Here is a 65476-nt window from a genome sequence, read left to right as displayed (position 1 = left end):
TAAAATAAAACAAATGTTATAAAAATTCATATGGCAACTGTCCTCAAAGTAAGCAACATTTTTTTAGTTTCTTCTTTTCCATTTAGATTATAAACTTGGAATACAAAATAAATTTGGCTGGCTTAACATTTTCTAAGTTATTCTAAAATAAATGCAATTTGAAATGTTGCTTGTAAAATAAAAAGAAAAATGCAATTGTAACCGGTGTGAAATATTGACCAAAGTTTTAAAGGCTTGTTAGTAGACAAAATGACATGGCAATAACTTTATTGATCGGCAATCATTCATACATCCGTCCACTCAACTATTCAAGGAACGTCTGTAATGCGCAACATAATCATTAATGTGTCAACCCTGACGAACGTGGAGATGGATAAGTTATAGCCATTATTTCAAGGAACTCAACAACCAAATAAGAAATACAGCATTGAAAGAAGTATTCGATAATTAAACATAAATAAATTTGGTGAAATTTGCCTTACCATACACATGAAAATCAACATTAATAAAGTTAAAACCATCAAATACAGCAAAAGAAATTATATTTAATTATATCAAAAAGAGATGGGAGAAACATAATGAATAGTTAAGGTCAATGACTTGACAGGCTTTTCAATTTTCCGTGAATTGTGACATTGTATAAAAATCATCCACTGTTTTCCCTTTATCTCCTCCCTTTTCTTTCTTTCACTGCTAGGATTTGCCAGGAAAAAAAAAAATAGCCTGACTGCATATTCTAATTACCTTGAAAGCTGTTCTTAACTACAAATGCAAATAAGGATTTCATCAATTTGCAAGGAGTGCAAGTTCTAATCCCCAAATTCATGAATATGTTAGCTTACATGGTGAAGAGAAATTAAGGTTGCAGATAAAATTAAGGTTGTTAACCAGTTGACCTTAAATAGAGAGATCATCCTTTCTTATTTAATTGGGTGCAATGTAAACTCAGAAGTCCTGAAAAGTGGAAGTGAAAGTTAGAGGAGTTGTGACTGCACAAGAATAGTCACAGAAATGCAGTGTTGCAGACTTTGAAGATAAAATAATGGGGTCATGAGTCAAACAATGTGTGAGACCTCTAGAAACTGTAAAATACAAGATAATGCATGCCCCACTAAATTCTACAAAATGTAATAAGTCTTCCCAAGACCTTGATTTAAGCCCATGGAGACACTACAGAACTGTGAGATAATCCATTTGTATTTTTTAGACACTAAATTTATGGTGATTAGTTAAAGCAGCCAGAAAAAACTCATCAAAACAAGAGAGTTTCATAAGATTCATATAAACAGAATAATCTTAATCTTGGTGGCAAGTAAGTATAAAACAACTCAGAAAACCCTTGAGAATGTTGTTCTTGTATATTAAGAGACTGTAGGAAAAAGAAGAGTTCTTTCAGAGAGGTCTCTCTAATAAAATAATCCGTTCTGTTCTAAATAACACACTGATTTTTATTCAAAGCTGATTCAGGGAGAGTCCATAAAGTGAAAGCAAGTTTATTAGGAAAGTAAAGGAATAAAAGAATGGCTACTCCATAGGTAGAGAAGCCTCGAGAACTGCTGGTTGCCCATTTTTATAGTTATTTTCTTGATGATATGCTAAACAAGGGCTGGATTCATGATTCCCCTTTTTAGACCATGTAGAGTAACTTTCTGACATTGCCATGTGATATGGCTTGGCTGTGTTCCCACCAAAATCTCATCTTGAATTCCCACATGTTGTGGGAGGGACCTGGAGGGAGGTAATTGAATCATGGGGCCAGGTCTTTCCCATGCTGTTCTCATGATAGCAAATAAGTCTCACAAGATCTGATGGCTTTATAAGGCAGAGTTTCCCTGGAAAAGCTCTCTCTTTGCCTGCTGCTATCAATGTAGGACATGACTTGCTCCTCCTTGCCTTTCACCATGATTGTGAGATTTCTCCAGCCATGTGGAACAATAAGTCCAATAAACATTTTTCCTGTATAAATTACCCAGTCTCAGGTATGTCTTTATAAGCAGCATGAAAACAGACTAATATGGTAAATTGGTACCAGGAGTGGGGTACTGCTGAAAAGATACCCAAAAATGTGGAAGCAACTTTGGAACTAGGTAACAGGCAGAAGTTGGAACAATTTGAAGGGTTCAGAAGACAGGAAAATGTGGGAAAGTTTGGAACACCCTAGAGATTTGTTGAATGGGTTTGACCAAAATGCTGATTATTGATTAAAAATTCAAATACATTGTTGCCTCAAGGTATAATTTGAATAAACAAAACTAGGAACACCTCTATGCACACAAACTAGAAAACCTAGAGGAAACAGATACTTTCCTGGAAATATACAATGTCCCAAGGTTGTACCAGGAAGAAATTGGAACCCTGAACAGACCAACAAATAGTTTCTAATTGAATTAGTAATAAAAAGCCTACAACCAGAAAAAGCCCTAGGTCAGTCCAATTATAGTCCAATTCTACCAGACATATAAAGCAGAGTTGGTAACAATCCTACTGAAACTTTTCCAAAAAACTGAGAGAAGGGACTCCTTTTAATTCATCCTATGAGGTCAGCATCATTTTTATACCAAAACTTGGCAGAGAGACCATAAAAAAAGAAAACTTCAGGCCAATATACCCGATGAACATAGATGCAAAAATCCTCAACTAAATACTAACAGACCAAATCCAGCAGCACACATCATAAAGATAATTCACCATAATCATGTAGGGATGATGACGATGATCTTTATCCTCAGAATGCAAGGTTGGTTCAATATATGTGAATCTATAAATGTGATTCACCACATAAACAGAACTAAAAACAAAAACCCCATGATCATCTCAATACACACAGAAATGGCTTTTGATAGATTTCAACATCTGTTCATGTTAGAAACCCTCAAAAAACTAGGCATTGAAGGAACATGTCTCAAAATTATAAGGGCCATCTATGACAAACCTGTAGCTAACATCATACTCAACAGGCAAAAGCCAGAAACATTCCCTTTGAGAACCAGAACCAGACAACGATGTCCACTTTCAACATTCTCATTCAACATAGTACTGGAAATCCTATTCAGAGCAATCAGGCAAAAGAAAGAAATAAAAGGCATCCAAAGGAAAAGAGGAAGTCAAACTATCTCCCTTCACAGATAATATAATTGTATACCTAGAAAACTTCATAGTCTTTGCCCAAGACTCCTAGATCTGAAAAACAACCTAGGCAAAGTTTCAGAATACAAAATCAATATACAAAAATCTGCAGCATTTCTATACATCAAACTTAGAGCCAAATCAAAAACACAATTCCATTCATAATGGCCACAAAAATAATAATAAAATACCTAGAAATATAGCTAACAAGGGAGATGAAAATTTTCTACAATGTGTCAAAGATGACATAAGCAAATAAAAAATAATTACATGCTCATGAATAGGAAGATTCAATATTAAAATGGCAATACTGCTCAAAGCAATTTACAGATTTAATATTATTCCTATCAAACTATGAATGTCACTTTTGACAGAATTAGAAAAAAATCTATTATAAAATTCATATGGAAACAAAATTCTTGAACAGCCAAAACAATACTATGCAAAAAGAGCAAAGATGGAGGCATCCCACTACCTGACTTCAGATTATACTCTAGGGCTAATGTAACCAAAACAGCACAGTACTGGCACAAAAACAGACACATAGACCAAATGGAACAGGTTAGGTAACCCAGAATTAAAATTACAAATTTGTCGTGGCTCACACCTGTAATCCAAACACTTTGAGAGGCTGAGGAGGGTGGAGCACTTGAGTTCAGGAATTCGAGACTAGAATGGCCAACACTCTACTAAAAATATAAAAATTAGCCGGGAGTGGTTACAGGTGCCTGTAATACCAGCTACTTGGGAGGCTGAGGCCTGAGAATCACTTTAACCCAGGAGATAGAGATTGCAGTGAGCCAAGATCGCTCCACTGCACTCCAGCTTGTGCAACAGAGTGAGACTCCATCTTAAAAAACAAACAAAAAAAAAATTACAACCATCTGATCTTTGACAAAGTTAACAATAATAAACAATGGAGAAAGACTCCCTCTTCTATTAATGGTGCTGGGATAACTGACTAGCTATATGCAGAAGATTGAGACTTGGCTCTTCTTTTCACCATATACAAAAATCAAATCAATATGGATTAAAGCCTTAAATGTAAAACCTAAAACTATAAAGACTCTAGAAGAAAACCTAGAAAATACCATTCTGGACGTAGGCCCTGGAAAAGATTTCATGATGAAGACTCTGAAAACAATTGCAACAAAAACAAATACTGACAAGTGGGACCTAATTAAGCTGAAACACTTCTTCACAGCAAAGGAAATTATCAACAGAGTTGATAATGAATGGACAGACAACCCATGGAATGGGAGAAAATATTTTTAAATTATGCATCTGACAAAGATCTAATATTCAGATCTATAAGAAACTTAAACAAATTAACAATTAAAAAACATCAAACAACCCCATTAAAAATTGACAAAGGACATGAACAGACACTGTTCAAAAGAAGATATACAAGCAGCCAACAAGCATATGAAAAATGCTCAACATCACCAATTAGAGAAGTGCAAATTCAAACCACAATGAGATACCATCTCACACCAGTAAGAATGGCTATTATTAAAAAGTAAAACAAACAAACAAACAAAAAACAGGGGCTGGTGATGCTGTAGAGGAAAGGAAACACATATACACTGTTGGTTGGAATGTCAATTACTTCAGCTGCTGTGGAAAGCAGTTTGGAGATTTCTCAAAGAACTTAAAACAGAACTACCAATCAATCCAGCAATCTCATTAATGAGTATATATAAAAAAGAGTATAACTTGTTCTATTATAAAAACACATGCATACTTATGTTTATCACAATACTTTTCATAATAGCAAAGACACAAAATCAACCTAGATGCTCATCAATGGTGGAATGGATAAAGAAAATATGGTACATATACACCATGAAATACTATGCATCCATACCAAAAAAAAAAGGAAACCATGTCCTTTGCAGTGACATGCATGGCGCTGGGGGCCATTATCTTAAGCAAATAAACACAGGAACAGGAAATAAAATGTCACATGTTCTCACTTATAAGAGAGAGCTAAATATTGAGTATATATGAACACAAATAATAGAACAATAGACACCTTGGCCTACTTGAGAACAGAGAGTGAGAGGAGGGTAATGAATGAAAAATTACCTATCGGGTACTTTACTCATTACCTGGGTAATGAAATAATCTGTACACCAAACCCCCATGACATGCAATTTACCCAGGCAACAAACCTGCACATGTAGCCCCTGGAAATTAAAAACAAACCCAATGTGTTAGAATTATATTTTTTAAAGCAATATCTCAACTTAGGGGAAAAATAATGCTGTACTATTAACTATTAATGATGTTCTTTCTATCACAAATCTGACTGTCGTCAAAATTGTCTCCTCCCATTTTTTTCATATTTAAAATCCAGATCCTATCTCAATCTACATTTCAGACATAAGATTTTATAACATTAATATTAATTTAAATATTCTACATCTAGAAGCAAAATTAATGTTGTTTCTAGTAACACACATTGCAAATGATATTGTTTGTTATTTTAGCCTAAAAATATGTAGGGTAAACATTTTTGTATTATGTACAACATGACTAAAAGGCATGTATGATACAAATGAAATAACTAAAACATGTATTAAATTACATCATGCTTAGATATTCAATATTGTAATATATAAACCAAAATTTATATTCAATGTTTTCATAATAAAATCTATAAAAAATAAAAATTTTATAAAATATGCATTAGTCTAAATGTATTTTATTAAATATGTGCTATTTTTAATACAATGCAAAGGAGAGATTAATCAATTAAATAATAAAATGAGTTTTAATGAAATGACATAACACTTTGACATCAATTATTTGAATAGTAAAACTGGGATGTAGGATTATTTGAAAACATGAGTACCAAAAGGCTCTGGTGATGCACATATTGCCAGCTGTCCATGATATATCTATCTGGAATGCTCGCCCAGTTTTCACCCACCTCCTCCTTTGAAGAAATCATTCCTCATTAGCCTTGACCTATTCTTCCTCTGTGCTATACAATACCACTTAATACAGATTCATATTGTACTTTGCATTTAAATTTTTATTTACTTTCTCATAGTTTTAGTTTCACAATTCATTGGCAGATTCTTTGAGAAAAGGTAACCTATTCTGTATTGATTTATCACATACATTGCATCTGAGCCATCCGCAGGAGAGAGTTGGCAACTGCAAAAAATCAAATAGTGCTGGTTGCTCAAGATAAATGAACTTGAAAAAAATGTGGTTCTGGACCCTCTGGATATAATTAAGGTTGAAACTGTGAACTTATATTTCAATAATGTTCATAAAACAGAGTAAAGTTCAGAACCGGTTGGCCTCCCTTCCCAAGCAGAGGTCCCCAATGAATAATCCCATTTTCCCTTCCCAAAAGACTCACCTAATTAGCCAAGTTTGAAACTCAAACTTAATATTTGTTGAGTTGAAGTGAAAGAGTTACAAATCTATTATTTAATAGCTTGTCCCAATCACCTTTTATGAAAGGCATATTAAATTTGAATTTTACTTATATCTTACGCATTTCCCTTCCTGGGAACTCTGCACATACTCAGCAAAAAATTATGCTCCAATCCCAAATCCTCATGTAGATGTTGTGTGATTTTATCCTCAACTGAAACTTCAAAAGTACCGTCGATCTACTGAAACACTGAAAATTAAAATTATATAATTTGCTTGTCATAGAAAAGCCTTATATGATTACAAGATGTATAATTACCATTTAAATGTTATTGAATACCTTGTATTTTTAATTTAATACCCTGACTACCTAGAATGGTAGATCGATTTTTGGTTAAATTATTGAGACAATTGCTGGAGAACTCTTTACTCTGAGGGAAAAATATGCCATTTTATTTTGGGGGATTCTGAAAAAAGCCTGTAATTTCTTTCCATAAAAGTTGCACCTGTCTTAATATAGAATAAATGCTAAACGGAAAAAGCTGTATAAGGAAGACAAAGCAGCTATCACCCTCTCCTAACACTGCAGTTTCCCTTACTCATGTGAAATATCATATGTATCATTTGGGGGAATTATCTGGAATAAAGTGGTAAAAATTCACAGCAAGTCATACAGGTCTGTTGCCTGAGGTTAAACCATATGCTTCTCATCCTCTTTCTTCTGGGTATTTTAGTTCGCACATCAATAACTGATAATTTGACAAGAGTAACAACTGCTTTTCTGTAGCATCACCTTTCCTGGGTAATATATTTGCCGCCGAAATAATGAATCTACATCTAGTTAGAAGAGTGGATAAAAAATTCTACTTACATTGTTTGTTATTTTTACTTGCATGTCACTTCAATTTACCACCAAAACTGAAAATTCAAATGAATTGATTGTATTTCTATTCCTACTACTTTCAAGAATGTGTAAAATAAGCTCTAAGAAATCTATATAAACAAGTGCAGTTATTTGACCATTATGGGCAAATAACTGCTAAATAATCCTGCATATCGATTAGCCATGGACTTAATTAAAGCCATTTTTACTTTGGATCCTTTAGTCTTGGAACAGTAAGTGGTTAATATTCTGAGGGATTCTATGAGACACAATTACAAATAAATTCATATACAAAAAATCTTCACTGATTTTATTCTTAAAATTATCCCATGAGCAATATATTATTATTAGGAAAATGTTACAGATGAAAAAACTGAGACAAGGGAGCTTAAAATAAGTTCCAGAGTCAGATTAGTGAACAATAAGTTGTAATGATAGGCTTCAAACCAAAAATAGCCATTTCACTATCAGAAATTTTGGAAATGTCAATACTTAATAACAGGTCAAAATTCCAATAGTAAGTCTCCCATTAAAAGTTATCTATAAGACTTTAGTCAGTCAACCGGCCTTTTGAATCTCAAGCATATTCTGAAATTCATGCCCATCCAAAGCCTCATATTTCTACTCAATGCAGAATCTCTCTCTGGTTAAACCTGTCTCCTTAGTGGTCATTATACATCCATGTCTTTAAATATATATTGGCTTTCATCTTAATAATAATTGTCACCTAGCATTGTGACTAGATGTAAAGTAATAATAAATGCAGAATTTAGCACATTTTTTGGCCAGAATGAACACTTAATACATCATACGTAATACTACTACTACTGTTATTATTTATTAATGCTCCCATCTCTAATACTACATTAATACTATAACTAATGAAATTCAACTCTATTTCTAAAAGGCAAATAATTTTAACATTTTGATAAAATATTTTATTGTGATTTAAAGGTTAGTAGGGGTCTTAAAATCCATATATATACACACACAAACATATATATATATATACACACGCACACATATATATATGCATGCACAAATATATCACCAAAACTGAATTTTAGGGTAAAACATGGACTTTGGGTGAACGCGACTTGTCAATCTAGGTTCATCTATTGTAACACGTGTACTCTCTAGTAAGGGATGTTGATAAGGGGGACTAGTCATGTGTCGGATGGAGGGTATACGGGAAATCTCTGTGCCTTCCTTTCTATTTTGCTGTGAATCTAAAGCTGCTGTGTTTTACATAGTCTAAAGCTGCTATGTTTTGCATAGGTTAAAATGGAAAAACATCTCATGCTCATGGGCAGGAAGAATTAATATTAAAATGGCCTTACTGCCCAAAGCAATTTACTAATTCAATGCTATTCCTATTATACTACAAATTACATTCCTCATAGAACTAGAAAAAATTATTTTAAGGTTCATAGGAACCAAAAAAGAGCCCAAATAGCCAATGCAATCCTAGGCAAAAAGAACAGAGTTGAAGGGACCACATTACCAGACTTAAAAACAATACTACAGGGCTACCACAACCAAAACAGTATGATACTAGTACAATAAAAGGCACATGGATGAATGGAACAGAATAGAGAGCCCACAAATAAGGCTGCACATGTAAGACCATCTGATCTCTGACAAAGCTGATGAAAACAAGCAAAAATAAAAATAAAAATAGACTCCCTGTTCAATAAATGGTGCTGGCTAGCCATATGCAGAAGATTGAAACTGAACCCATTCTTTACATCACATGCAAAAATCAACTCAAGATGGATCAAAGACTTAAATGTAAAAGTCAAAACTATAAAAATCCTGGAAGACAACCTAGGCAATACCATCCTGGACATAAGAACGGGCCAACAGTTCATGACAAAGACACCAGAAGTAATCCCAACGAAAGCAAAAATTGACAAATGTGACCTAATTAAACTAAAGAGCTTCTGCACCGCAAAAGAAACTAATCACAAAGTAAACAGACAACCTACTGAACGTGGGAAAATTTTTGCAAACTATGCATCTGACAAAGGTCCAATATTCAGCATCTATAAGGAAGTTAAAGAAATTTACAAGAGAGGAACAAACAACTTCATTAAAAAATGGGCAAAGGACATGCACAGATGCTTTCAAAAGAAGACATACATGCAGCTAGCAAGCATATAAAAAAGCTCAATATCATGAGCATTAGAGAAATGTAAATTAAAACCACAACAAGATACCATCTCGCACCACTCAGAATGGCAATTATTAAAATGTCAAAAAATAACAGATGCTGGTGAGGTTGTGGAGAAAAGGGAAAAATTACACACTGTCAGGGGAGTGTAAATTAGTTTAACCATTGCAGAAAGCAGTATGGTGATTCCTCAGAGAGCTAAAAGCGGAACTGCCATTTGACCCAGAAATCCCACTACTGGTTACATACCCAAAGGAATATAAATTGTTTTACTCCAAAGACACATGCATGCATATGTTCATTGCAGCACTATTGACTGTAGCAAACACATAGAATCAACCTAAATGCCCATCAATGACAGATCGGATAAAGAAAACGTAGTACATATACACCATGGAATACTATGCAACTATAAAAAAGAATGAGATCATGTCTTTTGTGGGAACATGGATGGATCTGAAGGATGTTATCCTTAGCAAACTAACGCAGAAACAGAAAACCAAATATCACATGTTCTCACTTATAAGTGGGAGCTGAATGATGAGAACTCAGGAACACAAAAAGGGGAACAACAGACACTAGGGTCTAGTTGAGATTGGAGGTTGGTAGGAGGGAGAGGAGCAGAAAAAATAACTATTGGGTACCATGCTTAATACCTGGTGATGAAATAATCAGTGCAACAAACCGTCGTGATAGGAGTTTACCTGTGTAACAAATCTTCACATGTACCTCCAAAGCTAACATGAAAGTTAACATAAAACATAGTTTTAAAAACATCTACACATAAAAATTTAGAGTCTTGAAAAGAACATAGTATTAGCAAAGAAACCAAAGAAATGTTGAGATAGCACTGAAATGGGAGAAGAGCGTTTGTCACACTGTCTTTCATCCCCATCAATTTTCTCTCCACCTGATTTTACTTAGTCACCACTATTGGGTTCTTTCATTGAATTTTATCCCACTCTCCATTCCACTGTTTTAATATCCCTGAACCCAAGATAAAAGTTAGGGCTGAGTGATAATATCTGGGAAATTATGTGGGTAATTCATTGTGTATCAAACATATGTGAAAACAATTACTAGGTGATCATAGACTTACAGGTACATTGATTGGAAAAGACAACTTGACATCTTAAGAATTTCCTTATGTAGTAAATGATATAGACTCCTACAGAAGAATTTTAAAAAAATTCTTACTTGGTCAGTTTTCAGGTCTATTTTTTAAAAAAGAAAAATTACATAGCAAAAAATTATCAATATTGCAGTAGCCACTGATGACTGTTTATTACCAGAATTATTTGTAACATTTTACTTCCTTTTTCTAGACAATGAAAATAACAAAACACCATTAATATTTAATAGTTCTCAGTTGAAATTTAATAATGTTTCTGAAGAAAGCTTTAATATTAAGACATTTTGTTTCTGTTTAGGTTTTAAATGGTTTTGTTATTTTGCAAAGACAAATCAACCGTAAATAGAATGAAAGTCCTTGGAGTATTTTTGCATGTAAGAATCCAATTCACCTAATTCTCTGTTGTGTTTAGTACTTGGCACTATGTCTGGTACCTACTGTATACATGTCAAATTAAGTAATGGAGCATTTTGTTTGAAATTATGTAATGTTTGCTAGATATATTAAATCTTTATTGACATATTCCCAATTAAATAGTCACTTCAAATAATTTAGTTTGTGTTAATGATCAGCCTTCCTAAGTAATTCAAAAATTAAATATTAAAGGCAATTTCCACTTCCTACAATCTTTTAAATATAGGTGCTTTCTAATTTGCTAGCTCATGAAACATTCTCTATTAATGGCAGATTTACAGTTCCTTCTAGAAGGTTAAATAAACACTTCGGTCTATAATTGGTAACCATGATCCCAATAAGTATGCAGTTAAGCTTGGGGTCAATATTTTTATTTACACAAGATTGAAGCATAAATTATTTAAAATATATTAAAAATAATTTCACTTTTGGATACAAATTTCTCATGAAGTAGGCAGAGGAATTTGAAGAAGAAACTCTAAAGCCAGATAGGAAAATTAGTTAAATTAAATTTAAAGAATGTTTTCATGTAGGCCTAGATGATAGATAATACTTCATTATGCCTAAGCAAAATATTAAACCTAGCCGAGTGAAAAAGTGAATGGAGAAAGTTAAATGACAAATCTGTTTATAATCAAACCTGACTTTTTTAGATAACCTCTATATTTTCCTACACATCCTTCTACCTGCTGACAGGATAATGTCTTGCTAAATCTGAATCATAAATATTTGTCAATTAATAGAATATTTCAAGACATAAATTAATCTGGACACAACTGAATAGAGTGACTAGAAAATCTAATAGAATATGAAAGTATAGTAGATATTTTATTGTCTCCATAAAGCTGATACTTCAGGGAAAGAAACTGAAATTTTTATCCAGTTTTTAACCTATTATCTTCCCAATTCTCTATCTTGCTCTGATGTTTGTAACCAAAGCAATGTATTTGTCAAACAGCCAGTTGATAAATTGATATACACTGCAAAGGCATGAGACTGTCTCTGTTAGAAGACAGCTGTTTTGCCTGGAGTTTGAAGCATACCTTAACCTCATTAGCAAAAGGATTTGTATAGTCTTGTTGGAATCATTAATAAAAGTTTTACAGATTGCTTAAAGTTAATTTATGTGACACAGTAAAATGCTGTGCCAGCAGCACTATGAAATAAATAGATCAAACACAGAAGCTAAAAGTGAGAACCTTCAATTCTAGCTATATGTATATTTTAACTGCAGTACATTGCAAACAAATTTTTGTTGTTGTTGTTGTTTTGTTTTCTTTTGTTTGTTTTTGTTTTTACTGAGACAGGGTCATGCTTTGCAGCCCAGGCTGGAGTGCAGTGGTGCAATCACGCCTCACCGCAGCCTCAGCCTCCTGGGCTCAAGGGATCCTCCCACCTCAGCCCTCCAAGTAGCTGGGACTGCAGGCATGCACCACCATGCCAGGCTAATTTTTGTATGTTTTGTAGAGACGTGGTTTCACCATGCTGTCCAGGCTGGTCTCTAACTCCTGAGCTCAAGCCATCCACTCGCCTCGGCCTCCCAAAATGCTAGTATTACAGGCGTGAGCCACTGGGCCCATCCACAAACTGACTTTTAATGCCTTAAAAATACTGTCCAAGGTAGCTTTCCTTTTGATTTATCTTTATGTATATTTTCACCAAAACTGCAGCCTTAAAAATGCTTTCAAAGTCTCACGGAATTGCCCTGATAAGACATATTTTAGTTTCAGTTCAGTTACTCCATTTTATGTGTCACGTTTCCAATTACTATGCAATATCTACCTGGGAATTCAACTACTCCACCTTAGATGAAAGACCTCAAGTATCTTTGATAAGACTCTTCAGCATACAAGAAACTTATTTCATTCAATCTATTCAACAAATATACATTGAGCACCTGCCATGTAATAGGCAATGTTCTGTGAGCCAAGTATACATGAATAAAGAGCAGACATTCAATAAGTGCCTCTGGAAAGTTAAGGCTTATTTTTTTAAATTCAATCATCTGAGTTGGAAGTGACCTGAATGGAGTAGATGTGAGAAAGTGTTACACATAAAAAACAAATCCAAGAGTAATGTCAAATTTGAGGAATTAAATTGTTATTTTCCCCACCCTTTTACATAAATTATTGTAACTTCAATAAAATAATTTTAAAATTAACTCATTAAGGACCACATAGATCACTTTATTTATACACAGTATGTCATTGAATAACTTCATTTCATTCGATGTCACTTTGTTATCATGTTGATGAGAAAAAAAACAATTCCCTGGTCTTTGTGTGGAGTTCACATGTTCTCCCCATGTCTACGTGGATATTCTCTGGGTACTCCAGTTTCCTCCCACGTCCCAAAGATGTGCACGTGAGTGAACTGGTGTGTCTCTTTGGTCCCATCTGAGTGAGTGTGGGTGTGTGTTTGAGTGCATGCCGAGAGGGAATGCCATCCTGTCCAAGGTTGATTCCAGCCTTGGCACTGAGCTGCTGAGGTAGGTTCCTGACACCCATGACACTGACCTGGAATCATTGGCTAAGTAGTGATCTTGTTTTTATTAATCTTTCTTAAATGTATGTATAGCTTACATTTATCTCAATGTTTAATATTGCAATAAATATTAAATATTAAAATGTTTTGGTTTTCATTTAGAAGTTTGGTGATGTTTTTGTGACCAGAAATATGTTGTAGGAATTCAACTCTTATTTATATCAATTAACCTATGGTAAAATGGGTTTCCTTTTATGTCATTTTGCTTAGCATCACAGTTTCCAAGAACCTCTCTACAACAATATGTGGGAACTTACTGTATGTTGTTTATTGTATATTTTATATTTTATATATGTTAAATATTATATATTGGCAATATAATATAAATATATATTTTATATGTAATAAAATAGTCATGTTGTATACTATCTACAGTATAAATATGTATTTATATTTATTTATATGTTTTATATTTAAAATATTATTTGCCCCAGTGGTCAGACCAAGAAGACAATGAGTGAAATTTTCAAAGATACAAAAACAAATACCCATATTTTATTAGATTAGCTTTGTCACAAGTTCATAAAATATATGAAGTGAATACTTATCCAAAATAAAGCTACTTAAACAAGTAGTTTTGCAGTATTGAAAGTATGATGTCTTTTAGATGAAAACAAACAGAAAGATGGATGACCTTTAAGGATGACCATTCAGATTCATCTGAAGTTTGTAGAATTTTTCTCTAGGAATATTGATGATTTCCATCAAGAATTCTCCAGAATTCTTTTTAAATAATTTTATTATAAGGATTAAAAAATTTTAAACCTACTTTATTGAGGTTGTAATATTGGATCACTTTGCATCTATTAGTAACTGATATGGATTCGCTCCCCAATCCATATCATTTGTTCCCACTAAAATCTCCTCTTGAAATGTAATCCCCATAATCTCCACGTGTCATGGCGGGACCAAGTGGAGGTAATCGAATCACAGGGGCGGTTTCCTCTATGTTGTTCTCATGATAATGAGTGAGTCTTATGAATTCTGATGGTTCTCTGGAATTTCCCCTGGTTGCACTCACTCTGTCCTGCTGCCCTGTGAAGAAGGTGCCTGCTTATCCTTTGTCTTCCACCATGATTATGTTTCCTGAGGCCGCCCCAGCCAAACAAAATTGTGAGCCAACTAACCCTCTTTCTTTTATAAATTAACCAGTCTCTGGTATTTCTTCATAGCAGTGTGAGAACAGACTAATACAGTAATGAACATCTCAATTTGTTCATTTCAACAAAGAGCATGAATATTCATTTATTCAAAAATAAAAACATCATTTAATTTTAGATAAAATAGTTCAAACTTATCAATTAATAAATGTCATTCGTATTTTAGCCCGAGACCAGAAATTTGAGTGAATATGATGAGCAAATCTTGCTACGGACTCATGGCTGTTGTCAGTTAGTGCTGTGGTGTTGTCTATCCTTGACCCTGAGTAGCATAATCAATCATTTACCCAAACTGACAAGCTCTCAGAGAAGACAGATGTTCTACCCACTGAGTCAGTTTCACAACAGGATTCAGCCTCATGCTCTTTCTTTTACTGATGCTTGAAAACCAGAAAATCACTGAAAAGATTTTTTTTTAAGTTGAAAAAGTGAGTAATGTTTAGTATTATTTATTTTATGAAATTTATTCAGAATTGAAAACAACTGCACACTTCTAGCTTTGATAGTGTTTGTTGATGGTAAATATTTCAAAATTTCACTACTTACTTATTTTCTACGTACACTTTTGCAATCTAAAAGTTCTCTATTTCTTTCTTTAAAAAAGGAGTGTGTTGATGTGGTACTTTAACATGATAAAAATATCCCAAACAGAAAGACATATTTAAGCATATTTACTTTTACAACAATAATTATTTCAATTTTATATTCATTATAAGCTGTTTTCAGCTAAATCTAAAAGAGTTGTTTTTCTTTAAAGCTTAGTCTTTTTATACTAGAAATCTCTACATTTCTTCATTGAGTTCTAAAGTCATATAAGTTTCAATGTTGAATGTCTCTTGAAGAGTATTTACATTTCAAAGGACAAATGTGAGTTTTATCCTTATTAGAGTAGTGCCTCCTCATCCACAGTTTGACCTTCCTTGGTTACCCACAGTCAATTACAGTATGAAAATATTAAACAAAAAATTCTAGAAATAATAATTCATATGTTTTAAATCGCCTGCCCTTCTGAGTAGCATGATGACATCTCTCAACATCCCACTCCATCCATCCTGGAACATAAAGTAGCCCTTTGTTCAAAGTATCCTTGTTTCATATGCTACCTGCCCATTAGTTACTTAGTAGCCATCTCAATTATTGGATGGCGATTGAGATATTGCAGTGCTTTTATTCAAGTAACCATTATTTTACTTAATAGTGGCCCCAAGAATGGTAAGGCTTACATACTGTTATAATAACTCACTTTATTATTATTGTTTTTAATCTCTTACTGTGACTAATTTATAAATTAAATTGTATTTTATGTATGTATGTATAAAAAGTAGAGTATATTTTGGATTCGGTGTTCTCTGCAATTTCAGATATCTAACGGGGGCCTTGGAAGATACCCTCTGTAGACAAACGGGAGGCTATTGTGTTAGGTTTCAATGTTGGCAATTGTGGTGAAGATCCTGTATGCCAGCAATCTGGCTCTCAGGGTCAAGAGTCTACAGAGAACTCTTCAATGCCACATGTAACTTAAGTCATGTTAGGTAAGTTACTTAATTTGTCTAAACTTCAGTTATATCACTTAGTAACCACTAAATCTATGTTGTGTAAAGAAACAAATCAGTTCATCAGTTCGTGGTTACTGCAAGTCTAATAAATCCCCACGAATATATATGATTTTTTAAAACTCTCACATACATAGTAGTATATTACATCTCTCAATTATTAAAGAAAATAAGAGTTAAAACTCTTGTACACACAAAGACAGTGTGTGTGTATGGAAGATACACAAGAGAAAAAAAGAATCAAAGCAAATCACCATAAAAAATCAACTAATCACAAAGAAAGACAGCATAAGAGAAAAGAAGGATAAAGAACTACAAAAAAGACAGAAAACAATTAACAAAATGGCAGTAATAAATCCCTCCCTAATTTTTTAACCCTTTTCCTGTTTAGAAAAAAAAATGCAGCTTCTGCCGGCGCTCATTTAATTTTACATAAGTATCCTCTTTGAGGCTGAAACAACCTGACTGGTTTTAAATGTAAGAACAAAATATAAAAAACTGTTCTTGGAGTTATTTCTACACAGAACTAATATCAGAAATATCTGAATCACCAGAATCATCTATTTCCGAAAAATCGAATTTATCAAATGAATCCTTGGTCAACTCTTTGAGAATGATGTTAACCTCACGTTTAGGAATGCTACTGTTAAATCAAGTTTAGTTTAAAGCTGTCTCCTTCCTTTTTTTTTTTTTTTTTTTTTGAGACAGAGTCTCGTTCTGTCGCCCAGGCTGGAATGCAGTGGCACCATCTCTGCTCACTGCAACTTCTGCCTCCCAGGTTGAAGCAATTCTCCTGCCTCAGCTTCCTGAGTAGCTGGGACTACAGGCGCACGCTATTTTTTTATATTTTTAGTAGAGATGGGGTTTCACCGTGTTAGCCACGATGGTCGCCATCTCCTGACCTCGTGATCCGCCCGACTTGCGCTCCCAAAGTGCTGGGATTAGAGGTGTGAGCCACCGCGCCCTGCCCTCCTTACATATTTTGAGTTTGGCCTAAACGTTTCTCTGTACATCGCAAACTCTAGACTAAATGAAAGTATAAACAGTCTATCGTCTACTCTTGTGCCAATCACCAAGTTTTGGCCAATCAAATGTGGCCAACTGTTTGAACCATGTTCAAATAAGGCAAAGGTTCAGCTGTAACCAACCCAGCTGTTTCTGTACCTCACTCCCATTTTCTCTATGTCAATTTCCTTTTTTCTTTCCATAAATCTTCTCCCACCACATGGCTGCACTGGAGTCTCTGAGCCTATTCTGGTTCAGGGAGGCTGCCCTATTCATGAATAGTTCATTGCTCAATTAAACTTTTTAAAATGTAATTTGGCTGAAATTTTGCTTTTAACACTACATTTTCTAATATTTGACATTTTCAACAATCGAGAATTACTATATTTTGTAAATGGAAATAGCACTACTAAAAACAGAATGGTATAAATAGAATAATGTTTTTCCAAAGTTAATATACTAGAAGGATGAAAAAATAGTAATAAAAGTGAGATATTTTGTGGCAAAGTTATTTCAAGGTAAATACTGTAGTTACAAATGTCTCTGGCAAGTATTCTCAGGGCAAAGGGGAAAATGGTTAAGTGTAAATGGATTACACTCTAATCAAAAAACATAGAGTAACTAGATAAACAAGTATATGCTGTTCATATAGACTCGCTTTAGATTTAAGGACACACATAGGCTGAAAGTAAACCAATGGAAAATAACATTTCATATTCTATGCCAACGGCAACCAAAAGAGAGTTAGCATTGCCAGACTTACATCAGAAAAAATAGGCTTAGGTCAAAAAGTGTCACAAGAAGCAGAGAAGTTCATTATATAATGATAAAGATATTCATTCATCAGGAAGTATGTATGTGTCAAAGTTCAAAGCACCTAAATATATAAAGATTGCTTTATATAGAAGAACCTAAGAAAGAAATATACAGCAATGCAATAATAGTAGGAAACTTAAATATTACTACTTTCATTAATGGATACGACATCCAGGCAGAAAACTGATAAGAAATCAGGGGACTTAAACAACACTAGAGCCCAAATAGGCCTAACAGACACGCAGACAACATTTCACCCAACAGCAACAGAACATACATTCTTCTCAAGTGTACACAGAACATTCTCTAGAATAGATCATATGTTAGGGCATGAAATATAACAATATTAAGAAGATTAAAATCATACCAAATATCTTTTTACCACAATGTAATAAAACTAGAAATGAATAACAAAAAGAAAACTAGAAATTACACAAATATGTAGAAATTAAACAACACAATATTGACCCAATGAGCCAAGTAAGAAATTAAAATGGACCTAAAAAATTATTGAGAAGAGGCTGGGCGTGGTGGCTCAGGACTGTAATGCCAGCACTATAGTCATCTATAGATCTAAAGTCATCTATAGGAGGCCGAGGCAGGTGGATCACGAGGTCAGGAGATAGAGACCATCCTGGCTAACACAGTGAAACCCTGTCTCTACTGAAAATACACAAAATTAGCTGGGCGTGCTGGCATACGCCTGTAGTTCCAGCTACTTGGGAGGCTGAGGCAGGAGAATAGCTTGAAGCTGGGAGGCAGAGGTTGCAGTGAGCCAAGATCGCACCACAGCACTCCAGCCTGGGTGACAGAGCGAGAAGAAAAAAAAATATTCTTGAGAATAAAATTAAAAATACAATATATAAAAGTTTATGAGATAACAACAATAAATCCCTTAGTACTCAGAGTGCTAAGTATTCTAATTCCTTAGTACTAAGAAGGAAGCTTATTATGCTAATCACCAACATTAAATAAGGAGAAAAATCTCAAATAAAAAAGTTTACACCTTAAGAAACTAGAAAAAATAACAAACCAAACACAAATTTAGTATAATTTTAAAAAAGTATTAGTGTAAGAATAAACAAAATAGACAATAGAAAACCTTAGGAAAAGCTCTACAGAATAAAAATTTGATTTTTTGAAAAGATCTTCAAAATTGACAAAGCTTAGGCTAACAAGGAAAAAAAGAACAAATAAATACAATTACTAATGAAAAAAAGAGACATTACAACTGATCCCACCGAAATAAAAAGGATCACGAGAGACTTCCATGAACAACTATATGCCTACAAATTGGATAAGTGAAAACTAACAGACAAATCCTTAGAGAGATACAAATTACTAAGACTATATCATGAAGAAATGAAAACCATCAGCAGACCTATAATTATTAGCAAAATTACATATTAGAAATAAAAAACCTCTCATAATAGAAAGTCCCAGGGCCATATGCCTTCACTGATGAATTATATGAATTATAACAAACATTTAAAGAATTAATAACAATCTTTTTCAAACTGTTACACAAAATATATATAGAAGAAGGGGGAGCAATTACAAGTGCCTTTTGTGAGGCAAATATTAACCAAATACAAAAGCCAAATAAATATACAATCAGAAGAATAAAAACAACTACAGGCCAATAACCTCAATGAACATAGATTTCAAAATTCTTAACAAAATATTGGCAAACAAATTCAGCAACATATTAAAACGATTGCATGCCATGACCACATGGGATTTATTTCTTGGATGCAAAGGTCGTCCCACATATGCAAATCAAATAATGTAATATATCTAATTTACATAATAAATGGTAAAAATTAAATGGTCATCTCAAGAAATAAAGAAAAAAGCTTTTGAAAAATATTAACTCCTTTTTATGACAAAAACCCTCAACAAGCTAGTTACAAAAAGAATTTAGCTCAATATAATAAAGTTCATTTATGGAAAGCCTACAGCTATCATCAATCCCACCTCACGGTGAAAAACTGAAAACTTTTCTTCCAAAGTCACTAACAAGGCAAGGGTGCCTACTCTATCTTTTTCTATTCAAAGTAATAGTGAAAGTTCTAACCAGAACAATTAGATAAGAAAAATAAATTAAAGGCAGCCAAAGCAGAAAGGAAGAAGTAAAATTATCTCTGTTTGCAGGCAACATGAACTTATATGTAGAAAACCCTGAAGACTGCACCCACAAAAAACTGCTGGAATTAATAAACAAATTCAATGAAGTTGTAAGATACAAAATCAATATACAAAAATCAGTTGCATTTCTATACAGTAACAGCAAACTCTTTGAACAGAAAATTGAGAAAACAATCCCATTTTGTATAGCATCAAAAAGAATAATACACTTAGGAAAAAACTTAACCAGGGAAGTAAAAGACTTGTACACTGAAAACTACAAAACACTGCCAAAGGAAATTAGTGAAGACACAAATAAATTGAAAAAATTCTATGTTCATGGGTTAGAAGAGAGAGCTAATATTGTTAAATTACCCAAAGTCATCTATAGATTCAATACAATCTCCATCAAAATTCCAATGAAATTTTTTACATAAGCAGAAAAAAAAATTATAAAATTTGTATAAACCACAATAGAGCCAGAATAGTCAAGTCAGTCTTGAGAAAGAACACATTTGAAGGCATCACACTTCTTGATTTCAAATATATTACAAACCTACATTAATCAAAACAATATGGTACTCACATAGCTGTGTACATATTGACCAATGGAAAAAAAATTAAAAGCCCAGTAATAAACCCATGCTTATATATGGTGAACTGATCTACAAGGATGCCGAAAAGACACAGTGAAGAAAGAATAGGTTCTTCAACAAATGGTGTTCAGAAAACTGGATATTGACATGAAAAAGAATAAAAATATACTCGGTGTATATTGTATACAAAAATCATCTCACAATGATTTAAAGACTTAAACATAAAACCTGAGCTGTAAAACTCCTAGAAGAGGGAGAAAGCTTCATGACACTGGTCTTGGCAATGGTTTCTTACACATGACAATAAAAGCACAAGCAACAAATGCAAAAAGTGAGACTACATGAAAGTAAAATGCTTCTTCACAGCAAAAGAAACAATCAACAGAGTGAAAAGACAACGTGCTGGGTGAATGAAAATGCTTACAAATCACACATATGATAAGGTGCTAATATCCAAAATATATAAAGAACTTCAAATCAATGGCAAAGAAAAACCCTCAAAAAGTGGGCAAAGGATTTCAATAGATGTTTTTCCAAAAAAGACATACCAATGGCAAACAGGTGTATGAAAACGTGCTCAACATCACTAATCATCAAAGAAATGCAAATGAAAACCATAATGAGATATCACCTCACACCTATTAGAATGACCAATATTAAAAACAACAAACAACAATTTAAAAAAACAATTTATTGCTGAGGATATTGAGAAATTGTAATACTTATATACATTGTCAGTGGGAAGGTAAAATGGTGCAATCACTATGAAAAATGCTACAGAGGTTTCTCAAAAAATTAAAAATAGAATTACCATATGATCCAGCAATTCCACTACCAAGTATATATAGAAAAAAATGAAATTGGGTTCTGGAAGAGCTCTCTGCACACTTAGGTTCACTGCAGCATCATTCGTAGTAACCAAGATGTGGAAGCAACCTAAATGTCTATCAGTGGATGATTGGATAAAGAAAATGTCGTATGTGTATACAATATAATATTGTTAGTCACAAAAGAAGGACATCCTGCCATATGTGACGATGTAGATGAACCTGGACAACATTGTACTAAGTGAATTAAGCCAGTCATAGAAGGAAAATACTTCAGGATTTCTCTTATATTGGATATTTACAACAGTGAAACTCCTAGAAAGAGAAAACAGAATAGTGTTTGCCGGGGGCTGGAAGAAGGGAAAATGGGAAGTTATTAATCAACAGGTATAAAGTTTTAGCTATGCAAGACTAGTATATTCTAGAGAACTGCTGTATCACACTGTGCTATAGTTAACAATATTGTATTATGTCCCTAGAAAATTTGTTAAGAGGGTAGATCTCATATTAAGTGTTCTTAACGCACACACACTCACAAATTGTGCACACTACAGGGAACTGCCATAAAGTCTGACTCTTTGAAGCCAAGATAACATCTTGCATCAGTGTCACACAAAGCTCTAATTCCTTAAGAAATTTGTATTTAAAGCATATATTTTAAGCATATGGATATTAAACCACATATCTTTTAAAAAGTATTATTGATTGGGGAGGGCTAGGGAGATGGCAGAGTAGTGCATTAGTAGTCTCACTGACAACAAATTCCAAAAATAAATTATATTAACTTCCATGACTTATAATCTATTGACTTCTTTTAGAAAAAAATTTATTAAATTCAAGTCACTTGTTCAGGCTTGAAAGTATAAACATTTCTCTGTATTGTTTTATAAAGGGCAGCACGGATCTTTTCTATTTGGTAGACTACTTTGAAAATGTCATAAAAGGGCCAATAATAAGAAAACCTGGAGGCTAAAAGAAACATGCTTTGTGTATTTAATTACTAAAGAGAAAACATTAATTTGCTAAGGCATTGCAGCTAACACCAATCTTTATTTAAAATATGCATTCATATGTAATTTGCATGGCATGGCTAAATAACCATATTTTATTACCTAACACAGATATCACGCTTAAGCATACGTAAAACTGAATACGAATGGAAACACTATGCTAAGTGAGGCAATGTGCATAACTTCAAGCTCTCTGTCACAGAAAATGATGACAGAGTTGTTTTAATTATAATCAGTAATTTTAGAACCATTTTGGTACATTTCTTTTCTCTTGTTGCTTTAATTGTTCTTTATTGTGTAGAGAGAAGATATTTGCTAGAAGTAGACATGTCCAGAGTCACTAATTTTGCTACTCATGAGTTACAGAAACCTTAATTTTTGTATTGTCCAATGACATCATTCAAAATCTGAATTTTTGGTTAAATTATATCCTTTAGAAAAAAGAGTTTAAAGTTTTCAATTATGTACGATTAATTATATTTTGATTCAGACAAATACTATGTACCTAATAAACTAGATATTTTGATATAAAGCAAGACCTGAAGTTATCACCAATGTTTATTTTACAATTATCAATTATAGCTATTTAAATCAATGTCATATATAAATGCATTGCATTATATAACTTCATTGAAATATGTGAATTAATCATCCTACTCATAGATAAAATAATTCAAAATCGCTGATTAGATGAAAATGAACAATAAGAGACTTCAGCAGCCAATTTTCCAGAGGCCAGTTCCAGCATTTAACAACTTTATTTCTCACTAAAACAAATACTCATTTCGTACACAAAAAGAAGACATTAAAATGTATGTATAGTAGCACTATCATTTTTAGAGGCATTAGGCTGTTTCCCTCTTTATATCTAGTTTATTAGTAATCTCTCTCATAACACTGGGCATTGCACTGAAACAAATGTAAAGATCTTAACAAATTTTCAGAGAAATTTTCATGGAATTGTCCCGTGATATTGGACACTTTTTAAAGATGGGCAATTTATTAGTTCCTTTTGACTTAAAGCATTTATTGTAAGTGTACTTTCATCTAAAGTTAATTTTCATAGACTATTCTAGATTAGTATTGTCTCTTCCTATTTCTTTTCACAAGTAGAACTGGAAAATAGCTAAATAAACAATAATTAGCATCATCCAAGTGAAAGACAGCTGAGATAGATAGATGATAAATAGACAGATGATAGACAGTTGATAGATACATAGATAGATAGATTTAATAAAGGAGGTTCCATAACATTCATAGTTTTTCTTTTGCAGATTCATCTGTATTCAGTTATTTTTCCCCATTAAAACTTCCAAATCATATTTTTTTACACGCTTTTGAAAGCCCATTTGGGAATTGTGGCTATACTAGAGGGATAGAAATTACAAAAAATATTCTAAGTTAGGCCTTAGAGCAGGGGTTCCCATCTTCTGTGTTTATACCGGCCCATGGCATTTGAGGCACTGGCTGCACAACAGAAAGTGAGCCAGGGGCAAGCAAGCATGGCCACCTGAGCTCTGCCTCCTGTCAGATCAGCCGTAGCATTAGGTTCTCATAGGAATGCCAACCCCACTGTGAACTGTGCATGGGAGGGATCTAGGCTGTGTTGTCCTTATGAGAATTTAATGATAAATGTAATAGCTTGAATAATACCAAAACCATCCTCCCACCTTCCCCCATCTGTGAAAAATTGTCTTCCATGAAACTGGTCCCTGGTGCCAAAAAGGTTGGGAACCACTGCCTTCGAGAATAAATGCAAAGTTGCCAATAAATCTTGGAAATAATATTCTTTCTGTCACTAGCAATGCACAAATTTCCTATTTTAGGATCGAGTTGAGAATCCAAAATACATTACAGTATCAGGCTGGGATCCTGCTGATCTTTGTGGTGTTGTTATTCATTTATTTTTATTTTTATTTTTGATTTGGAGGTGCATGTGCAGGTTTGTTAAATGGGAAAATATGTGTCATGAGATTTGTTGTACATATTATTTCATCACCCAGTTATTAAGCGCAGTACCCAGTAGTTGTCTTTTCTGCTCCTCTCCCTCATCCCACCTCCCCCAGCCCCATTCAAGTAGACCCTGGTGTCGACTGTTTTCAATGGATACATTTCCTAGAGGGCCTCAAAAAATGATGGAGTTCAATTTAAAATGTATCCGGATCAGGCAACACATAGCAGAGTCACCCATCCTGGAATCAGTTCTTACCTTATGTTGGCTGCTCAGCCTGTTGCTGTTTCTGTAGCTTGAACCACATATCTCCTCCTGTTTGACCACTTGATGTTCTTTCCCGAGCAATTCCTGAAGTGTCTCCATTGGAGGTGACCTCTGTCCTTGCTAGACATGATTTTTTTATTGTTTTCTTCTTCATATCCTGATCTGTTTTATAGAAATCAGGCAAATCATATAAATGGATATGGAAAGGTGCAAAAAAAAAGGGAGGGGTAGTATAATCAAACATGAATCAGCAATGACATTGGAAAAATCAGTGTATCAAGAGGGCTGAAATCAGTATTTCTTAAATAAAAATAGTATGGTAACTTGAGTTAACAATTTTAGCAGAACTAGGAGTCAATCCTTTGTCACTGAGCCACTCCTGAAAATAAATTTATGTTCCCGAGAACTATAGATGCATTTATCATTCTGATGTGATTGCTTCCTGAGCATTCACTGACCAAACTTATCATACTGTTCCTTCTGATTAGTCTCGATGGCCAATTAATTAGCAGTATGATTTTATGTCAGTGTTCAAGAGACAAAAGCCATTCTTCTAATGTTTCATTGAGAAGTGAAATATTTTCTTATTCTCAGAGGATTCTTAAATTATGCCAAAAATTATTGAGTATCTTATGTAAGTTAGACCCTGCGAATGTCATTTTCACTTTTATTACCTCTTTTATTCCTTATAGCAACCCTCTTTCAACAGTTCTATTATCCTTCTTTTATCTGTGGGAAAACTGAGGGTCATAGATATTATTTAACAGCAGGAATATTACCTATGACCTCTGACTTTAAAACGAATTTTTAAAGATATTAAATCCATAATATGTTAGTGACATTTAACCATAAATTTGAAGTATATAAAAATTATCATCTGAATTGATTACAATAAAAAAACAGGCCACTAGTATTTGATTTAAATTGTTCTCCCAAGTACATGAACATATTTTGGTTTGCTTTAGTTTTTGAATTTTTCAGTGCCTAAGTTAATATTGCCATAAGATAAAAATAAGATGAGAAATAATTTTAGATCACATGATAATAATTTTCTATTAGTTATTATTTTTATTACAGCAGAGACTTAATTTTTATGAAAAATCGCTACCGGTTTAAATATTTAAAACTTTTTTTCAAATGTTTGATACCTGCCTTTGCTTCAAACTCAGTTTTTCATTTCTATTTTTCAATAACTACACTATTGATTATATTACTCTATTTGGTATTCTGCAATTGAATATAAATGTTAAAACCTATGAGAAAGCTTAAAGGAAAAAATGATGGTTACAAATGTGAGCACCATGGATTAAGAAATACAACATTTCCAACGTTCTCAATACCTTCTGCATGCCATTTTCTGATAATATGCAGTCCTCACTGCCCATGTGACCACTTTTTTGAGTTTATATTAATTTTAATTGCATTAATTCATAATTTATATATATACACATTCCCCAAAATAGCATGGAAAGTTTTACTACACTTAAAATGAGTTTTTTGGGAAAGAGCAAGTGAGGCTTCCCTGAAGGTCTGAAAATGACTTGAGAGAGAAAAGAGTAGAAACTGGCTTTAATTATTAGTATTATGATTAGAGGTGGGACCAGGGTGAGAGTTCCTGTTTGGGCCAGTGACTTGCATTATTTAAACTTCTTGCTGGTACCGAAGGAGGAGGCAGCTGGGCTCTATTTTGGTCTTGCTTAGATACAGGTGAAGAAGGAGGAGTGGGACTTGAAACATTAAAATTTGTCTTTGTAAGCTATATGTCTGACATTCTATGAGAGCTGTAGCCTAGGCCAGTAAGAAAGTTTAGTTTCACTGAATGCTTTGTCCAAGATCCCAGCACTGCGCATTTTTGAGAAGTGAGATGTACCTTGGCCACTATGAAAGCTATCTTGAAATCCAAAGGGTATAAATGCCTTGATAAGAACTTGTATTGTGGCTTTACTATGTACAGAGACATAGAGAACTGTGGTTTATATTGTTTACCCCATATGTTCTTTACCACAAATAGAGAAACCTTGGATAAAGAATTGTTGCTTTGGCCATTGGCTGGATCAGATGACCAGAATAGTGGCAATAGCTCAATAATCTGTAAAAATGTGCAGATGGGGCTGTTGTTGGCCAGGGCATCCAGTGCTAGGAATGAATGCCCAAAGCCAGGCCATTTGTGCTGACTTTTTGTGTGTCTTTGATCTGTGATATCATGATTGAAAGGTAGATGGCAAGAACGCTCCTGGGGACTTCATCATATGTAATGTGGTGCTTCCACCTATACAATTTAGAAATGCTCTGTGCTATTTACTCACTTCATCACAAGGAGCTGCCCAGGTAGCCAAGGGGTCTGGGAGAGGGATAACTTCATCCAGCACCATGGCATCTGGCAAAGGAATGGGGAGAGGAAGAGGCCAACATTTCTTGTATATGGGATATGCTAGAGAGGCTGGGTTCTATTCTTAAAGGTCATGTTTTTATTTTTACTAAGCGGTATTAACTATTTTAACTGGTGGGGACGGAATAAGTCTCATTATGTCAATAGCATTTTAAGGACTAGAGATTTAAATGCAATTTAATTTAACTTAATTTCATTACTAACTAATTTTATTTAGTTACTGTTTATGAATATTTAAGTTTTGGCTTGTATGGTAAGAGTTTCTGTCTTTGATGGAATATTTTAGGGCAATGGGCACTGTGACTATGGGGAACTTGGGCAGTGCAGTAGCTCCGGTGAGGTGTACTTGTTTTCTTCTGTTTTCATTGGTAATTCCCCCTAGATTAAACAGGATATCTTGTTTAAAATTATTTTGATTCCCAGATGCAACTGTAATTTGAGACCTAGTGTTGATAAAGGTCATTAAATTTTTCTGATTGGTACATTTTAGCATCTGCTAAAGTTAATCAAGTTTCCTCTCTTGTAGCAGTATAAAAATCATCAAAGTCCTTTTATTTTTCTTCTTACATAAATTATTTTAGTAAATTCTGGATTTCTAATTGTGCCAAATTGCAGATGTCTGATTTAGTTTTTGTTTATTTGTTTGTCTTCTCCTTTATTCAAGTTTTTCATTGTTTTTGTTTTTTGATGGTTACTGGATATGCAATAGGGGTTTGACTGAGTTTCCTCTACCTTTCTTATATTTATACACTACCTTTTGCCTAGAATTTCAAATAAGCCTCACAGGAGTTAGTTAGAGGCCTCTTCCGTGGTGATGGTAGCTTTATTGAGATTAAGGACTTGGGCTTAACACAGTTTAAAATTAATACCTTGCCTGTGCCAGGGAGGTGTCTTGGACGTTTTTCCTGTAGCTCCAAGAATCACTACCTTCTTTAATGAAGGGACACAGGCAACAACAGCAGCAAAGGCATTTGTGAGGTACTAGTGAGCCCTTTGCTTTTATGAATGTGGGCCCAATATACCAAATGGTGACTATTCTTTCTCCACAGGAGTGGCCACCTGGTGAACCCATATATTACACAGGGCATCAGTCTTTCCCAGAAGTGCTCTATAGGATGGAAATCATAGCCTGATTAAGACATAAAACCGACAGTCCCCGGGCAAATCTTTATCCTAAGCTTACTACATATAGTGATGTTATGGTCTGAATATACGTGTTCCCCCAAAATTCATCTGTTAAAATATTAATTCCCAAGGTGATAATATTAGGAGATGAGGGCATTTGAGAGATGATTAGATTGTGAAGGCAGAGCTCTCATGAATGGTACTAGTGCCCACATAAAAGAGGCCCCAGAGAGCTAGCTAGCCCTGTCCATCATGTGAGAACACAAGGTGAAGATGACCATCAGTGAACAAGAAAGCAGGCCCTCACCAGGCATTGAATCTGCCAGCAACTTGTTCATGAACTTCCCAGACTTCAGAACTATGAGAAGGAAATTTCTTTTGTTTATAACCTTCTCAGTTTTTGGTATTTTTTATAGAAGGCTGAAAAAACTAGACAGAATCAAGACACATGCCTTAATCTGAAATACAGATAAATGCAGGTTATGATGCATGAGCCAAGGCCCCTTTAAGGAAGGTCTCAATTTCTTAATCCTTTCTTCAGATGCCAGTAAGGATACTTCTGATATTGGTCAGTTAAGTCTATAACAGAAGCATGGCAGAACTCAGCAAATGCAGCACAAAGAAGCTCAACTCAAAGTGCAACTTTGCCTGTAGGCAGCAACACAACTCAAAGATTATGCAGGAGACAGGCACGGTGGCTCACGCCTGTAATCCCAGCACTTTGGGTGGCCAAGGTGGGCAGATCACCTGAGGCTAGGAATTCAACACCAGCCTGGCCAACATGGTGAAACCCCATCTCTACTAAAAATACAAAGATTAGCCGGGAGTGTTGGCACATGGCTGTAGTCCCAGCTACTCAGGAGGCTGAGACATGAGAATCGCTTGAACCCGGGAGGCGATGGTTGCAGTGAGCCAAGATTGCACCATTGCACTCCAGCATGGGTGAGAGAGCGAGACTCCAACTTAAAAAAGAAAAAAAAAAAAGTATGCAGACAGAAGGTTACACACCATTTAGGCAGCCAAAGCAAGATAAGACAAACACCCTATCAGTACTGATCATCATCACCTGCACACACTGCTTTGTGGCAGTTGTCTTGTGGTCTCTATATGGAGGCAAGATGGGATTCCCCATATAAAATCCACCGCAGTTGCTGAGGTGCCACACATATGCCAACAGGGTATGTAAATGTTTACGCTCACATAATAAGGCTTTCTAGAAGAGCAAGAGAGCTAACAAGCAGGTCTAAAACTGGGTTGAAAGAGCAAGGTCTAAAACTGGGTTGAAAGACAAGAATTGGCATTGTCTGTTGTTGTGGTTGGAGGATGAGAGCACAGTGAGGGTTCCCATGGCTGATCTGGTGTCTGCATAGGACAGAGATTCTAATTGGCACCAAAGAAGAAAGTAATCAGGTTTTCTTATTGGTTTTCACAGTTATAGAAAGCAGAGAAGAGAAAAGAGTGGGAATTAAAAGCTGTCAGCTGTCAGATTTTAAAAATGGAATCAGAACATTACATTCCTGATCATGCAAATCCAAACCACAATGAGATACCATCTCACACCAGTTAGAATGGCAATCATTAAAAAGTCAGGAAACAGCAGGTGCTGGAGAGGATGTGGAGAAATAGGAACACTTTTACACTGTTGGTGGACTGTAAACTAGTTCAACCATTGTGGAAGACAGTGTGGCAATTCCTCAGGGATCTAGAACTAGAAATACCATTTGACCCAGCCATCCCATTACAGGGTATATACCCAAAGGATTATAAATCATGCTGCTATAAAGACACATGCACACATATGTTTATTGCAGCACTACTCACAATAGCAAAGACTTGGAACCTAGCCAAATGTCCAACAATGATAGACTGGATTAAGAAAATGTGGCACATATACACCATGGAATACTATGCAGCCATAAAAAATGATGAGTTCATGTCCTTTGTAGGGACATGGATGAAGCTGGAAACCATCATTCTCAGCAAACTATCGCAAGGACAAAACCTGAACACTGTATGTTCTCACTGATAGGTGGGAATTGAACAATGAGAACCCATGGACACAGGAAGGGGAACATCACACACCGGGGCCTGTTGTGGGGTGGGGGGAGGGGGGAGGGACAGCATTAGGAGATATACCTAACATTAAATGATGAGTTAATGGGTGCAGCACACCAACATGGCACATGTATACATATGTAACAAACCTGCATGTTGTGCACATGTACCCTAAAACTTAAAGTATGATAAAAAAAGAATATTATTTTTCACAAATGTAGCATAATTTATTCATTTCACTAGTAATGTAAATGAGAGATGTTTTCATATTTTTCTTTCAGAAAAACCAGCTACTGTCAAAATTCCGGACATGCTGTTCCTCAAAATTTTCAGGCATTCATGTCGCCTGTTCTTTGCACATGCTGTTTCCTATGCCTGAAATCCTCATCCTTAAATATGCAGAGCTGTCTCCTTTACCTCATTTAAACCTTTTTCCCAAATTGTCATTTCTGGGGAAAATGTCTCAGGTCAATTTCCACTACTTATTGCCTGCCCTGACTGCTTTCCTTTTCTTATCAACATCTGAAGTATTTTGTGGGTTTTTTGGTTTGTTTGTTTGAAACACAGTCTGGCTCTGTCGCCCAGGCTGGAGTGCAGTGGCACGATCTTCGCTCACTGCAACCTCCATCTCCGGGTTTAAGCAATTCTCCTGCCTCAGCCTCTCGAGTAGCTGGGATTACAGGCACCCACCACCACGCCCAGCTAATTTTTGTATTTTTAGTAGAGACGAGGTTTCACCATGTTGGTCAGGCTGGTCTCAAACTCCTGACCTCGTGATCTGCCCGCCTCGGCCTCCCGAAGTGCTGGGATTACAGGCATGAACCACTGTGCCTGGTCTGAAGTATTTTATATAGGTATGTTAATATTTATTTCTCCCAATGGAATTAAAACTCCAAGAAACCAGAGAACTGCATTTTGCTCACTGTTGCATTTTTAATATCTTGATCAGTTTCTGATGCAAGGTTGAAACTTGAATATTTTTAATTAAAAAAACCCTTCTTTATAAATGAAGATGAGTTTCTCTAGAATATATACTTAGCAAGACATTTTCTCGGTTGTAGGATGCACTCAGTCATGTTATACTTTAATAGGTGATGCCAACCAGTTATAAGTGGTTCTACTGAGTAATACTTCTTCATGATAACAAATACTGGTAATATCATTTTTTTCTTTTATTTTCTACCTTCTCTTCCTTCTCTTCCTCATCTTCCTGCCCTCCTCTTCCTCTTCCTCTTCCTCCTTCTCTTCTACTTCTCCGTCCTTTTGGTGATGATTATAAAATTGTATCTCTGCAATTTAATTTGTATTCTTCTACATAATAACATGCTTCTTCACGAATGAGATTCTAGTTGATATATTTTGCTCTTTTTTTGCAAATGTTGTTTTTTCTTGGTGGCTCATTGTAATTCTTACGTATTCTGAACATTAAATTAAATTTATAGGTATCATTGTTATTAAAAATATATCTTATAAATTTCTTCGAAGTCTTAAAATTTTTACCATTAAGATTTTAGACAACTTTAGTTGTATTTATTCCTATAGATGTCATACTTTGATGAGAGTTTAAATGGAATATTCTTAAAAGTACATAGCTGCATTGCTAATCTATAATGTGCCTTTGATTTCTGCACATTGACAAACATTTTTACTTTAATAAATGAATAAAAATATAGATATTTTGGTATATTATCTTAAAATATTGGCAACCTTTTTGTCTTTTCTGCAAATTATGTGTCATTTTAAATTTTCTGATAATTATGTACTGGTTGCTATTTAGTTCAGGGTGGAACTGAATTCATAGCAATTGGCACCATACCACTGAGTATGATGTTTTTAATGCTTTTGGTTCATTTGTTTTAATGTTCAATAGATTAAGGAAATTCCTTTCTCTTATTTCATAGGCATTTGAATTGTATGTGTCTATTAAGTCAATCAATTTTTTTTTTTTCTGAGACGGATTCTTGCTCTGTCACCCAGGCTGGAGTGCAGTGGCACGAACTCGGCTCACTGCAAGCTCCGCCTCCTGGGTCCATGCCATTCTCCTGCCTCAGTCTCCTGAGTAGCTGGGACCACAGGCGCCTGCCACCATGCCCGGTTAATTTTTTTTTGTATTTTTAGTAGAGACGGGGTTTCACCATGTTAGCCAGGATGGTTTCGATCTCTTGACCTCATGATCTGAGCCCGCCTCGGCCTCCCAAAGTGCTGAGATTACAGGTGTGAGCTACCGTGCCCGGCCAAGTCAATCAATTTTTTACATGTGTTTTTATGCTCATATGAGTCACTACAAATATAAAATATAATAGAATATAATCAAATCTTTATTAACCTTAAATATTGTTGCCCAGTTTTTTCTCTTCTAAAAATCTCCCCTCCTTCAGCCACTCTACATCACATATGTTCATCTAGGTGTGTGGCTTAATTGGGAGGAACTGGAAATTTCTTAGGAGCATTAGCCTTCTTCTGATTAGCCTATTACATCTGGCATTCCGTGATGTAATGATAATTGTCTTTGGTTTTCAGATTTATAGAACTTGTTATTCAAAAACCTTCCTTGACAGTGTAAAGTATTTTTTGGAGAAAGCTAGTAATTTTAAGGCACCTGTCATAGTTAATAATTTAGGACTACATAGTAATAGTAGTGTACACATCTACATTTGTGTCTTCATGAAGATTTTCTATGAAATACTTCCCCCAAACAATATTCAATTATTAGATTTTTGGCAACAAGAAAAAAATGATAGGTAAATGATTGCTGTTGGGGAAAAGTCCCATATTCTTCATACGAACAGCATTGAGTCTCTGCTCTTGCCTCTCTGTATTCTGAGTAGAAGAGTTTTCCTGAAACCTAACTACTTTTAGGCAGAGGCAATTTACTTAATGTGTGGGGATCACTAATGAACAATCTGATAATTATGCTTTTTACCATTTTTATCCCACCATGGTCTTTACAAATGTTTTGTCAGAATTCCATTTCCCATCTTTGGTGTACATATCTTACATAATAAATAGTTTTCTGTAACCTTTTAGCTTAGGTTTGGCTTCATGTTCAGTATGAAAGACCAATCCAATCTAAACCAAAACTAATTTGCACTCGATTATATGTTCTCCCATCCTGCAGGTCAGGCCTGGTGCACAATTTGGATGGGGAGTTGGGCAATGAGATGTTCTCATTACTCACCTTCCACCCCGTCACCTTTCGATCCTGCTGGCTATGGACACTTCAGGCTCAGAGGAGGAGAGAGAAGGCAGGAGAGGAAAGTGAAAACATCACTTCACTGGTTTTGTGCTCTCTGAGCACAGCTTCATCAGGGAACATAATCAAAATTAGGATCTCCTGCTGTGTACGTTTTTGAGAAGTAGGTGAAAAGCAGACGGAAGTCTCTATTCTTCCCAAATTCCTGAGGACTTGTGAGGGTTTCCCAAAGCTCTTGAGTGCCCTACCAAGTGTCTAGGTTCTTGTAACAGTACATACAACCCACATGATGTTTAACTCAGCAGTATTCAGATAAAGACGGACAGAGATGCTTTTCCCATTTGCTTACAAATATCTTCAAAATATGTCTTGAGGGCTAAAACTGACAGCATTCTTTACAGTCCTTCATTCTAATGAATGTTCAGCTTTCTTTTTACAAAGGCTAAAATGAGAAAGTCATGCAGTTATTTCTTAATAAGACATTAACCCTTTCTTTCTGAGACGGAGGCTCACTGTGTTGCCCAGGCTGGAGTGCAGTGGCGTGATCTTGGCTCAGGGCAACCTCCGCCTCCCAGGTTCAAGCAATTCTCCTGCCTCAGCCTCCCAAGTAGCTGGGATTACAGGCACCCACCACCACACCCGGCTAATTTTTTTTGTGTGTGTGTATTTTTAGTAGAGATGGAGATTTCACCATATTGGCCAGGCTGGTCTTGAACTTCTGACTTTGTGATCCGCCCTCCTGATACTTGTCTCCATTCCCCATTCCACCTGTTTTAAGAATGTAGCCAATATTCTGGAAGACCAAAAATTAAACGAATAAATAAATTAAATCAGGGTAAAAGAAGGTCTATTTCAAATTCTGTTTCATAGTTATTGAGGGTGTATATATAGACTAATTTTAGTGGGTATGCAATTCATTTAGTAATTCAAATATCTGTCACAGGGGTGCCTTTATAGAAAAGCTTGCCTTTTTGCAGAGCAGGTATAAAGTAGAAAGAAGTGTAAGATGTATAGCATTCATGAAAATTTTATCTTTGCTATCCCAAACATATAAAGTGAAGATGATCGCTTATACAGGAACTAAAACATCTTGAGAATTATTGCCTCTGTATTGTTTAATTTTTAATATGATAGCCAAAATTAAAATACTAGGATTTGTTTCCAGAAGAAAACTGTATCTTTATGAAAATGCACAGTTCTATGGTGCTAGAAGTTATATAAATACTGACACATAGAGTCAAACATATATAATTTTATATTATTGGGTAAACTTGCAAATATGCATGTGATTATACTTATACATGTGTGGTATATCTGACTATTGTATTGACCTCCAGCAAAGAACTAAGATTGTTACTCATTTATCTTCCACCTGCCATTATTAGAAAAATTTAACTATTAAATCTGTGGGCCAGAAAGTTCATTATTAATAAGTTCAAAGATAATGTATTTTATATTTGTGAATTGATTCTTTAATTACAAAGGAAACTCTACAATAGATCTTACGAACATGTTTCTTTCTTTCCTTCTTCTTCCTTTTTCTAACATCAGTGTTTCTATGGTAGAGTTAATTAGTGATTCAATGAGTTACTTCCCAAATAATCCCATCCTATTTCCTCCATATATGCTTTTATTTCTGAAATGAAATTTGTCTCAGGCTTTATAGATATTTTAAGTACATTTCCAGCTAACCACATGGTATAATGTTTATTTGAAAGAAAATGAAGAATGAATGAAAGTAATACAATCTCTAGCTCTGTGGAGAAAATACAGAAACATTTTTAAAACTAATGGTTTTCCCATTGCCTATGTGTGAAACTTGCATTTGTGCATAGATATTATATGTCATTGTGTTCAGTGAATCAATAATTATTCAACTCCTTCAAACAATTTTGAATGAATTCTTCATTTGGGAAGCTAATTCTATAGAAATGGACTAACAACTTGTTTTGTTCATTTTTAAAAATCAGGAAAAATAAATAAAAGTATGTTATTTCATAGAAATAATTTTATGTTATTGTGCCAGCCACTATTACATGAAAGTTTTAATAAACAGAGGAAGAGCATCTGTGTGTATGCATGTACACTGCATCTGTATGTAAATAGAGATGAAACTCTGACTAACATAGATCTCACAGGTTAATGATGTCTTTTTTTCCATAAGCTCTTTTGTTGCAAATGTTATGTATTGCTTTCTTTGACTAGAATCAAGCAACATTTTCAAATCTTAAAATAGACAGTAAATTTAAATGTGACTGACTTGTAATATTTGCAAAATACACAAAGCTACCATGACCCACATAACATTGGCTGAGAAGTTAATGAGCAATAATGACAAGATCTACTGCTCAGAAAGAACCTTTAAATGTTTAAAAGGCATTGTCATTATGTTGTACAAAGAGGAATTGATTTCTAGCCCTATCTCTAATTAGGAGATTATTCTGCCTGCTTATGTAACTTGTAATCCTCTTACAATCACCCTATTAAACAGAGTGTAGACATACATAGAGCCTTCTTGGATGCAACAAATAGCCATTCCCAAGGTTAATGGGCAAAGACTGAGCACCTTCTGTGCCTGCTTATAACACAGTGTGTGGTGTGACAACCAGTCCGAGACCCAACTATATGCTTACACTGATGAGTTAAACAGGACTGAGACTTTAATGAGAACATATCAATACTTTGTATTTCTGAGTGGATGTGGTGATGAGCAGTGCAAGATCTGAAGTTGTACTGACTGGATAAGAATATAATAATAAGATGAGAAAAGAGAGGCATGGAGATGAAATGAGAAAAGAAGTGGGCATGTGATTAAAGATATCCTAATTTTTGTTTTATTTCAAGTGTTAAGACACTATTAAAATACCCAAGGCAATCAGTAACAAGTAATATTGCATGAGCTGTTTTGATCTATGACATTATCATAAGAGATTAAAAATTGCAGAAATATTATTAACATATTAATATATGTTATTGAAACAAGAATTACATAGTGAAATGAAAGATCTTAGAATGGTTGGAGAGGAAATGCCCAGAACAATTATTTCCTGGGGAATAAAAAATGATGCAACTGAGCTAATTAGGTAGAGGCACGTCACTGAAAAAAGTCAGAGTCTTTCTATTTTTTGCTTTTACAAATTTTACTAAAGTTTCATTGTTTTGCATGTGAGAAAAAATCCAAACTCACCACTAGAAATCTCCTTTCTAATACACTTCCCTCATCCTTTCTGAAATGGTGCATCACTATCAAACTACTCCCAGGCAAATTTGGAACCACTAGGGGGGCAATAATCTTGTTAATATGTCAGTCTTAAAGCTATCCAAACTTCTGGAATTGAAGTCAACTCCTGAAATTTTGAATAAGATTTTTAATTTTTTTTTTTAGTAATAGAAGAAAAATTAATTCAAGATGGATTAAAGGCTTAAATGTTAGACCTAAAACCATAAAAACCCTAGAAGAAAACCTAGGCAATACCATTCAGGACATAGGCATGGGCAAGGACTTCATGTCTAAAACACCAAAAGCAATGGCAACAAAAGACAAAATTGACAAACGGGATTTAATTAAACTAAAGAGCTTCTGCACAGCAAAAGAAACTACCATCAGAGTGAACAGGCAACCTACAGAATGGGAGAACATTTTTGCAATCTACTCATCTGACAAAGGGCTAATATCCAGAATCTACAATGAACTTAAACAAATTTACAAGAAAAAAACAAACAACCCCATCAAAAAGTGGGTGAAGGATACGAACAGACACTTCTCAAAAGAAGACATTTATGCGGCCAAAAGACACATGAAGAAATGCTCATCATCACTGGCCATCAGAGAAATGCAAATCAAAACCACAATGAGATACCATCTCACACCAGTTAGAATGGCAATCATTAAAAAGTCAGGAAACAACAGGTGCTGGAGAGGATGTGGAGAAATAGGAACACTTTTACACTGTTGGTAGGACTGTAAACTAGTTCAACCATTGTGGAAGACGGTCTGGCGATTCCTTAAGGGTCTAGAACTAGAAATACCATTTGACCCAGTCATCCCATTACTGGGTATATATCCAAGGATTATAAATCATGCTGCTATAAAGACACATGCACACATATGTTTATTGCGGCACTATTCACAATAGCAAAGACTTGGAACCAACCCAAATGTTCATCAATGATAGACTGGATTAAGAAAATGTGGCACATATACACCATGGAATACTATGCAGCCATAAAAAAGGATGATTTCACGTCCTTTGTAGGGACATGGTTGAAGCTGGAAACCATCATTCTCAGCAAACTATTGCAAGGACAAAAAACCAAACACCACATGTTGTCACTCATAGGTTGGAATTGAACAACGAGAACACCTGGACATAGGAAGGGGAACATCACTCACCGGGGCCTGTTGTGGCGGGGAGGGGAGGGATAGCATTAGGAGATACATCTAAAGTAAATGACGAGTTAATGAGTGCAACACACCAACATGGCACATGTATACATATGTAACAAACCTGCATGTTGTGCACATGTACCCTAGAACTTAAAGTATAACAAAAAAAATTTAAAAAATCCAACTACAATAAAAAAAAAGAAACAGAAACTCACTATATTGCCAGGTTGGACTCAAACTCCTGGGCTCTTCAAGAGATCCTCTGGCCACAGTACCTGGAATTCCAGGCATGCAACATCATGCCCAGCTTGAGGTTTCTTTATTTAAGAATTTCCTCCACTCATTATTAAAAACAGTACAGAAGATTCTCAGAAGACTAAAAATGGACCTACCATATGATCCAGCAATCCCAGTAGTGGATATTTATTTAAAGGAAGGAATATCAGTACATCAAAGGGATGCCTGCACCCCTACGTTTATTGCAGCACTATTCACAAAACCCAAGATGGAATCAACCTAAGTGTCCACAAGTGGATGAATGGATAAAGAAAATGTTGTATATAAATACAATGGAATGTGATTTGGCCATAAAAGCGAATGAAATCCTGTCATGTGCAGCAACCTGAATGGAACTGAAGGTGATTGTGTTAAGTGAAAAAAGGCAGGCACAGAAAAGACAAACATTACATGTTCTGACTCATATTGAGAGCTATAAACGTTGATCTCAGAGGTAAAAGGTAGAATGATAGTTAGTTACCACAGTGGGGGAAAGAGGGTGGGGGGCAGGATAAAAAAGTTTGGATAATGGGCACAAACATGCAGTTAAACAGATAGAATAAGTTCTAGTGTCTGATAGCACAGTAGCGTGACCATAGTTAACAATTATTTATTGTATTTTTCAAAATAGCTAGAAGAATCTAGCTGTTCTCAACACAAAAAAAAATGATAAATGTTTGAGGTAATGGATATTCCAAACAGTCTGATTTGATCATTACACATCATATGTATGCATCAAAATATTGTATGTTCCCCATAAATATGCACAATTATGTATCAACAAAAATGATAAATAATTTTTAAAAATAGAAGATACATAAGATTATTTGCTGAATAGAGGTCTATTTCATCCACTAATTCACCAACATAAACATTCTGCAAAACATGAAAATAAAATGAATTTGTTTAATCCCTTCATTTATCCTGACTAATAATCAACAAAATCATGATATGCATAATTCCTAATAAATATCTTTTCTTCTTCCTAAGAAAAAGTAGAAGACTGTCTCAGTTCCTTAATTGCAATGACATATAGACATTTTAGTCCAACATATTTATAAATTTTGCTACATGTTTTAGGCTTTGTTAGAGTGTGTGTGTATGTGTGTGTGTGCATGTGTGTATGGCATATGTGTGATCTATAATGCATATATAATGTATATAGTTATCTCTATGAGCTAAAATAAATGGAGGTCTTCTTACATGTGACACACAGGTGTTTTAAAATATACATTAAATTTTCTAATCCACATAGCAATCTAAGAAATCTCTGCTAAATAATATTATAGAATCAGTATATTTGTTGAATACATCCTTGAAATATTAGGTCTCTTGACATTAGGGTACAGTGGAAAATGCCAAAAGGTAGTACATGATCCTAATTGGAATGAAATTCAGTATTTTCTTACTTTAATGGTATATTTTCCCCAGTATTATTTAGAGTGTCTAAAAGTTGTAATTTGTTATCTCTAATATCTACATATAAAACATAATTTATCAAAGTTTATAATTAATAACATTAATACTCAATGTTTTTAGATATTTCTTGTAAAATTCTACATCAAATAATTCACAATTTCTTTTATTACGAGTTGCTCAATTATTGCAGGGTTAAAGCAAAAAAAATTATGTATACTATATAATTAATCTATACAATATAGAAAATAAAATACCAAGTTATGAAATTATCTATCTGGATAGCAAAATACATTTAACTGTATAAAATTACTGTACATTCAACTTACATAGAATGTGTCCATGTTAGTAATAATTTAAAATAATTTTCCTTTAATAAAGAAACAAGAATGCTGTCCTGCAGTTATAGAAACATATTAATCTTATGAATATATAATTTTTTTGAAATAATTTTTGATTTTTTGAAGCAGGCCTTCAAAAATATTAACAAGGCATTAAAATTCTGAGCTGTAAATTTAATTTTCAATACTTTTCAATATATCATCCCTGATCTTTCCAACTAATTTTGAAAATTCAAATTTAATTTTGTTCTTCATAATACAGTCATGTGTCACTTAGGGTCAGGGATCAGTTCTGATAAATGCATGGTTAGGTGATTTCATCATCGTGCAAACATCAAAGAGTATACTTACACAAATCTCGATGACATAGCCTATTACACACCTAGGCTATATGTCATACACTATGATTTCTACATTACAAACCGATGTAGTTTGTTACTGTATGGAACACTGTAAGCAATTGTAATACAATGGTATGTATTTGTGTATCTAAACATATTGAAACATAGAAAAGGTACAGTAAAAATGCTGTATTGGGCCGGGCACGGTGGTTCACGCCTATAATCCTAGCACTCTGGGAGGCTGAGGTGGGTGGATCACAGGTCAGGAGTTCAAGACCAGCCTGACCAACTTGGTGAAACCCCATCTCTACTAAAAAATACAAAAATTAGCCTTGTGTGGTGGTGGGCACATGTAGTCCCAGCTACTCAGGAGGCTGGGGCAGGAGAATCACTTGAACCTGGGAAGTGGAGGCTGCAGTGAGCCGAGATTGTACCACTGCACTCCAGCCTGTGCGACAGAGTAAGACTCTGTCTAAAAAAAAAAAATATATATATATATATATTTAAACTGTTGAAATAAAAAAAACCCTAAAATTCCATATCTAGTGAAATTATCTTTCAGAAATGAAAAAGACATAAAAAATTTCTCAAACAAAAACTAAGGTTATTAATCATCAGCATACATGCCCTTCAAAATATGTTAAAATAAGTTCACACAACTGCTTGTGAAATGGTTCACTAATAGGGTAGACTTAGTGGCCAAGATAGAGGCTAGGCATGGATCCAATAGTCTGTTGTTATCTTTTAAGGAGTATACATTTGGAATGCCACTGCTGAATGCCCACTGTGTCAGCAACAGAATCTGACATTGAGCCTGAGAGATGGTAGGATTACTCAAGGTGATCAGCCAACCACATGGTAGAAAGCTGATTTTTCACATATTTTCTGTCTTGTTGATACATACTGATTTTCAGGATCCACTGCAGCAGGTTCCTATTTCACTAACCCATAAGTCTGCTTTACAGATTGTTACCGGCAGCTCCATTGAAGAGTGAGAAAATGGAATTAATGTGGAGCCTGACAGGGCAGTAGTACAGGGGATCAGCAGTAGCAGAGGCTTTTAAGGTCCTGTGCTCTGCATCCTCAGCCCACCTCTGACTTCATCTCCAGCTGAGAGAGGGGGTCCTAGTGCGCACCAATAGTGCTTCATTTCAAGCTCCTCTCATTCTCTCACTTTTCTTCCAGGGCTCTCCCCCATCCCCACCCCAGCACACAATGTTACTGGAATTTGCTGAGTTAACTAACACTCTCTGGAAATAGCTGTCAACTAGTGTAGGACAGGTGTCACTGAATAAATATTTCTGTTTTCTCTCCTCCAAAGGGATAATTCTGAGGCACATGCTATGTGGTTGTTCAGAAGATTCTCAGTGGGACTGAATTCCAGTTGCCTATCACAATGGTCAGCTTAATAACACATGATCAACCAGCTCTTCTTTCTTCCCTGTCTCTATTTACCAAGACTTTTTGGAATCACCTCTCAAATAATTGTTGAGACCTGGTTTCAGAGTGAATTCCATTTACAAAAGTCTATAATTTACTATCTGAGTCACAGGATACCTAATGAGATTTAGGATTCAGCTATAAAAGGAATGATCATAGCCTAGAGATGAATAAGAGATTTCAGTAACTATGTTTTCTCTCTAGAGAAATAATGAGCATGTTTTAATTGACTAATAAATAGTGTTCTCATATTAGATAGAGCAGCAAGATTGATTTTTATTCTTATTCAGAGTTTTAAAATTGGTGGATCATGATTTGACAATAGGGACAACTTCACTATAGAGTCTGTCCTAAACTCAGCATTAACACCTCCTTCTAAATTCTCTTCTGAATATCATAGGAAAAGTTGATGTCTCAATTTCCCAGATCACCTTTCTTATATGCTTCCTGGTAAGACTCTACCATTAGAGGCATTCACTCAAGATTTAGAAGATAAAAGAGTGAGAGAGACCATTATTCTAGGGAGGCTGTTATGTGTGTATGCATGAGCAAATAATTTATGTGAAAATCAATTCAATGACTTGTCAAGCATCTTAAGAGTTATCTATGCTAGTGTTGCATGCTGAGATAGTCAGGAGTAAATGCCTAGACATATCTGAGTTTTGCAGCACCTTCTAGAATAATTGTTAAGTATCACCCTTTTAGTGTTGCACTCTGAGGACGTCATTGTTGGCTTTAGGATCCCTTTTCCATCAGTGATTGTGTGTTCCACTCTTTTCCTCAATTAAACCTTTTCCTGCTGGAACAAATATAAGCTGTTTTTTCTTATCTAAACCCCCAAAATCATAGAAGATTGTTTGATCGTTTCGATAAGAAATAAATACCAGCCGAATGTGTGGGAATGTTAGTAAGAACAATGTGAGTGTAGATTTGCAAATAGAATTGATAAGAATCACTGTCATACTTTTATAACCAGACCTATTTCTCTAGGCCTATGCTTGGTGTATGTGTGAGTGTGTGTGTTTGTGTTTGTATGTGTGTGCACTTATGGTTGGTAAATAGCAAGTCATGTTTAATGAGGCCATTTTCCTGCACTTGTTTAATGTGTTCAGAGGTAATGTGTTATCAAAAAGTGAAGCCAAGGACACAAAAACCCTTACTGCTTATCTTCCATGGTCAGGAAGGAATGCTGGTCAGTTGTTTAAAACAAAATTTTAAACTCACTGTCTCCTTCAACAATGCTCTAGCCATTCATATTAATGGTATTTAGTCTCAGTGAAAATATTAACAATATAATCAAGCATAGTGTGAAATTTGTCACTGAGAATTTATTGAGTTTGCATTGTTAATATGTATTTATCTCTCCTGTATCTAGGCCAACCCCAAAATAAAACTAAACCAAAAAAACAAGTAAAACAAGCAAAACACACACTCACACAGACATAGTAAAAAATAAAATAAAATACCAGAAATAGTTCTCATGATCACTTAAATATTATTTGTAACAATAGAGACTGGACTTTGAAAAACAATGTCCTCGAGGAAGAGTATGTTTACTGGGAAGAAGATAGTTTAATCTATTTGGCACAAATATGTGGTTTTTAACAGATGCTGCAATAACAGCAGTGGGGAATGTCTGAACGCATTCTTGACAGTCACCACTGGGAGCATGGGGATGCTACTAGAATCTAGTAGGTAGAGGCCAGGGATACTTCTAACCATCCTACAGTGCTCAGGACAGCCTCCCAGAAGAAAAACTTACCTGGTTCCATATGTCAACATTGAGTGTTAAGAAACTTTATTTTAGAAGAGTAAAAGTAAATGGAAATGTGGGAGGGTGATTCCATTTGTTATTTTCATGCCATTTCTACAACGGGCAAGTTGCTTTCTTCTATTGAGTTCCCTTATTCATGAAACATAAAGGGAAATTCAACCTTAGGGATGGAATTAAAAAGTACCTGTCTGTCAAATCCTGTGTGCTATAAATAGAACAAGGAAAGTAAATGATTCTTCCAGAATAAGACTTTTCTCCTTAGTAAAGTCTTTTAAACAAGTCTCACAAAATCTACAAAAAGTGTGGGAAATATGCCTAATGAAATACAGACTAGAAATCGAAAGTAAAAAAAAAAAAAAGATTGGTGGATTTAAAAGGTGTTCTTGTCTAGAAGAAAGTGTGATTTACAGGCTAAGGCATTTCAGGGAATGTGACAATCAAATGAGGAGGTAGCTCCTACAGCCTTCTCTACGCTCTCCCAGCCAAGAATAATAATTATGCATGTACAGAAGTCTCAGTCACCAGTGGCTTGATATTAATGATGATCATGTGAGTTTATTCATCAGGCTTAGCTATTACAGTGTGAGTTCCCTTCCTCATTCTAATCATCGACTTCCAAAATGCATTAAGCCTAATGGGGAAAAGACAAATCACCAAGTCTTATTTTAACAATTTAAGGATTTTGCATTTCTGGCATTCTATTAAGTCAGTGAATGCTGCTTAGCGATACTCCACAGAAGGATTCTTGCCTTTTTTTTGTTATTATAGTGGGTGCTTTCACTGACATTACACATGACTTATGATCAGGACCAGTGTAAGTATACCCAGTGAGCTTCCAAAATGGCAAAAATTCCAAAATGACGGAAATTGTATATAACTGACAAAAAGAGAGCAAAATAATATATATGTATATGTTCCAAATAAGTCTTCAAGTATGAACCTTTTCAATTATTTATTAAAAATCAATATATTATGGGAAGCAAGATGATTTTTAATAAATAATTGAAACGGTTCATATTTGAAGACTCATTTGGAACAACCCAAAAAAGATTTAAGTGTTCACACGAGGTAATCAGAGAAAGACTTACTCTAAACTCGACATTCCAAATACATTACAAGTTAGAACGTAGAAACAATTAGCTCAGGACTTTTGAGGCCATTTCTCATGGAAAATCAGGAAAAGAGAATGAAACATTAATTTTCATGTTGAGTTATTACAGACATCAGCAGTATGGACCAAGCACCCACGAGATAGAGTCCTGAACTGGGCACCAAGAGAGGTGGGAAATGTATTAATACCTACAACTCCCTGATCTCTGGAAACTCCTATCAATAGTTTTAGAAATAGGTACATAATGTATCATGAAAACAACTGCAAAACAGTACAGAAAGAAACCCCAAAGAGTTGGGAAGTTTAGAAGTAGGCTTTAGAAACAAATAATCTTTTAAAAAGAGTACAGTATATATTTTTCCCGAGAAACATTTGTATGGTATGATTCTTCTCCACAGACAACAACAGGAAAATAGATTTTATATTTGAATTTTGAACAAATTAAGTACCAAGTTGCTTTCTGGTAATACCTTCCAATAATGTATACTTTCCAGTTATATGCTATCTAATTAAACAATATATTCCATTGCAATGTCTTTTAATTACATGTCTCTGTACCACAGATGATAAGAGTAAAAAATGTTTTGTTAATCTCTTACATCTTATTCAGGTTGTCATAAAAACATACCATAGAAAGGGTGACTTAAACAATAGAAATGTATTTTCTCACAGTTCTAAAGGCTGGAAGTCCGAGGTCAGGATGCTAGCATAGTTGAGTTCTGGCAAGAACTCCCCTTCTGGCTTGCAAATGGCTACCTTCCTGGTACATGATCATGGAGAAAGAAAGATAACTCTCTTTCTTCCTCCTTTTATAAAGCCACTAGTCCTGTTAGATTAGGGGGGCACTTTTATAACATCATAAAAGCCTTATATCCAAATTGTTGGGGGCTAAAATTTCAAAATAGAATTTCAGGATATGTAATTCAGTCTAGAGCATCTTAACAATAGAAAAAAAAATTATGCAAAAACAGACATAATTTTATTTATTTATTTATTCAGTTTTATTTACAGGTTATTTAGAACAAAAAAATTAAAATAGAGACTTTAAAAGTTCTCCTTGAAAACCTACTCTACAACTTTCTGAGAAAGAAAATGGCATTAAGCATATTGACTACAATACATCAAATGCTCGTGTTTATTTTATCTAAACTACTTAAATCATAAAACGAGAATGATACTTTAGTAGGAAAGTTTGACTTAAGCGGTGTTTTTTTGTTGCTATTGCTCTTGTTTTCTGCTTTTTTTAAAATTTGAAAATATGAGGAGGAAACGTAATAAATATCATGATTTCTGAGTTTTTCTGTGAATTGAATTAAAAAACAGAGAAGAAACATTTTCAAAATAACAGAATAAATATAGAATTATTGAAACAACTACCCTAACAGATCGTGTCAACAAGGTCACTAGATTAAAGGAAGACAAGAATAAATGCTGTGTTCCAAAATCCTTTGAGTAATCCCAGGGAGATCAGACCTCACTCTCTCAGTCAACATCAGTTGTTCCAATGAAAATAATATCATATGCAATCAAGCACAATTAATCTCTGGAATGAAGATCAACAGAAGTTCAACGATGCTTGCTGACAATGACCTTTTAGCAAGAATTGCCTTTGCAGAGTCCTGGCATCATTAGCATTTTGTTGTGTACAGTAAAATAACTGAACTCCTGGTTGTTCTTGTCTAATACTGCCCAGGCGCTTTACTGGCAAACAAAAATGTACAAACCATAAACAGTACATGGAGTCCAGGGATATATCAAAGACTACCTTTCATATGTGGATGGTTTTGCTGCTTAATTCACCCACAGTGTGTTGCTTTTAGTTTTGAACATATTCTTATTCTCTTTACTATTTTACATATAAGTATTTTAAAAATAATTTGAATTGAGCAATAATTAAAATGAATGAGCAAAATCTCTACTAAGAGAAAATAATAGATATTTTAATTTTAATTTTTACTTCATCTTTTTCTTAGTACATTTCTACTTTTAGCTAAGGTTAAATTTTATGTAGACACTTGAATACTAAGATTTTATGTTACATTTCAGCATTACTTTCAGTGTTATTTAAATGTTCATCTATCTGGGCATTATTAGTACTCCTTTACTAATGAATAATTCATTAGTTAAACCTCAATCAGTTTTGCCAGAGGAATCTTTGCCTCACATATCTTAGTTTGGGCTGCTATAACAGAATAGCATAGACTGGTGGCTTATAAACAACAGAAATTTATTATTCATAGTTCTGGAGGCTGGAAGACCAAGATCAAGGTGTCAGAGTGGTCATGTTTTGGTGAGGGTTCTCTTCCGGGTTACAATCTGCCGATTGACCCTCATGTGGCAGCAAAAGCAAGACCGCATTTTGGGGGTTCCTTTTATGAGTATTAATCTTATTCATGAGGGTTCCACCCTCTTGACCTAATTATCTCCCAAAAGACCCATCTTCTAATGCCAACACACTGGAGCATTAGAATTCATCATATGAATTTTGGGTGAACACAAGATAGGTATTCAGTCTATAACAACCACTTAATTTCGTTAGGATTTTTACATATACTAACATGAGATAATTTACTTTATTATTACTTTTTTAAAATTTCTGGAATATTTGTCAAGATTAAAAATCTAATACAAGCCTCCTAAATGAATTTGATGGCTATCCAACTTTTTAAAAATTATTTTAAAACTATATATCAATGGATCCATCTGCTTTTCAAAAAAGCTATTCCACTAAGTGGTTTTTAAGTTAACTTAGGTCAAACCCCATAATGTTTGTTGTTTTTCTTAACTATATAATTTGCACATGCTCTAAAATAGTATATCATTTGTTTTTATCAATACTTCCTAATTATAAACTTTCCTGATTTACATATTTTGATGCTACTTATATTTGTGCTTATAAATAAATGTTTCTCATTTAAATAGTACCTATAACTTGCAGATAAAGTAGATTACTCCTTTTGCTTCAGTTCATGTTTTTATTACTAATAAATTATATCCTATATTTTTTCCTCATTTTGATAAACATTTGTTTCACTTTTGAGTGACATATATTTGGTCATTCTTTGTTTCCAGCATTTTGTTTATATTAGGTTATTTAAATATTGTATAAGAAATAAATATTTATAACTTTTTTGACACAATGTAAATGCTCTTGCCTTTCAAATACGAAGTTTAGACTAGTTGAATCTATGAACATCTCTGCACCATTTAATGTCTTTTATCGTTTTACTTTCTTCTGCTAGCCATATAGATAATATATTATTTTGCTTGATGTTTTCTTATTCTGTGATATGGAAGATAGCCATTCTTTTTCTATTCTTATCATGTATTAAGGTGTTTCCCACAAAATAATGAACAAAAATTTTAAAAATTAATAAATAAACTATATTTCCCTCTGTTTTGAATTCTCTGACTGAATTAAGCAGGGCTATAATCCTTAGAATTTTACATTCAAAACACTTCTGTAGCATTTTCCAAATAAAAATGTGGTCATTTATATGCATATTTAATTCAAATATTACATTTATGTCTATATAATTATCCATTCTAATGCTGCAGACAATTATACTGTAAAATTTTCTGCTTATAGGTGCTAATTTGTATTACATTTTCCTTTACTATAAGATTATCAGAAGGTGCTATATTTTTACAAAATTTATATATTTATTTGCTCTATTTCTCAGCTCTGCTCTGTATTTAAATATTATAATTTGCTTTTACATAGTAACGAAAATATGTCATTGTTTCCTAATACTTATTAAGTGAAGGTGAGGTAGGAGGCAGGACTTGACTCTGGACCAGACTGAAGACTGGCTGAAACAGGGAAGAGGCACAGAAATTATGTCTTCCTAAAATATGTCCCCCTTCATTCTGACAGTTTACCATTGCCATAAAAACACCCAGAAGTTACCGCCCATTTCCATGGCAACAATCCAGAAGTTACCACCCCTTTTCTATAATTTCTGAATAACTCATCTCATAATTTACATGTAATTAAAGGTAGATAGAGTTTGGCTGCAGCACTGAGCTTGAGCTGCTGCTCTCCACACACCACCTACGGGGCAGCCTGCTCTGCAGGAGCAGTCACTGTGCTGTAATGCTGCTGCCCCAGTGAAGCTGTTTTCTTCTACCACCTGCTCACTCTTGAAAGCTTTCCTGGGCAAAGCCAAGAACTTTCCCTGGCTAAGCCACGACTTTGTGGCTTCCCTGCCCTGTATCACAGGGAGATTTTAGATCAACCTGATATCTCTCCATTGTTGTTATTTGAGAGAAGGGGCTAGACAATTTTAAGAGTTTCTTTTGATTTATAAAGTTTGAATATACAAAAGGATTTGACAATTATGCTTTTTTCCCTTTAATGTACCCTCTCACTTTCCTTACTTTAAAAATGGAGAGTTTTTATTATAAAAATATATCTGGTATATTCTCATTAGGATGAAAATTCTTCTTGTGTTCAGGTTTCTAGGTTTTATCCATGTCTTTCTTAGTTTGTCATTGTTTTAAAACTCTTCTTCCTTTTTTCTCCTGTGCTATAAGGTTTGATCCCAACAGGCTTCTACAATAATTCTCATTCATGTGTTGCTCAAGTCCCTGTACGTGCACATAGCATGAAATATACTGAAATTCTATTAATAATGCTACTAATCATCTTGCTTTGTAACCATGTGCCTGTCCATGGAGATTTGGAGGCAGATTGTACCAGCATGTCAGCACTGGTTATTAATAACAGTGAGACTAGTGATTAGACCTCTCAAACACAAGGCAATATCTCCCCATAAAAGCCACAAAAACACCTCACATTTTCCAGCTTGGGAAATCCATTCATTTATATTTTCTGCATTACACATCCTAATGATTATTTACTAGACTATAACATTAGGACATTATTACTTGTTACTCAACAGTCATTAGCTTGGTATCAGGGGCATAGTATGATGGTGGCTTCTCTATGACTCTGATTAAATCTCAGTCTTAAGCAAGCACTGCTTCCCTGAGTCATGGGTGTAGAGCCTTCTCGAGGATCCTGTCTGGCACTCAGCTGCAGGTCAGGGCCCAGGACTTATTCCTGCCACTCCCATGAAGTCAGAGGGGTTTGTTTGTTTGTTTGTTTGTTTTCTCTTGGTCACCTTCTCCACTTGCAATAGGTTTTCACCAGTGCCCCACAGGTGACAAGGTAGTTGTCTTTCACCTAGTGGTTTAAGATTTTCCAGGCAGAATAGATTGAACCCAGAAGGCAGAGGTTGCAGTGAGCTGAGATCGCGCCATTGCACTCCAGCCTGGGCAACAGGAGCAAAACTCCATCTCAAAAAAAAAAAAAAAAAAAGATTTTTGTCCCATAGGAGAGGAGGGGGAAAGGATCTTGGGTTGGCTTTCTGACCTCCTTGAAGCAGCCTCTCATTTAAGCCAGTATCATCATGACCCTAATCTTTTTTTTAGAGTTCTAGAAACATCAATAGAAAAGAATCTGTGAATAAGTGCAAATTGCCCTTGTGTCCTCTGCCCTCAGAGGTTCATATTTTCTTGCTACTCCACATGTAGCTTGTAGCTTGAGCAATTAAAATCCAGCTAACTTCTTTTCACCATTGCTCAAATGGCATCTGCTGCAAGTAAGCTAAGTTTTCTCTCATCTCATTTTGGAGTCATGTGTCTTATACTTAGGGTTAATTGTCCCCAGCAACTTCAGCTTTCTGTGAATTGAACAAAAATTATGAATAGGAAGAATTTCCTTGCCTTGTTGATGCTTTGTAAAGATGGAAATACATACTTTCCAGGTCTCCACATTCTGAAAGTCTGGCTCACCTGTTCTCTTCTTTTTCTTTTCTTTTTTTCTTCTTTTTTTTTTTTGTCTTTAATGGGTAGACTTTATTTTTAGAACAGTTTTATATTTACAGAAAACATAATAGAAAAGTTCACAGAATTCTTGTATTCCTCATTTCCACCCATTGCACAGTTTTCGTTACTAACATCTTGTTTTAGTTTAGTACATTGGTTAAAATTGTTGAATCACATTGATAAATTATTATTAATAAAGTCAACGTCTTTCATAGTATGACAGTTCATTTTTTTTTTTTTTTTTTTTTTGAGACGGAGTCTCCCTCTGTAGCCCAGGCTGGAGTGCAGTGGTGTGATCTCGGCTCACTGCAAGCTCCTTCTCCTGGGTTCACGCCATTATCCTGCCTCAGCCTCCTGAGTATCTTGGACTACAGGTGCCCGCCACCACGCCCGGCTAACTTTTTGTATTTTTTTAATAGAGATGGGGTTTCACCGTGTTAGCCAGGATGGTCTCAATCTCCTGACCTCGTGATCTGCCCGCCTTGGCCTCCCAAAGTGCTAGGATTATAGGCATGAGCCACCGCGCTGGGCTGACAGCTCATTTCTTAGTGCTGAATAATATTTCATTTTATGGGTATACCACAGTTTCCTTATCCATTCACCTATTGAAGGACATCATGGTTGTTTCCAAGTTTTGCCAATTATAAATACAAATGGTATGAACATTTGTATGCAGGTTTTTGTGTTGACATGTTTTCAACTCCTTTTGGTAGGTACCAGAAGTGTGCTTGCTGAATCATATAGTAAGCAAATGTTATTTTTGGAAGAAACTGCCAAACTGTCTTCCAATATGTCTGCATTATTTGCATTCCCACAATCAATTAATAGGAGTTCCCTTTGTTCCTCATCCTCACAAGCATTTGGTGTTGTCAGTGTTTTCATTTTATTCATTCTAACAGGTGTGTGGTTGTATCTCACTTAGTTTTTTAATTGGCAACTACCTGATGACAGATGACATCAACTGTCTCTTTATATTTTTATTTGGCATTGTATACCTCCTTTGGTGAGGTTGTCCATCCAGATCTTTTGCCATTTTTAAAAATTCAGATTGTTTGTTTTCTTATTGTTGAGTTTTAACAGTTCTTTGTATATTTGTATGTCAGTCGTTGATCTAGTATATGTTTTGCAAATATTTTATTCCAGTCTGCTGCTGGTCATTTCATTCTCTTGATAGTGTCTTTGGAAAAACTTTTTTTTTTAATTTTAAGGAATTCTTGTCGATTTTTTTAAATGGATTTTGCTTTTGGAGTTGTAATCTAAAAATCCACCAAACCTACGGTCACCTTTATTTTTTCATTATGTTACCTTTTAGGAGTTTTATAGTTTTGCATTTTACCTTAGGACTATGAACCATTTTGGACTAACTTTTGTGACAAGTGTAACGTTTGTGTCTAGATTTATTTATTTATTTATTTATTTATTTATTTATTGCATGTGGAAGTCAGGCTGTCCAGCACCATTTATTTAGAAGACAATCCTTTCTCTACAGAATTATCTGTGCATTTTTGCCAAAGATTAGTTGACTATATTTATGTGAGCCTATTTCTGGGATCTCTACTGTGTTCCATTGAACATTTTTTCAATTTTTTTAATATAGCATTTATTCTGTTTGTCTATTCTTTCACTGATACCACCGTCTTGATACTGTAGCTTTATATTAAGTCTGGAGATCAAGTTGCATTAGTTAGTTCTCCAACTCTGTTATTCTTCAATATTGAACTGGCTACTTTGGGTCTTTTACCTTTCTATAAAAGGCTTAGAACCATTTGTTGACATCCACAAAATAATTTGCTGGGATTTTGATTCGAATTGCCTTGAATATACAGATAAATTTGGAAAAAACTGAACATATCTGATAGTTAGTCTTTCTACCCATGAACCTGGAATATCTCTCCACTTATTTAGGTCTGCTTTGATTTCTTTCATCAGTATTTTGTAGTTTTTCTCATATAGATTTTATAGATACTTATTTTCAGATAGATACCTTAAGTATTTTATTTTATTGGTGCTAATGTAAGTGATATTTTGTTTTTTATTTCAAATTTCCGTATTTTCATCTTCAGTATATAAGACAGCAATTGACCTTTAAATATTAATCTTGTATCCTACAACATTGCCATAATTACTTACTAGTTCCAGCAGTATTTTGTCAATTCTTTGCCATTTTCTATATAAACCACCATGTCATCTGTAAACAAAGACAATTTTATTTTACTCTTTCTAATATTTATGCTTTTTACTTCCTTTTCTTCACCTATTCTTAAGTCTTTATGACATCTCTTCTCTCTCAGGTACTTTTTCGTTCCGTTCTTTTTTCTTCGCCAAGTAGCCTCTGTAATATTTCTAGTCCATGTGATGTTGCAGATGTTGCAGTCTTTCTTTATACATAGCTTTATGTTTTCCTCTTATGAACTGAGTCCCCAATTATACTAATGTTCTCAAATTCTGGAATTGTGTCTTACTTTATGTCTATCTCTGCTACCTAAGACAAGTAGCTAGACACAATGCAGACACAGCGTTTGTTAGGTGAACAAAATTCCAAGGGAAGAAATGACATTTTGTATTTTGAATAAACTAATTGGTAAGGCACAGGTGTGTAGAAAATATTATTTTAAAATAATAGAAGCAATTCAAGTCTCTAATAGCATTCACTGAATTTCTTTAACCTCACTTTTCTTCTCAGGCATATTAAGAAAAATTGAGAGAGGATATACAACTAGATGGGTAAAATATTGAAAGTCATCATTTTCAATTTAATATACATAAGATTTTAAAACTAAATTGGATATTTAAACAAATCTCACCAAAGGTTCGCAAACTTTGGGTCACATATGTATTTCTTTCATGTTTAGGATAATCTGACATGGCAGACAGTTAATTTGAAACATATAGCATAGAGTTAGCCAGTTAGGATAGCATATTCCTTACCAAGCTTATATTTTGATTAATGTGAGAAATTTCAACACTAAATTAGTCAAACACAGGACTTGACCTTTTTTAGTTAATAAAGCAATTTGTTTACACATGTTTACCACAGACAGGCGTTTGGATTTAAGTCCTGGTAAATATCCACAAGTCGAATCAGTTGTAAGCTTTTTATAATTCTGTTCAACAGAGTAGCATCAAAGTAAAATATATCAATGATTGTGGCTACCAGCAAGGAATATTAACACAGACATTGCACTCTGAAAGACATATCCAGTTTGCACAAATAAAATACTTTAAAAAAATACCTATTTTGAGATTTTTCTTTCTCTTTTTTTGGAGATAGGGTCTCGCTCCATCACTCAGCCTACAGTGTAGTGGCGTGATACAGCTCACTGCAGCCTCGACTTCCTGGACTTTGGACTCAAGCCATCCTCCCACCTCAGCCTCCCAAATAGCTTGGACTATAGGTGCAGACTACCACGCCCAGGTAATTTTTAAATTTTTTTGTAGTGATATGATCTTGCTATTTTGCCTAGCCTGGTGTGGAATTCCTGGGCTCAAGAGATCCTCCTTCCTGGGCTTCCCAAAGTGCTAGGATTACAAGCGTGAGCCATCGTGCCCAGCTATTTCAAGATTTTTGATGTTATGTGTTTTGGCTGCTAGAATTAATAAACTTGAACTACTATTAGTGTAAAAACAGAAATAGTTTAATGCTGTGGTTGAGATAGAGCAGCTCCTTTACAGATCATGGAGATATTACAGTTTCTGGCAGCGTATTGCCACTTACATATAATAATGTAATCGTAGGGTTTAATGTTGGCTAGTGTTGGGATGCTGGTATTATAATAAGGTTCATGCGAATTCCATGTGTAGAAGCCTTTTTGGGCAGGTCAAAGACATCTCATGCACAGGGAATCTAACTGTTGTGTGAGTTATAGTGCTTTTCTGTTGTAGTTAGACTAATTTGTGAGTCTCCCAGTCATAAAAGTTGATACTAATTTCTTACATTAAGTGTAATTAAACTATTCTGTAGAGTTTACCTTTGTTTCGGTCAAGAGAAACAAGTATAATAAGTGAATTAAGAAGTAAATATAGCGTTTTACCGTATTTAGTTATGTCTAAATTGTAAATCTATGAGGTTGAATTGCCTTTTATTATCACACACTCATTGACGTAAATAATCTCATGTGTCTCTTAGCAGATTTTACAAGTTCCTGGCAGCCAAACTGACATCATTATTGTATCCATTGCTTCTTAAGCTCTTCCATTTATCGCAGTACACATATAAAGGGTCTCCGTCATAATAAGAGATCAATAATACAATTATAAATAAAATAAAATGAGATCATTTGGTTTTTCTTTCATAATATCAAAAATGTTCCATATAACATTATGAAATTAGAAAATAAGGATGAGTTACATAGAAGAAAATAAGCTCATTAAAAATAGTTTTCCTTTTTATACCGTCACATTTTTCTTTGCCTTTAACTTCTCCTGTGAATATTTAAATCCCCATTAAGCTCAGATGGAACAAGAACAATTATGCCAGGAGGTATATGGTGCTCTCATCAGGCTTACTAGAAAGAAGTAAGACATCCACACTGCATGACAGTTATCACTGGATTTACTGTCAGCAGATGCTCACTGAAATGAAAATGGTCCCTGAATTGAGCTCATGCCTACAATCTTCATCTTTACTCCCCAGTTCCTTTCCTGGGGGAATTACAGGGATAAGTATCTCTGCTTTTTATAATGAACACTTTAAAGCTCACAGAGAAGCATGTCTTTTGCCTCCTCCCTAGGGAGTCATCTATCTCTTCTGCAGCACATTTTCTCTGTTTTGTTTTAAAGAGCAAGGTTTGGGTGCCCTTAACTCAGTCAATTAGCAGGGTCAGATGCAATTGTTTCTGTATCCTGGAGTCTGTGCCTTCCCTACGTGATGAGTGGCTTCTAAATTCCACATTCTTGTTTTATGCCTTTGCTATCTATCTCCTTAGAGGAAACCATTATTTGTTCAAAAGCACACTACAGGCATTGTAAAAATATGGCGAAAATTATTTTTATTGGCAATACTTGAACTACGTGAACTGAAAAGATGAGAAATTGGGTGAACCATGCACTTATTAAAACTTTACTGCTGCCTGTAATTCCAGCACTTTGGGAGGCCGAGGCAGGCGGATCATGATATCAGGAGTATGAGACCATCCTGGCTAACATGGTGAAACCCCGTCTCTACTAAAAATACAAAAAAAAAAAAAAAATATTAGTCTCTACTACAAAAATACAATAAGTTAGCCGGGCTTGGTGGCGGGCACCTATAGTCCCAGATACTCGGGAGGCTGAGGCAGGAGAATGGCGTGAACCCGGGAGGCGGAGCTTGCAAGTGAGCCGAGATAGCACCACTGCACTCCAGCCTGGGCGACAGAGCAAGACTCCGTGTCAAACAAACAAACAAAAAAAGCAGCAACAACAACAGCTTTACTGCTATAGTTTACTTTGTTTGACCTCTCCGTACTTTTTGTTGAAATCTGATCCTCAATGTTGAAGGTGGTGCCTAATGGGGGGTGTTTGGTTCATAGGGGTGGACCTCCCATGAATGGTTTTGGTGCCATCCTCAGTAATGAGTAAGTTCTTGTTCTATTAGTTCTGTGAGAGCGGTTGTTAAAAAGAGCTTGGCACCTCCCCCATTGCTCTCTTGCTTCCTGTCTATCCATGTGATCTCTGCACATGCTGGTTCCCTTCACCTTCTGCTGTGAGTAAAGGCAGCCTGAGGCCCTCACTAGAAGCAGATGCTGGTGCTATGCCTTTTGTATGGCCTGAATAACTGTGAGAAAAACAAACCTCTCTTCTTATAAATTACCCAGCCTCAGATATTCCTTTGTAGCAACATTAAAAGGACTAAGACAGAAAATTGGTACTAAAGAGTGGGATGTTGCTATAAAAATACCAGAAACTGTGGAAGTGGTTTTGGAACTGGGCAAAGGATAGAAGGATTTGGAGGTTTGAAAAAAGACAAGAAGATTAGAGAAAGTTTGGAACTTCTTAGAGATTGGTTAAGTGATGGTGACCAAAATGCTGGCAGAAATACAGACCGTAAAGACCAAGCTGACAGGATCTCACATGGAACTGATAGGAAACTAGAGCAAAGGTTACCCTTGTTAACCATAGAAAAGAACTTGGTTGCATTGTTTTCATGCTCTAGGTCTTCATGGAAGGCCAAGCTTAAAAGTCATGACCTAACGTATCTAGCGGAAGAAATTTCTAAGCAGAAAATCCTTCAAAGAGTGTCAGATATAGGAGCAAAGGAATGGCCTAAAGTTGTAATTTATAATTAAAAAATAAAGCAAAGCCTAAACATTTGGAAAATGTGCATCCTGGACATGTGATAGAGAAGGAAAGAGCATTTTTAAGGGAGGAATCCAATGGTGCTGCAGAGCAACCACTTGTTAAAAGGATTAGCATGACTAAATGGGAGTCAGGTGCTAAAAGCCAAGATAATGGGGAAAAGGCCCCAAAGGCATTGCGGAAATTTTCAAAGCTGCTCCTTCCATCACAGGCCCAGATACCTGGGGAGGACAAAATTGTTTCAAGGTCTGGGACTGGAGCATCACTGCCCTGTACCACCTTGGGATGCTGCTCCCTGCATCCTGGCTGCTCTACCTCCAACCACTGCTCAATGGCCCCAGGTACTGCTTGGTCCTCGGCTCTAAAGTATAAACTGAAAGCCTTGGCAGTGTCTATATGGTGTTAAGTCTGCAGTCACTCAGAATGCAAGAGTGGAGGAGGCTTGGCCACTTCCACTTAGATTTCAGAGGATATATCCCAAAGCCAGGGTAACCATGCACAATTCTGCTACAGGGGCTGAGTCCTTGCAGAGAGAATTTACTAAGTTCATACTGAGTAGAAGTGTGCAGTTGGAGCACCCTCAGAGAGTCCCCACTGGGGCACTGCTTAGTGGAACTGTAGGAGCAGGGCTGTGTAGACCGACCAGCAGCATGCACCATCAGCCTGGAAAAGCAGCAGGCATTCAACTCAAACCCAAGACAGCACCCATGTGGGCTGTTCCCAACAAAGCCATGGGGACACAACTGCCTGAGGCCTTTTGAGTTGACCCCTCACACCATGTACCCAGGATGTGGGATATGAAATCAAAGATTATTTTGGAGTTTTAAGATTTAATGTCTGCTTTGCTGGGTTTCAGACTTGTATGGAGCCTGTTACTCCTTTATTTTGGCCTATTTCTCCCTTTTGAGATAGAAATGTTTATTTAATGCTTACACAACCATTGTATCTTGGAAGTAAAAACATTGTTATTGATTTTACAGGGTCACAGATATAAACAGTTTGCCTTGAGTCTCAGATGAAACTTTGAATATTGGACATTTGAGTTGATGCTGGAACAAGTTAAGAGTTTTGAAGACTATGGGATAGAATGACTATATTGTATGTATAAGAAGGGTATAAAATTTAGAGGGCCAGGGGTAGAATTGCTATAGTTTGGATTATTTGACTCCTCCAGACCTTATGTTGAAATCTGATCCTCAATGTTTTAGGTGGGGCCTAAAGGGAAGTGTTTGGATCATGGAGGTAGATACTTCATGAATAGCTTGTTGCTATCCTCACAGTAATGAGCCCTCTTGCTGTATTAATTCCTGTAAGAGCTGGTTGCTATAAAGAGCTTGGTACCCGTTCTCACCGCCTTGCTCTCTTGCTTTCTCTCTCACCGCGTGCTCTGTGCACATGCCTGCTCCTCTTTGCCTTCTGTCATGAGTGAGGACTGCCTGAAGCCTTCCCCAGAAGCAGATGCTGGTGCCATGCCTCTTGTATAACCTGCCTAACTGTGAGCCAAATAGATCTCTTTTCTTTAGCATTTACTCAGACTCCAGTTTTCCTTGACAGCAACACTGAAAGAGCGAAGACAATGGCTCTTCCAGAGGAAGAAAGATTATCCTGTCCTGGCTATCCTGTCTATTACCAACATTCCAGGATGAAGAAATATGGTGATACACTCAGGCCACTGGAATGGCCTCCAGTACAGCAGTAAGTCTTAGAATCTAGCCATCCTCTTACCTGCAAAGCTGCTACCTTGAATAAAAAAAAAAAAAAGAAAAAGAAAAATTTTCCACAGACATGCTGAGCTATTCCAGGAAAATGCTCAGGATCTCATTCCTGTTCTTTTTACACAATTTGCTTACTGAGATTTATCTATTTTCATCTATACTTATGTGCTCATTCATTTCTTCTCTCTGTTTCTCTCTTTCTCTCTCTCTCATCCTTCTATATCTTACTCTCTCTCTCTCTCTCCTGCCTCTCCATCTCTCACTATTATTCATTCTGCCTAGTTTCATTCTGGATCCTCTACTGGACACTATCCTTAGGATCATTTTATTCCAAAGACTCTCTGATCGCAAAAATTTTTATTATATATCTGCTATCCATAAATTCTTACAGTAATAATTAAAATAAAATCAAAAAACAGATAAGTGTTGAGCTATCAGACACCATGTCATTTTAAGCCTCTACACAGTAATTTTTTTCTTTTGGTAACATACTTAGGAATTTTTGCTTAGTTACTTTGATTGATAAAATTAACTTTTTAAGACAATTCTATCAAGCTCTGCAATTTGCTCAACAATAGTCACTGAATTTATCAGCTCACCATCATATTTCCTTCAGCTTTGAGAAATTAAATGTGACCATGTCCCTGGATGGTGGTACAGTCCATTGTGAAACCAACTTATCAGTTGCCTGAAAAGGAAGGGAAAATTTGACTGAAGATAATGAAGTCACAGAAATGTGTGTGCTTAATTTCTAAATTTGTAACATCTGATGTAGTGGGCTGGCTTTGCCTTTTTACAGGACTTACATTTTTCATTATGGATTAACCACAGATACGAGTGTAGTTCCTATTCTATACTAAACAACTACATTGGTGAGAGACTGATGTAGAGTGGCCCACAGTACTTACTGTCTTTGTATTTGTGGGGTATCCCAAGGCTATTTTTCTCTGACAGTAAGACACACGCCCTCATGCATACCATCACCTCACTCCTCAGCTATAAAGCAAGCTTGTCTTCATACCATTTGCTTTTTTTACAGGATATCAAGTCAAAACAAAAAAATTAAAAAATAATTTGGATGATTGACTTCTTCTCCTTCAATCGGGGCTGCTCTGTGATTTTCAAAGTATTAATATGGGAGTCCTTCAAAATCTCTTCTATGTGCTGGTAAGAACATGGCACTCCACTTCCAGAGAGTCATTTGTTAGCTCCTGGTATCCTCTATGAGCTTGTTCCAGATTTTCATAGCTATTTCATAATCTGTAGGATATCAGAAAGTCCTTTTCCAGTTTTAGTCTGGATAAAATTTTCATCTTTTTGTTCAGCAATTTTATTAATTTAAGTACATTAAAAGAGAAGAGATTTGGACATGTGATCTAACTCTCCATCTTCCCAGGTAATACTCAGTGCATTTCATATTTATTACAGGTGAATACCAGTGGAATGCAACTTCTTTTGCTTTAGAAGACAAGCTCTTAGCAATGTCAAGTTTCCAGGTACGACCGAGAGATATTCAACATATTATTATTTCCACTAAGATGGGAAACATTTCCTAGGGGTTATTTCTCTTTGACAGCAGAGAAGTATCCAAGTTATTCTAGATAATAAAGCAAAGTTTTCCTCAAGTCCTGTATTATATGAGACTGCTGTTTCTGAAAATTATAGTCCCACAGCAACCTATGAAGTTTAGAGATCAATATTTGATTTTTCTATCTTGCTAAATATTCTTCAAATCAAGTATTAGTTGTCCCTGTCACTCAGAATGAAGAAAAACTGTGTTAAAGAGGACCTGGAGAAGTAAACTGACTACTGACTTACCAGACTCCAGAACTATAACAAGTAAATTTCTGTTGTTTATAAGCTACCCAGATTATCGGGTTTTGTTTTAGCAGCCCAGGTGGACTAAGGCAAGGGTTCTTTTAGCTTTTTCCATATATTTGTGTTTGTGTATATGTATATGTGAGATGGAAAAAAAGAATTTGTTATGATTCATCATAGAGTTAAAATATTTTAAGAATATAAACTTTTCTACAAAAATGTAATTCAGGTTTTAGTGAGAAAGTTATGTAAAATGAATGTATATAAAACAACTCTTCCTAGAAGACACCTGTTCTGGCAGGTGAGAAACTGATAGCGATGTGCTGCACTGAGAAGATAAATGTAACCAGCATACTCAGTAGCATCTTCATATACTTCTTTTGGAGGAAGCTCATCAAACTAAGGTATGGCTTCCCCACTCAGGCCTCTGCTGGCGATCCAGCCTCACTATTCTTCTTTCTTTGTGCTGTTACTCTTCCAGGTAACCCTCTGCTTCTGATTACTAGGTTTTTCTTTTCCATCTCTGTATTTCCTTGGTAGAAGGGACAGTATGAACAAAGCTGGAATTCAATCTGTTCACACTTTTGTACTGAAAATATGTAAGTATCCTCCAATACTATGTGTTATATAAAAAATTACTAACCATAAAATAATTGTCAGGAAAACCCAACCTTCCTATTGACAGTTTTACCAAAGCATCAAAAATAAATTTGTTTCCAATAAAGTGCTTGATCCTTATGCATACATGCAGGGCAACTACTGAATCTCCAATCAGTGACCATGAATAATACTTTTGTTTTTTGGCCTTGAACCTATTGCATATGTTCTAGCCACTGCCTCTTCCCGGGGAAACATTGATTTTCTTATGAAAAACAGCTCTCCAATCAGGAAATGGTATGTGCCTTATTAATAAATACTTTGATCTGAATGTTTGTGACCCCTCTAAATTTATGGGTTGGAATCCTAACCCCCAAGGTGATGTATTAGAAGATGGAGATTTGGGGGAGATGATTTGGTAATGAGGGTGGAACCCTCATGAATAGAATTAGTATCCTTATAAATGAGGAACCAGAGAACTACCTTGTCCCTCTCACTATATGAGGACACAGCTGGAGGACACCTTCTATGAATCCGGAAATGGATCCTCAACAAGACACTTCATCAGCAGATGCCTTATCTTGGACTTCCCAGCCTCCAGAATTATAACAAATAAATTTCTGTTGTTTATAAGCTACCCAGATTATGGAGTTTTGTTATAGTAGCACAGATGGACTAAGGCAAAGGTATTTTAGCTTTTTCCATATCTTTGTGTTTGTGTATGTGTGTATGGCAGACAGAAAAAAAATGAATTTGTTATTATTCATCATAAAGTTAAAATATTTTAAGAATTTAAACTTTTCTACAAAAATGTAATTCAAGTTTGTGTGAGAAGATTTGGGGTATTGAAGAAAATATAAAGAAAAAATCATTAAAAGTTATATTATTTATTATTTATTTATTGTCTCTCTTAGGCTCTCTCTTCTCCTGCTCATTACATATATATTAAATACATAATAAAAATCCTGAGTATTAGTTATTCTTCTCAGGCTTAATTTAATGATTGAATATTCTGTATTAAAATAACCAAAATATTAATTTTCAAATGTTTTTTGTTTTAGATATTTAAACCTTAAAAAATTGTGAATGTAAAATAGGTGCCAGTAAATTAGCAGCTACTCTAGATATGAACATAATCATTTTATGTTTGCATAAACACAATATATAGAAATCCAACTCCTCTCTAAGCCAGAATGTTAACCAAAACAAGTTTAATTAAGTATTCATATGTAACTTGATTAAATATATCTGATTAAATAGGTAACTTTAAATAAGTGAATGGCAGTGTTAAATCTTATGCTAATATTCTTTAGACTGAAAGAATATTATGTTTTGAAAATTGAAGTGCCCCAAGATGGAATTTTTGCAACACTGTATCAAACATATTTAATTTGAGAGTAATTTGCTTTATAAGGAAAGCTAAAGTAATCTACTGCAAATCTTGCATTTCAATCAATTCTTGGGTATCCTGATTTAGAGAGATGAATGCAAATTTTGTATTCTGGCAGAAATAATTTTTAATTTCAGCACTACACTTTCCAATAGATGATTTGATCAAACTTCTTCTAAGAATCAGTTTCCTCATCTGGATTGTCTAATTGAATTTTTTCCATGAGAAAACAACAACAACAAAACCCTAAATACTTAAAAGAGGAATTCTTCATTGATTATATATTTAGTTTATTCATTCAAACAAAAAATATTATGACTTACAGAAAAATGATGCTACTGTAACTTCTGTTTTATTTAGTCACTGATATTTCAAATAAAATAACTATTTTGTACTAAATTATGCAGATCAATCTTGTAAGGTTTCCATTTGGTTTTATGTGTATGTACATGGCCTCTATAACTCTCTAGCTTTAAAAACATTTTACCATATTTGTTGATTCAAGAGCTAATTGGTGTCATGAATAATGTACAAACTTGCCATATTTTCCACTTGGATAAGTACCTTTATTTTTCATCTGGCTTCAGATGGTGTTCTGCTTGTATGCCCCTGGGGAAACAATACTGCCAGCTGCTTATGTCTAGAAAAGGACATGACTTTGATAAATGAAAAGAAAGTTCATGGTAAGTAGCTTTCATGTACCATATTTTAGAAAGTGATTTCTTTTGGTGTTTTTTAGACATGATATCAGCAAGACTTGATATACTTTGAAATGTAATGCTGAATACAATGTTCTCAAAACAATTAGTAGTTTTTCTAATAATAACTATTGTTAGCTTGAGAGTGCAGGCATTTTCATACTTAAAAAGACATAAAAGAGATAATCATTTCTAGCAATATTCTGAAATTGATCTTACTAATCAGTGTGCTGCTACTCACTCTTATGCTATAAATGGAATACAAGTGTACAAAATATAGACACACTCAGGTTTTTGGCCAGCTAAGTAGGTCCCAAGATCCCACTGCATTTGCTTTGTTTTTTGCATATATACATACAAATATATTCAAAAGGATATACACACACACACACACACACACAGACACACACATACATGGGAGGAGAGACAGAGGAGAGAGAGAAAGAGAGAGAGAAGAGAGAGAAAGAGAGAGAGAGAGAGTCTATTCTCATTATTTGTGCTATTTACATTCTTTGAAGTTGCCATGAACATTGGATTAGCAAACATTGAGCCACTTCTCTTAGGAGAAATACAGAGTTAGTTTTCTGTGAGCCTCTAATCACAAAGTTTTCATCAACTGATTAATACATAACTTATGTATGTTTCTCTTTAAAGACACCTTATCTAATATATATTGTTGAGTTATTAACATCAAACTCATGACCAACAACTTATCATGCCTGAATCAAGCTTATGTAACATATTTTCTCCATAAGGCACACACAGCTTTCTTGCCTTTGGGAACACTAGACATACTTCTTATTTATGTTTGGGTCATGTTAAACAGAGAAATCAGCAACAAAAGGCATAACACTGTAAAAATACTGCCACTAACTAGAACATGAGCAAAACACTTTTTTACAATATAAGTTGGAACAGGAAGGCAGACAGACAGTCACGTAGTTCAAACTCTGTTGGGAATGTACACATTGAACATCTCAAATTTTTCACTGATCTGAAAATGTCTGCAAATGACAATGAAGAAACATTTAATTTTAGGGTTACAAATAAGTTTTAATAAGTGAATTCACAATACTGAAGCCACAAGTTGTGAAAACTGGCTATATTTATAATATGTACAAACATGGTCATATAAACATAGTAATTTTATATATTTGTAATTATGCATTTAAATTAAGATTATATGTATCAAAGAAAATAAAAGAAAATAAAATTTCAAGCTATATCAGGAAGAAGATAGTTGCATAAAATATGACCAAAAGATAATTGGCATTGAGAATAAAATAAAATATCCTACAAATAAAAAAAGACTACTCACATTTTTAAAAAGTATAAATAGTATGAATAGGCACTTTTACATCTGATATAATCAAATAAATATAAGCTCAACTTAAATCAGTAATAGAGAAATTCAAGTAAAGTCAGTGAAATTCCATTACATAATCTACAAAAGTGAAAAAAATTACAGGTCTAACGCTACCACATGATAGTGAGGTAATGCAGTAAGAGACACTCTCAATCACTTTGTAAAATACAAAGAGAAAACCATAGAAACCAAAATGTTATTAATGGTAAACATGCCATTATCCTACATTCAGAAATGTTTCTCCTTAGCATATTCATTCAAGAACTCTAAGCACTACGAACTAATGTATTATGTTTATTCATAGCAGAACGATTGGATCTGTTATGTTGGAATGGAATAATGTATAGTTCAGAAAATGAAAGTATAATTGAATATGGATTTTTCTCTGTAGATAATACTGAACAAACATATCGAGTCAAAAAAATAAATACTATATGTTTCCATTTATATAAAGTCCTAAAACAAACATATATAATATATATTTTAACAACACAAACATTCATGTTTAAAATGTAAGAAAGAGAAGAACATGCTTAACATATAATTCAGGACAATGTTAAGCTTTGTGTGACTGGAATGGGAATATAGAAAGAAAGGGCTTCCGGTGTTGAATTGTTTCTAAACAGTAATTAAAATATTCGTTTTTTTGAGGTAGTTAGTAATAATTATGTTGGTATTATTATATCCCAAACATTATGATACATGTCATAATAAAAATGTACAGGTAATATTTCTCATATAGGGAAATTTTCCACGGAGTCATGTTACTTTCTTTCCCTGCCACCCCAGCCATCAACTTGGCTGAAAGCTCAGGTATGCCTAAGTACACTCTCATATCTGTGCCACAATATGATGGGAGAAAGCTTAGTGAAACTAGCTCTCTTTTTCTCTAAAATTAAATCCCAAAGAATCACACAATATGGACTGGTTGCTATCCTGCCCAGGTGGGTAGACTCATCCAA

At 34.9% G+C, this 65476-nt stretch overlaps 1 long non-coding RNA gene across 1 annotated transcript; it reads left to right on the top strand.

Annotated features, from left to right (window-relative positions):
• The first annotated feature begins 44868 nt into the window (after positions 1-44868).
• On the top strand, positions 44869-61693 carry LOC130541117 (uncharacterized). The gene is made up of 4 exons (XR_008955149.2): positions 44869-44994; positions 57911-58028; positions 58485-58625; positions 60074-61693. It is a non-coding gene; the product is annotated as an uncharacterized LOC130541117 (long non-coding RNA).
• Positions 61694-65476: the final 3783 nt, after the last annotated feature.

Source organism: Pan paniscus, chromosome 22, assembly GCF_029289425.2.
Source record: "Pan paniscus chromosome 22, NHGRI_mPanPan1-v2.0_pri, whole genome shotgun sequence".
NCBI lineage: Eukaryota > Metazoa > Chordata > Mammalia > Primates > Hominidae > Pan > Pan paniscus.
Note: the sequence above shows the minus strand (reverse complement) of the source record. Positions and strands in the feature narration are given on the sequence as shown.